The 72,089-nt window shown below is 45.4% G+C and overlaps 1 protein-coding gene and 1 long non-coding RNA gene across 7 annotated transcripts; one reads left to right on the forward strand and one right to left on the reverse strand.

Annotated features, from left to right (window-relative positions):
* Positions 1-16,944: 16,944 nt before the first annotated feature.
* LOC140385145 (uncharacterized) lies at positions 16,945-20,315 on the reverse strand. Its single transcript, XR_011933299.1, has 2 exons — positions 20,153-20,315; positions 16,945-18,271 (listed from the first exon to the last, which is right to left on the reverse strand). It is a non-coding gene; the product is annotated as an uncharacterized lncRNA (long non-coding RNA).
* Positions 20,316-20,370: 55 nt separating this feature from the next.
* On the forward strand, positions 20,371-39,312 carry tfap2a (transcription factor AP-2 alpha). 6 transcript variants are annotated; one of them, XM_072466992.1, is made up of 9 exons: positions 20,371-20,520; positions 24,598-24,696; positions 26,795-26,869; positions 27,148-27,579; positions 30,062-30,113; positions 32,417-32,645; positions 33,337-33,455; positions 35,987-36,128; positions 37,875-39,312. In XM_072466992.1, the coding sequence occupies exons 1-9, from the start codon at positions 20,407-20,409 to the stop codon at positions 38,164-38,166; spliced, it is 1,554 nt and encodes a 517-aa protein (XP_072323093.1). In that variant the 5' UTR covers positions 20,371-20,406; the 3' UTR covers positions 38,167-39,312. The 6 variants fall into 6 exon arrangements, with proteins under 6 accessions (XP_072323093.1, XP_072323095.1, XP_072323096.1 ...); XM_072466994.1 differs by lacking the exon at positions 26,795-26,869; XM_072466995.1 differs by lacking the exon at positions 24,598-24,696 and having other exon boundaries at positions 20,374-20,520.
* The last annotated feature ends 32,777 nt before the right edge of the window (positions 39,313-72,089 follow it).

Below are 72,089 nucleotides of genomic sequence, written 5' to 3' on the forward strand. Positions count from 1 at the left end.
GTGAAACTAGCGGCTGTCTCGGCAGTAATTGTAATTGGCTGAATCTCATTAGGAAGATGATTGGAACTCTCTTTACATGTTGTCTTTGAACTTTGCCGGTTGCTTTTTTCTTATTTATTTGTTCACCGGATGCAGGTGTTGCTGGGTAGGCCAGCATTTATTGCCCATCCCTAATTGTCCTTCAGAAGCTGATGGCTAACTGCTGTCTGGAACCGCGGCAGTGCATGTGGTGTAGGTACGCCCCACAGTGCTGTGAGGAAGGGAGTTCCAGGATTTTGACCCAACGACAGTGAAGGAACTGCGATATATTTCCAAGTCAGGATGTGAGTGGCTCACAGGAGAACTTACAAGTGGTGGTGTTCCCATATATCTCCTGCCTTTGTCTTTCAAAGTGGCAGAGGTCATGGGTTTGGATGATGCTGCTGAAGGAGCCTTGGTGAGTTACTGTAGTGCAACTTGTAGACTGTACACAGGGCTGTCACTGTGCATCAGAGGCGGGGCAAAGGGATATTCAGGATGGTTGATGGGATGTCAATCAAGTGAGCTGCTCTGCCCTGGATGGTATCAAGCTTCTTGGGTATTGTTGGAGCAGTACTCATCCAGCCAAATGGAGAGTATTCATCACATTCCTGATTTGTCCTTGGAGATGGTGGACAGGCTTTAAGGAGTTAGGACATGAATCGTTCGCCACAGAATTTCCAACTTCTGATTTACCCTTGTAGCCACAGTATTTATGTGCCTGGTCCAGTTCAGTTTCTGGTCAATGGTAATCCCAAGGGTGTTGACAGTGGGAGATTCTTTGATGACATTGTCATTGAATGTCAAGGGCAGATGGTTAGGTTCTTTCTTGTTGGAGTTGGTCATTTCCTGGCACTTGTGTGGTGTGGATGTTACTTGCCTCTTGTCAGCCCAAGCCTGAATATTGTCCAGCTCTTGTTGCATTTGGGCACAGACTGATTCAGTATCAGAGGAGTCAGTAAACATCTGCACTCCTGACCTTATCATGCAAGCAAGGTCATTGATGATTGGGCCTAAGGCACTACCTGAAGGAACTCCTGCAGTGATGTCCTTGGGCTGGGATGATTGACCTCCACCCATCACAACCATTTTCTTTTTGTGCTAGATATGACTCCAACCAGTGGAGAACTTTCCCCTGATTCCCATTGACTGCCGTTTTGTTCGGGTCCCTTGGTGCCAGACTCAGTCCAATGCTGTTGGATGTTAAGGGCAGTCACTCTCACCTCACTTCTTGCGTTCAGCCCTTTTGTCCATGTTTGAACCATGGCTGTAATGAGGTCAGGAGTTGAGCGACCTTAGTGGAACACAAACTGAATGTCAGTCAACAGGTTATTGCTGAGTAAGTGTCACTTGATAGCACTATCGATGACACTTTCCATCACTTTCCTGAAGATTGAGAGTAGACTGATGGAGCACTAATCGGCTGGGTAGGATTGTCCATTTGTTTGTGTTCAGGACATACCAGGGCTATTTTCCACATAGCTGGGTAGATGCCAGTGTTGTAGCTGTACTGGAACAGCTTGGTTAGGGATTTGGGAAGTTCTGGAGCTTGTCTTCAGTACCATTGGTGGAATGATATCCGGGCCCATAGCCATTGCTCTATCGAATGCCTTCATCTGTTTCTTGGTATCATGTGGAGTGAACTGAATTGTTGCAGACTGGCAGCTGTGAAGCTGGGGACCTCTGGAGGAGGCTGAGGTGGATCATCCACCCAGGTCAAAATGGTTGCAAATGCCTCAGCCATCTGTTTTTCACCGATGTGCTGGGCACCCCCAACATTGAGGATTGGGATACTTGTGGAGTTTGTTGTTTAATTGTCCACCACCATTCACGACTGGATGTGGCAGGACTGCAGAACCTAGATCAGACCATTGGATATGGGATCACTAGGCTCTGTCTTTTGCATGATGCGTCTGCTGTTTGGCATGCAAATAGTCCTGTCTTCAAGCTTCACCAGGTTGACACCTCATTTTTTGGTATTCCTAATGCAACTCCTGCACTCTTCATTGAGCCAGGGCTGAGTCTCAGCTTGATGCTAATGGTAGAATGGAGGATATGCCGGACCATGAGGTTACAGGATGTGGTTGACTACAATTCTGCTGTTGCTGATGGCCCACAGCGTCTCATAGAAGCCCTGTTTTGAGTTGCTAGATCTTTTGAAATCTATCCATTTTAGCACAGTGGTAGTGCCACATAATATGAGGGAGATTATCCTCATTATGAAGACAGAGGTGGACACGCCTTCAAATACTTTCATGGACAGATGCACCTGCGACAGGTAGATTTTTCCATCTTGTTGGTTCCCTCACCACATGCAGCATGCCTAGTCTATCAGCTAGGTTCTTCAGGGCTCGGCCATCTTAGTCTGTAGTGGTGCTACTGAGCCACTCTTGGCAATGGGCATTGAAGTTCCCCACCCAGAGTACATTCTGTGCCCTGGCCACCTTCAACGCTTCTTCCAATTGGTGTTCAACATGGAGGATTACTGATTCACCAGCTGAGGGGGGGCAGTAGGTGGCAACTAGCATGAGTCTACCTTGTACACGTTGACCTGATGCCCTGAGACTTCATGGGGTCCAGGGGGCTACTCCCTCCCAATGGTATACCACTGTGCCACCATCTCCAATGGGTCTGTTATACGGGTGGGACAGGACATACAGGGAGATGTATGTTTGAGACATTGTCGGTAAGATATGATTCAGTGAGTACTATTTAAAAAAAATCATTTTATTGGCTTTTCCCATATTTATGAACAGTTGTTGCTTATATACATTACATTTTTCTTGCCTGCGCTAATTTGCTTTATTTTACACAGAGGTTTGTTTTGTCCTTAATTTGACTAACTGTACGTACATTCTGCTGCCCTTTGGATCGGTCTATGATATCCCCCCTTCCTCCCCCCCCCCCACCCCCCATTGGTTTCAGCACCCTTCCTCTTCTCTTGTGGTTTCCCCATTTCTCTCCCCCCCCCCCCCCCCCCTCCCCCCGGGTTGCGCAGTCCTTTGGTTCTGCATCTTTTTTTTTTCCCCTGGCTTACTCCTCGTACAACCTTGGACATTGCCTCGGAGAAGGCTGTCCAGAACCCAGCAAACTTGGGGCAAGCCCAAAACATGTGGGTGTGGTTGGCCGGGCCCCTCTGGCACCACTCACATTTGTCCTCCACCTCCGGGAAGAACCTGCTCATTCGGGTCCTGGTCAGGTGCGCTCTGTGCACCACTTTGAGCTGCATTAGGTTTTGCCTTGCGCAGGAGGAGGTGGAGCTCACCCTGCTCAGGGTTTCGCTCCAGAGTCCCCATCCCACCTCTGTCCCCAGTTCGTCCTCCCATTTTTATCTGGTCCCATCCAGTGGAGTCCGGGCTCTGTCCAATAGCTGTCCGTATATTCTCCCATAAAGCCCCCCTTCTCACTGCTTGTGCCTATCAGGTCCTCTAGTAGTGTGCTTTCTGGGCCCCGGGGTACCCTACTGTCTCTTTGCGAAGGAAGTGCTTTATTCCTGTGTCTCAATTCCTGTCCTCTTGATAGTTCCACTTCCTCGTCAGTTCATCCAGTGTCTCCAGTCTGCGCCCTACGTAGAAGTCCCCGACCGTCAGTGTGCCACCGTCCCGCCTCCATCTTTTGAAGGTGGTATCTAGCATGGCTGGGGGGAATCTGTGATTGCCGCAGATGGGGGCCATAAGGGACATTTTGGTTATCCCGAAGTGCTGTCTCAACTGGGTCCAGGTTCTCAACGTGGCCGCTCGCACTGGGCTCGTTGTGTACCTTGTTGAGGAGGGTGGGAGTGCTGCCGTAGCCAGGGCCCAGAGGGTTGTTCCTTTACAGGATGCATCCTCCATTTGTATCAAATCTGTGTCAAGTTCTTGTACCCATTCCCTCACTCTTTCTGCCGTTGCTGCCCAGTGGTAGTATTGTAGGTTCGGTAGAGCCAGGCCCCCTCTGACTTTCCCTCTTTGCAGTGTCGGTTTGGGAATTCCCGTGTTCTTGCCCCTCCACACAAACGCCATGATTAGCCTGTCTATGTTTTGGAAAAAGGCCTTGGGGATGAAGTTGGAATGGATTTAAACAGGAAGAGGAACCTTGGCAGTACGTTCATCTTGATCGTCTGCACTCTTCCCGCCAGGGAGAGTGGGAGTGAGCCCCACCGTTGAAGGTCTTTTCTTACTTCCTCCACCAGGCTGGTCGGGTTTCACTTGTGGATCTGTGTCCAGTCTCTGGCTATTTGGATCCCCAGGTAATGGAATCTGTTCTGGGCCATTTTGAACAGGAGCCCCTTCAGCTCTCTCCCTCCCCATTTTGGGTTCACTGGGAATGTCTCGCTTTTGCCCAGGTTAGGTTTGTAGCCCGAGAAGTTTCCAAACTCTTTCAGCATTTGCAGTGTTGCCTTCAGTCCTTCCTGTGGCTTTGAGACATAGAGAAGCAGGTCATCTGCATAGAGTGGGACTCTGTGCTCTCTGTCTCCTCTCCGGATTCCCTTCCAGCTTTTTGCGTCCCGCAGGGCTTTCGCCAGGGGTTTGATCGCTAGCGCGAACAAGAGTGGGGACAGGGGGCAACCCTGTCTTGTTCCTCTCTGTAGCTGGAAGTATTCAGAGTTGGTGGTGTGAGTTCAGACACTCGCTTTGGGAGCGTTGTACAGGAGCCTCACCCATGCGGTGAATCCCGCTCCTAGCCCAAACCGTTCCAGTACTTCAAGGAGATAGCTCCATTCGACTCTGTCAAAGGCCTTTTCTGCGTCCAGGGAAACGGTCACCTCTGGTGTTCTCTCCCCGGGTAGGGGGTCATTATCACGTTCAGCAGCCGCCTGATGTTCGCTGTGAGCTGCCTACCCTTGACAAGGCCGGTTTGGTCCTCTGCGACCACCTCTGGTACACAGCCCTCCAGCCTTTTGGCCAGGACCTTTGCGAGTATTTTCGCATCCACGCTCAGCAGTGAAATGGATCTGTATGATCCGCATTCCGTCAGGTCTTTATTTTTTTGGGGTATTAGTGAGACTGTGGCCTGTGCTAGCGTTGGGTGCAGGGTGACCCCTGTCAATGAGTCCGCGAACATGTCCCTTAGGTGTGGGGCCAAGACTGGTGCAAATTTTTTGTAGAAGTCCGTCAGGAACCCGCCGGGTCCCGGTCCCTTCCCCGCCTGCATGGAGCTGATGCTCTCCATGATTTCTCCCAGGTCTATTGGTGCTTCCAGCTGCCCTCTTCTTCCCCCATCACTGGTAGTTCCAGTTTGTCTAGGAACTGTTTCATTCCCGCATCCCCATCGGGGGTCTCGGAGGTGTACAATCTCCGGTAGAAGGTCTCGAACGCCCGATTGACCTCCTTTGGCTCTGTTACCAGTCTGCCTCTGCTATCCTTAACCAGCGCTATTTCCCTCATGGCTGCCTGCTTTCTCAGCTGGTGAGCCAATAGGCGGCCAGCCTTGTCTCAATGTTCGTAAAAGGTCCCCCGTGTCTGGCGGAGTTGGTACACTGCTTTCCTAGTGGATAGCTGGTTAAAGTCCATTTGCAGCTTTTTCCTCTCCGCCAGCAGCTCTATGGTCGGGGCCTCGGAGTATTTTCTGTCGACTTCCAGGATGGAGTCCACTAGCTGTTGCCTGGCCACCCTCTCTTCCCTATCTCTACTTGCCTTGTAGGCTATGATCTCTCCTCTGATCACAGCCTTCAGTACCTGCCAGAACATGGAGGGTGAGACCTCCCCATTTTAGTTGTTACTAACATAATCGCCTATGGCCTGCGATATTTTTTGGCAGAAAGCCTTGTCGGCCAGGAGGTCTGTGTCCAGCCTCCATGTGGGGCGCTGGGCCCGGCCTGTCTCCAACCTCACATCCATATAGTGTGGAGCGTGGTCGGAGACAACGATCGCGGAGTACTCCATTCCCATGATCCCAGGAAGCACCGATTTCCCCACTGCAAAGAAGTCGATACGGGTGTATACCTTGTGCACCTGCGAAAAGAACAAGAACTCCGTTTCTCCCGGGTGCAGGAACCTCCATGGGTCCACTGCCCCCATTTGTTCCATGAAGGCCCCTAGCTCCCTAGCCATGCCAGACGTTTTCCCCGTTCTGGGGTTTGATCGGTCGGTCAGTGGGTCCAGCACGCAGTTAAAGTCGCCCCCCATAATCAGTCGGTGTGTGTCAAGGTTGGGGATTTCCGCCATGGTCTTCTTTATGAATTCTGAGTTGTCCCAGTTGGGAGCGTACACATTTACCAGTACGACAGGTGCCCCTTCCAGGACACCGCTGACCATGACGTACCTTCCCCCTGGGTCCGTAACTGTCTTGGTTCCTGTAAACCTCGTCCTTTTGCTAATAAATATTGCTACCCCCCCTAGCCCTCGTCCCGTAGCATGAGTGGTACGTCTGTCCCACCCAGCCCTTCCTTACCAGCAGTCGGTCCTTCTCCCTCAGGTGTGTCTCTTATAGACTTTACAGTGCAGAAGGAGGCCATTCGGCCCATCGAGTCTGCACCGGCTCTTTGAAAGAGCACCCTACCCAAGCCCACACCTCCACCCTATCCCCATAACCCAGTAACCCCACCCAACACCAAGGGCAATTTTAGACACTAAGGGCAATTTAGAATGGCCAATCCACCTAACCTGCACATCTTTGGACTGTGGGAGGAATCCGGAGCACCCATAGTAAACCCACGCACACACGGGGAGAACGTGCAGACTCTGCACAGTGACCCAAGCCGGGAATCGAACCTGGGATCCTGGAGCTGTGAAGCAATTGTGCTAACCACCATGCTACGGTGCTGCCTGTCTCTTGTAGGTAGATTTTGTCTGCTTTTAGGCTTCTTCGGTGGGCAAACACTCTGGACCTTTTCACTGGGTCATTGAGTCCCCTTACATTCCAGGCAACAATCCTGGTGGGGGGCTCTGACCCCCCGGTCCTGTGGGATCACCCATACTTACCTGATGGATGCGCCCCTGCACTCCCGAGTTTCCCTTTGCTAGGGGGCCGTTCAAAATGGCCAGGGTCACCGCTCTCACCATGGGGTCTGGCCCCAGCGCTCAGGGGGTTCCCTTTGCCAAGGGGGCACCCAATATGGCCACCAGCTGTGTGTACGCCACATGGGTGCGCCCCTAAGCTCCGGGGTCTCCCTCCGCCCTGATGCCCTCTCAAGTGGCTGTTTGCGGTGCCCTCTTGGTTCCTCGCCCAGCTCCCTGCCCACCGAGGCCTATGTCTGTACTGCTTCACTATCTCACCCTTCTCTTTGCTGCTCTTTTGTTCTGTGTTCTCCGCCAGACTCCTCTCCACCCTCCCAGCCCCTGTCCCTTTGTCCCCCCCCCCCCTTGCATTCTGCCCCCCTTTCTGCCCCCCTCCCCTCCTTGTGCCAGAAGCTTCCCCTCCCCTGAAAGGGGCGTCGCGGCCCTCCTTCCTTCCTGCCCTCCTGTGCTGGCCCTCCTCGCTAGTATGGTGGCTCTCCTCCCAGTATTTGCCCAGTTCTGGCCCTGTATAACCTTTCTCCTACTGGCCTTGTCTCACCCTCTTGTTTGTTTTCCTCACCCTCATTTCCCTCGCTCCACTCCCCCCCCCATTGCATTGAGAGAGCAGTAAAGCTCTGAGACAAGACAGCACAGTCCTGCACAAGGCATAACACACATGTGCACAGTTCATGCGTCCATTGTCCTTGTTTGCGGTCTGCCTTCCGCTCTTTGTTCTGGTTTTCTCTTCCTTTTCCGTCCCCGTGTCTTTCATTGCGGTTGCATGTGCTCCTCCCCCAGCTTGTTCGCTCCAACGAACTCATCAGCCGCCGCTGGAGTGTTAAAATACAGCTCTTACCCTTCAAACGTTACCCAGAGTTTGGCTGGGAATAACATCCCAAATTTTACCTTGCTTTTGTGCAGTGCTGATTTCGCCTTGTTGAATTCAGCCCTTTTTTTGGCCAGGTCCACCCCAATGTCCTGATACACCCTTATGGTCTTCCCTCCCCACGTGCTCTGTTTCGTCTGCCGGGCCCACTTTAGGATTCTCTCCCGGTCTTGGATCCGGTGCAGCTTCGCAATAATTGCCCCGGCTTTGGGCTTGGGTCGGAGCGACCTGTGCCTGTGTCTATTTCTGGTGGGTTTGGGAATACCTCCTTTCCCACTAGCTTGCCCATCATTTGGGTGATGTAGCCTGTTGTCTCTGCCCTCTATTCCCTCGGGCAGACCCACTATTTTAATGTTCTGCCATCTGGACCTGGTCCTCCACTTTCCCTCTTAGGCTCCCATGGCCGTTACTAACCTTTCGACCTCGGCTTCTAGGGTTATCACCCTGTCGCTCTGGTCCGAGGCGGCCCTCTCCAACTCCAGAATTGTTTTTCTCTGCTCCTTCACTTCCCTTTCCAGGCCTTCGATGGTCTGCTGCATTTTGTTCGTTGTCTCCTTCATCATTGCTTGGAGCTGCGACCAGAACTCGTCCTTTATGTTGGTTGCTGCGTCCTGCTCATGCTCCGCTGCTTGGTCGGCCATCGGTTTCCCTTTCAGGCTCGCCCGTACCTCTGTCTCGTCTTGTGGGGCCGCCTGCCTCCGCGTCCGCCGCTCATGCGCCTTACCCTCGCTGCTGCTGCTGCTTGCGTCTCGTTGTCCCTTCACCTTGGTGTTTTTCTTTCCTCCAGCCATCTGGCTGTCTCTCTTTCTTTCCCCACTGCTTCCCCTGGGGTTACTCTCACTTCCCCCGGTCCTCTGCTCTCGCTGGGTCTGCCTTGGGCTTCGCGGTTCACTTTTCTTTTGTTGGGGTTGGGGGGGGGGTTGGTTGTGGTTGGTTACCTTCCTCCCTTCCTTCCTTTCTCTCTTTCCTTGTCTCTTTATTTATTTATTTACTTTTATTTTTCCCCCCTTCTTATCTTTTTTCTTTCCCTTCCTTCTCACTGGGTCAGGAGGGGTTGGGAGCATGATTCAGTGAGTATGACACGCTGGTACTTTACTAGTCTATGGGACTGCTCTCCCAATTTTAGTCCCCAGGAGTTAGTATGGAGGACTTTGCAGGGCCGACAGGGTTGGGTTTGTCGTTGTGGTTTCTGGTGCCTAGATCGCTGCCGGGTGGTCCGTCCTTTTTGTGGACTTTGTACTGACGCCACAGTTAGAAGTAACAACCTTTTTAAAATCTAGCCCAGAGTACTCTGTAATGTTACCTAAAGCATATGAGACGGCTATGTTTGCGTCCAATGTTATTTAACTGACGTGTTAACTATTACGATATATCATAATCAAATAACTGCAAATTCACTGCTTTAGTAAAAAGCTGAATGCTGGACCTTTCCATGAATTCTTTTCTGATCTGTGGATCCAACAACTGTTGCATCATCAAGTGGCATTGTAGGATTATGTTCCAACTTCCATCATAGAACCATCAAATCCAGACAGTACAGTAGGAGGCCATTCGGCCCATTGAGTCTGTGCTGGCCCTCTGAAAGAGCACCCTACCAGGGCTCAATCCCCCACCCTATCCCCATAACCCCACCTAACTTGCACATCTTTGGACACTAAGGGGCAATTTATCATGGCCAATCCACCTAACCTACGCATCTTTGGACTGTAGGAGGAAACGGGAGCACCCAAAGGAAACCCACGCAGACACTGGGAGAACATGCAAGCTCCACACAGTCATTCACCCAATGCCGGAAGTAAACCCGGGTCCCTGCTGATGTGAGCCAGCAATGCTAACCACTGTGCCACCGGTCTACCTGTTATGCAAGCAAATTCTTCTTTTTAAAAAAAATTTAGAGTACCCAATTCATTGTTCCAATTAAGGGGCAATTTAGCGTGTTCAATCCACCTACCCTGCACATCTTTGGGTTGTGGGGTGTTGCTAACTTTTGCCTTAGTTTAATTGCTCTGTTTTATCACCTTTGCTCTTGAGTCGCCAGGTATCTTCCTGATACCGCCACGTGGTTCAAGGCCGAGTAATGATCAATAATCCAATACACCGCTTAGTAAGATTTAAATCAAAGCACATTTATTATACACAGCAATCACTACTCGTGTATAAATTCTACGTCTAAGCTACCTCTACGACTAACAGGCCAATACTTAACTTGGAACTGGCCCACCAGGTCAGGGAAACGAATGGCCTTTCGTTCAGGTTCTGAGCCTGCCGGATTCGAAGTTGGTACAGATTGGTAGCTAGGAGCGCCTATCTCGTAGCGAGCATTGAAGTAAGACTTACTAAATATCAGCGATGGCTGGAACGGTCACTGTCAAGGTTTGGTCCGTGTTGCTGAGTGACCCGGTCAAGCAGAGAAGCAGAGAGCGATTTGAACTTGGGCTTGATTCTTATAGTCCCCAGGAGCTTCCCGCCTTTCGGGGCGAACCCTGTACCTGGTTCCAAGTGATTGGACTTTGTCCCAATCACTTGGTTCGATTTTCTCCAATGCTGGAGCGATTCCTTGATCGATGGGCGGTCTTGAGGTGGTCGTTCACCTCCCATTGTGTAGGCTTCTGCTGGCGCCACGGAGTCTGGTTTTGCTTTATGTTTCTAAATGTTGCTCATTGTTCCCGGGGATTGCTCATTAATATGCAGATGGCTGGTGTTTTGTTATGTTGATGGTTGCCGGTATTGATCTTGTCTGGCCTTTCCAGAGGTAGATACACACTCAACCTGCAGCTGCTTGTTTGTGTCCTGTTGGCTGACTTTCCCATCAGCCTTTGCCGTTCGCCATTTTAAATCGGGAATTAGCCATTCTAAATCGGGAATTAGCCATTCTAAATCGGGAGTTAGCCATTTTAACTGGCTACAGGGGGCGAAACCCATGCAAACACGGGCAGAATGTGCAAACTCCACACCGACAGTGACTCAGAGCTGGGATCGAACCTGGTACCTCACTGCCGTGAGGCTGCAGTGCTACCACTGCGCCACCGTGCTGCGCACTTGCAAGCAAATTCAATGATTTACCTGGCTGATTCATTATTTTCCCCATTGAAATAATAGCCAGAGTAAGAAAAAGAGAAAATAAACTGTAAGAAAAGTTGCAGGCCATTGTTTAAGTTCAAAACCAGTGACACATACACTCCTCCAAGTATGCAGTTACACTGCCACATTCACGGCACTGGGGCACAGTTCCCAATACTAAGAGTGTAATTCTGGACTTGGGACATTGATCTGACTCCAGAGTACAGCAGACCATACATGGAGTATAACTCCAGAACTGTGTCAAGCTGAGTCTTAAGAAGTGATTGGGGGATTTGTTGGTCCTGTTAAGAACTTGTAAACGTAAAGCAACATTTATATAACTGTTTTTTGGGAAGGCAGATCCTACGATCCGTACTTTAATACATTTCAAATTTACTGTGAAAACAGAGCTCTTTCCTGGCTGTGAGAGTGAGATTCATAGCCAGGCATTATAAATAAAAGGCTGCTGGCTGTGAATTGATACTGTAGATGCTGAGATCAGGAGCTACTGTATAACGACAGCCTTAGGGTTTATGACATCACCAGGTCCTCTCGATTGAATTACAGCCTTTTAATATATACATGTTACTTTGTCTCTTTGCATTTTCTGAAAATTATATCCCTGTAACCTGTGCAGCCATTGGTCAGGACACATAAATTATGTTTCCTTAAATTTTCCACCCCTGACATTAGATACCTAACATCCTCTCGCACTTATGACACCGCACACCTACTCCAACTTATTATGATGATGATTGACATTTTTCATAAAGTAAGTGGGAATGTTGGCGACAGAGGGTTTTCCTTTGGGTGGTGGGGGAGGGGGGGGTGGTGACGGTCGTTGGGAGAAGGAAACTCGCACATTTGTTCGGGGTCAATTCTAATTCTGCTTCAGAGCAAATCAGTGACCGGGCTGCATCGAGTCAATGCTGGGTTTTAACTTCTCCAACAGGAATAAAAAGTAAGCAGCCCAGAGCAACCTGTTGAAACAGCAACCTGCGAGAGAGTCAGAAGTTGTTATGGAATGGACACTGAAGGTTCTTAAAACAAAGCTTCAGTGACAGAAATGGTGAAGCTCATTACAGTGCAGCAGCCTGGCATTGTCCATGGGGTACAGAACTCTTGGGTTTGGTACCTGTGGGTGGTACACAGAATTTACTCCAAACCATGTTTGTCTGCAACATCCTTGATATTTGCTCTTCGGTATTTCTCCTTCAATTTGCATTTGTTCAAACCCATTCCTTACTTTGTACATAGCTTACTCTGGCTCAATCCTTATTCTATATGTATCTTTCAGCATTTTATTAACCTTGGAAATACTAGTTCTGTATATGTCCTACCCCAATTCTCTAATTTCTTTCCATGTCATTTCTGAAGATCTCTCTCTGCATTATTCTTAATTCAAAATCTTCCTCATTCTTTCCACTCCCTGGACCTGTATCCCTCTCTCTCTCTCTCTCTCTCTATCTCTCTCCCTCTCTCTCTCTCTCTCTCGCTGTCACATCCCTGGCTCTGAATCGCTCCTACTTTCTCTTTCTCTCTCTCTCTGTCATATCCCTGGTTCTGTACCCCTTCCTCTCTCCTTCTCTTCCCTATATGCCTGGTTCTGAATCCCTCCCTTTCTCCCTCTCTCTGCCATATCCTTGGTTCTGTATCTCTCCCTCTCTCTCTCTCTGCCATTTTGCCTGGTTCTGTATCCCTCCCTCTCTCTACCATATCCTTGGTTCTGTATGCCTCCCTCTCTCACTCTGTCACATGCCTGGGGCTGGATTCTTCGCCAGATGCATGGTTTTGCCGGTAGCTGGGGGGGTTTCCCGATGGTGTGGGGCTGCCCCACAATGGGAAACCCCATTGACCGACCAGCACAATGGAGCACCCTGCCGGCGGGGTAAACCTAAAATGTGGCATGGCGGGGCAGAGAATCCAGCCCCTGGTTCTGTAAATTAATAATAATCTTTATTATTGTCACAAGTAACCTTACATTAACACTGCAATGAAGTTACTGTGAAAAGCTCCTATTCGCCACATTCCGGCACCTCTTCGGGTACACAGAGGGAGAATTCAGAATGTCCAATTTACCCAACAGCACATCTTTCGGGACTTGTGGGAGGAAACTGGAGCACCCGGAGGAAACCCACGCAGATAGAGGGAGAACGTGTAGAGTCCGCACAGACTGTGACCCAAGCCGGGAATCGAACCTGAGTCCCTGGCACTGTGAAGCAACAAAGCTAACCACTGTGCTACCATCGTTCCAGCTTTCTCAATCTTTCTCTTTCGGTTATACTCCTGATTCTGCATCCCGCCCTCTCTCCTTCTCTACCCCATTTTCCTGGTTCTTTATCCCTCCCTGTCTCCCTCTCTCTGCCATATCCTTAGTTCTGTATCCCTCGCTGTATCACTCTGTCATATTACTGGTTTGGGGGTGACATGGTGGCGCAGTGGGTTAGCACTGCTGCCTACGGCGCTGAGGACCCGGGTTTCATCCTGGACCTGGGTCACTGTCCGTGTGGAGTTTGCACATTCTCCCTGTGTCTGCGTGGGTTTCACCCCCTCAACACAAAGATGTGCAGGCTAGGTGAACTGGCCACGCAAAATTGTCCCTTAGTTGGAAAAAAATAATTGGGTACTCTAAATTTAAAAGAAAAATTTGTTATCTCTCCCTCTCTCTGCCATATCTCTGGTTCTGTTTGCATCTCTCTGACTTAACCCTAATTTGATACGTAACCCTCTTCCCTTCACTTTATGTCTATATCTGCTGTTCTTTTTGCAGTAAATCTTTCTCCCTGTGTCAATATTTTATTTGATACCTATCCCTCCTTTTTCTATTTGTCTCACCATTTCACCTCGCTCTGACTTACTCTGAATTCTATTTCTGCCTTAGCCTTGTCTCTTCATGACAATGATTGCAAGGTGACCAGGCACGTTTAAAACAGGCAATCTGCCTGTTTCTGATATCAGAATATCAGAGGGGATGCAAAAGGCACTCTGAATGTTCCTTCCACCCAAGGGTTTCAATCTGCTGGGGGATAACCGATCACCCCACCTCTTCAATAAAAGCAAAATTCTGCAGATGCTGGAAAGCTGAAACAAAAACAGAAAGTGCTGGCTAAACTCAGCTGGACTGGCCAGAATCTGTGGAGGGAGAAACAGAGTTAACGTTTTGAGTCTGGGTGACTTTCCTCAGATCTCTCCACAAATGCTGCATGAGCTGCTGAGTTTTTTTTAACCAGCAATTCTTGTTTGTTTTCATTTCACCCCATCTCTTACACGTCGAACACCCTGAGCATGCGTTACAATTCACACTGTTACCTTGAAACTCTGCAGAGCTGCGTTTTAAAGTGGTGCATTCTTTATGGGAACTACTCTCCCCATGATGGGGGTGGGGTGGGAGGAGGACTAAGATGTTTCTAATTGCATCCCCCCCCCCCCCCCCCCTCCCGCTTTGCCTGCTCTGGGGATTAGTGGGACTCTGAGAGTCAGTGTGCCCCGTACTACAATGTGCCAAAAAACCAGTGGACACATTCCGCCAACAATGTAAGGCAGCTCAGTTTGAAACATTGCAGTGGGGAGTCCGGCTAAGAGGAGGAGATGGAGGTGGCGTATGGGCAGATACGAGGAGCTGGGTTTAAGGCTGCCAGCTTCACTGCTCTCACTGCCAGTCTCTGCGGTCTTGTCTTGGATGCATACCGAGCAATTGTCCCTGTTCTGAAATAGCATCAGCATCCTCACACACTAGGGGGCAAACTGTGCTTGGGTTAGGCTGGGTGTCACATGAATCGAGCTAGTGTCTATTCCACTCTCTGGAGCGCGGTGCTGTAAAGCAAGTGGAAATGCATTTACTTGATCATTCGGTCCAAATACAGTAATAAAACTCCATATAAAACTGGCGCCTCCTTTAATATCGGGCGTTCAGAGTTAGAAAGACTCTTGCTAAACTGTTTTCACTGCCTGGAGGACCAGAAGACACAGATTTAAGGTCACCTACAAACCAGCCAGAGGAAGGAGGAGGATAGCACAGCAGGTTAAAATGATCCGGAGGCGCTGCCTGAAAGGGTGATGGCAGCCCATCCAATATTAACTTCCTAAAGGAAATTGGGCAAATCCTTGAATTGGAAACTTTTGCAGGGTTATGGGGAAAGAGCAGCGGAGTGGGAATGACCGGATATCTCTTTCTAAAGAGGCAGCACAGCACAGTAGGCCGAATGGTCCGCTTCTGTCCTGAAACACTCCATGATTCTACCTCTGTCAACCCCAGTGATCCTGTCGAGGAAAGCCGACACGGCTTTGATTTACTTTGGACACCCATTGGTTTAGCAGGACGGAGCCCCGGGAATCTGTTGCCTCTCCACTCGCCTCTCCCCGGGATGCTTTTACAGGAGAAGTTAATGCACGCCCGTTATTGGTCACAACGCTCCTATTCGGTAGTCTTCACGCCACCATTATAGATATTGTACAAAGGTATACACACGTATGGAGCTGTGTGCATTTGAATATTTGTATGCATCAACCCGGTGGCTAGAAATATATAGACAGCAGCTTGGTAGACCGTCTCGCAATCTAAGCAGGGAGATAGATGGTGTACACACGGATGCACACACGCAAATTAGGATACAAGTTGCATAATGAATAATCAGACATGCCTGTGCTCAACACGTACAGGCACGCAAGTGTGATCTGCACAGGTAGAACGTTCGAGCTCCCGTGTCTCTTGCTATAGATTCTGCATTTCGCACTTACTTGCGGAGTGATATAAGGCGAAATGGTGAATCCAGAGTAATGCCACATAAGAGTATATTTGAAGGGTTCAGATGTTGCTGCACAAATGGATGCACCGACAGACAGGACGCCCCTGCTTAATTGCGAAGCCACTCGCTGCGCTCTGTGCATCAACCCCAATTACCCACCAGGAGTTTTCGCGATTTGATTTTTGCTGGAGTGGGTTCAGAATGCCATGTATCAACGCGAGCCCGGCTATGTTAAATAGACTGCGGCAATGAATGAACGGCAGATTGATGTGAGGAAGTCCTCCCCCCCCCCTCCCCCCCCAAGGTAGAACCCGCATCAACACAGAGCGTTACAAATGGGACAAACTTGGCAGAGTAAATTATAGTGCAAATTACCAACTATTAGAATGATTTTTTCCCGCACACATTTTACTTTGCAAAGTACACGTGCGCTTAAAAACAATAAGTGATACATCCTTGCTGTCTAGAACTTTCCTTACGGTGTAGGTGTGTGTTACCTGATGGGCTCCTCGAACGAATATAAACAGTGACCAACATTTGGAGGCGGTTGACGGCGTGGCTCTATTTTAATAGTTAACTTCATAGGCAGTGAAAGCACATCACACTGCAGTCATCAATAATTGGAGATGCTGGCGGTTGCCTGGTCAAATGAATTCGCTGTTGGAAATTACACAGGTACACCTTTTCCTGTGGTCCCCTCTCTCTCAGAACTTTTAAATTTGCCCAATTATTTATTTTGCGTTTGCTGCATTCATTGGCCATTTTAAGACCCCCGGAGTATTTTTGTTTTACCAATTTGTGTAGCAGTACTTAACCATTGACATTTGGCAAGGGACCCAAATGGCATTTCTAAAGTGTAACTTGCTCATCGAAGTATCGAAATAGTACTGTCTCGGGGTTAGATGTTTCGATATTAATGCATCCATTCAGAATTCCTCTTCTGGGTTTATTAGGAGTCTCTGAGATGGACCCGTCTCCCCGGGGCGGGGGGGTTCCAGGTGCAGGGCTGGAAGGAGTTGCTTCGAAGAGAAATGGGAGAACGACTGTAGTCCATGGGGTATGAGGAGTGTTTCAAACTCCACCTGGACAAGCACTGCACTCCTTAATGAACGGGGCTTCATTCTTCCAAGGCGGCTGTGTGGTTGGCCATCACCATGATTCGGAACCCGACCGTCAGTTTGATTTTCTCGCTGAACAATGACCCTATCCCGTGTGAAACGGGTGTCACTGCTCTTGCTCTCTCTCTCAAGCCCAAGTTAATGTTCGCGACTTATAGGTGCCATCCTCCCTGTGCGTGCGGTTAAATAACTCCCCAGTACACATTTGAAGTGCTTTATTGACGATTAAATTCGATCAATGTCAACAATACATTAGTTTTGCAGGGTCGAAGTTCACATCCACATCACAGCAGCAATGAGAGATTCAAACTAAAATTAGGAGAGGGTTTGGTTTTAAAAGGTCCATTCAGCTGCGTTGGCCGATCGATTCAAAATCTGTCTGGAACATGAACGTAACAATTCATAAATAATTCCAGGGGGAGGGAGAGGGAAAATAAAACCCCGCACCCTAACACCCAGATAGATGAATTCCACTTTGTCTTCGGAAAACGAATAGTGTCTAATTATTGGCTGACACTGACTTAAATCGGGCGTCATAACAAATGCAACATTTCGGGGAGGACATAGTTTTAAATTTAAAAAACGAATGTATAAATAAACACTTAAAAGCAGATGCAGAACTCCAGACCTCTTTATCTCTTCCACTATCGCTGGCCCTGTTTACTTGCACATAATAATAAGGATACTGTCGTTCTAAACTCGTAGCATTCTACAGACAGTATTGCCCCGTTGCTGATTAATACCGGGGGCATTCTCTTAAGAACAGATGGAATCCAATGCATATAAGCCATTTGCGACAGGAGGTGGCTGGGAACGACCCGGCGGTACAGCTGAAAGTTTAAAAAGTTGTATTACAAACTTTTCGACAGATCATTGCGCGGCCAGCTAGGGCCTGGAAAAGACACTGGGAATAAAATATACACCGAGATTCGCTTCCCTGGTTCTTATTTTCCCCTCTAAACGGTAACAGAATAAATTGGATGCCAACATTGTAATTAATTTGTGAGCTGTGCTAATTCTGGTAATTTGACCCAGCCCCTATAATCTGCCTAAGTGCAGGCAGCTCCGGTGAGATTCACACATTTCACGCTTCATTACTCAAGTCAAGCACCTCCTCTCAGTATAACTTGCTCTTTGAGACGAAAAGTAATTCGGGGGGGGGGGGGGGGGGTGCGGGGGGAGAAAATCACAACAGAGTTTGGTTTCTTTATCCAAAACAAAACAAAAATTCACCCCAGCAAACAAATGGGATTTATGCCCGGCTAGTTAGTGGTGCTCTGCAGCCGGGAATTCTGAAATAGTTCATTGCATCGAATTTCCGAAAACGGATCCAAGGTTCGGGAACGTGGCCGGTGGGCGCCGCGATGGTGCAGAGTGAAATAGCAATGCCTCTAGTCTACACACTCTTGAAGATGAGGCGGAGACTGCAGTGCACAGGTAGCATTGGGGTGGCAATCTTCACTCCTGATGATTTCAGACATGACACCCAGACTGCCTAGGGTCCAGTTCGCCAGTTATGTTGAAACTCTGCGAGGAGAAGAATAAAAGATGCATTAATCTGTCCCACAGGTGCAAACGGTGCGCGCGTGTGCTTTTGATGGAGGACGCTAATTCTCAACGTTGATCACCGAAGAGTGATTTCAAAGTTGACCGAAGCGGGCACCGTTTGACATTTTAGAAGGCAGATAAACATAGAATGGGCAACAAAACCCAAAATACACATATTGGCAGACATGCATTTGGTCTTGTTAGCTGTTTAATAGGCACCTGTTTCGAAGCCAACTAGATCTAAGAGATAGTCCTAAAAAATGATATTCCCTCGAGAGAGAGATTTTCTCCTGATTTCTGTGCATTATCCAGGGTCACTTGAAGTCAATATATCCCTCATATGTATACTCTGGAAATTGTATACATTCAAAACCAAGTGTAAGGTTGAAATAAACATGTACATTTAAAGATGCAATCCACGTGAGGCGAATATAGTGATATTGACATGGGGAGGTAGAACACATGCAGGTAAATAAGCCACACACATGTTGCCAAGGCTTCAGCAGAGTGCGGCTGTTCCATTTAAGCGCCAAGCAGGTTACATCCAACAGAATATACCCTGGAAATATACACAAAGACGTTGTGCACGAGACATTATTGAGTTGACCTCTTGCATTTGCGCAACAAGTGTCGGTCTGTTACAGTGCGATGAAATGTAACTGATCCTTGACGAGACTCTTGAATGGAGCTAACAGAATTTCCAAGTTCCAAACGAGCAATCGGCTCAGAAGAAAGCAGGCTTTGGGGACGAGTGCGTGCAGCTCTGTGAGGATATCCCAAGGAATTTCCTCAAAAAATATGGGAAATAACAACAAAAAATAATTCTAATTGCCCAAAGTCACAAATGCGCCCACTAGTCCTAATTGGATTAAGCGATTAACCGGATGGCTTCTGCTTAATAGCCAGAGAATCGAAATGCGACACCCCGCCAAAAAAAAGAGAGAACATTGAGTGCAAGACGCGCAGGGGTGTAGCAGTAACTCGCTTTATTTTATATTTAGGAAAAACACAATTGCGGCTGTGAGGCCGACACAGAACAGCTGGAAAGTGGGTACAAAACACCTGTCGCCCACACAGTTCACAACATGTGTGAAGTTACATTCAGTAAAACGTTGTGACATTAATTTACGCCTTTTGGGATTTAAAACAGATCCAGGGAATGTTGCTTCTGCGGGTGCACAGCGCTGCTTATGTAATAACATACCGTCCCATATAATGTGACCCCCCCCCCCTCTCCCCTCTCTCAATCCCTTGATTCGATGCCATTTCTGACCTCGGCTCCTCACGATGTTGTCAGAAATGCCCATTAATTTGTTGCCCCCGATTGCTATTTTTGACATGAGGAAGTCTAATGCCAGGCCTTCGGCGCGTTAATAATAATTTGCTTTAAGTAAACAAATCCCGACGCCAGCGCACTGTTGGGGGAAAGAGGCAAAATGAATAAGACTCGCTGGTTCGATCGTCAGGAAGACCCAGCAGGTCGCAATTGTCCTTTATGCCAAAACAGGTCCTCCCCTCCCCTTTGCTTTGCACACAGGTAACTCAAATCGGGAGAGAGAAAAGGGAGAGGAGAAAATGAGCAAAGAAAACGTTTTAAAAAACTATCCAACCAATTTGTGGAGGTCGATTGCCCTCCCCTCCCACCTCACGTGTCCTCTTCAATGGGGCCAATTCCTCTTTGAATAAAGTTTTCCAAAGCACCATGTGCATTCCTGCTGGCGTCTCCTTCCCTGTCCCCGTCCACCTGAATCCCTGTTACACCACATCCCCACTCATTGCGGATGCCCTTGGCTATTGTAGGTGGACATGGGAGACAATGACCCTACACCCCCACCCACCCCCACACCCCAACACACACACCAGAATCACCGGAGTCCCTTTGGCCATGAGCAGCGTTTTGTCGGTGTTGCTGTTGGTGGTCAGGATGAGATCTGCTTTGCTGGTGGAGAGGCTCTGGACGGAAAGGCCGTTGTAAATCCATCAGTGCTGAGACAGGCTCGGGTTTTTTTTTGGTTGGTGGAGGGGGGCGGGGGGGGGGTAGTTCTGGGCGCTGACATTCCTGACGAGTACGCAGGCGCGGGCAGGTGGCACCCAGCACTTTATGACCAGGTGAGATGATCCCGGTAGAGGTAAAAGGAGAAATTACTCAACAGCTCACAGGTCTATTGACGACACCACAGACAACTCCAGGCGATATGTCAATACTGGGCAAAATGGGGGACTGGCAGGTACGTGGATTTATCTGTTAACCACACTCCTTCAGCACATTTTTACCTGAGCCCAATAGCTGGTGAAAGTTGCTGTTTCAGTGCTGCCGTATGTTTTGCTATTTGCTGGCGTAAAATTAAACCAATTCACTGGTAGGAATAATTGCACTCTGCAACAGGGGTCACTAGGAGCTCCAACTTTCTATCAGTACTAGCATTCACGTTTACCTGAATGACGTAACTGATGCAAACTCTATGTGGTTTGCAACCGAATAAAAAGACCTTTAGATAGTCCAACCAAGGCTAACGTGGACAAAAGCCGACGTGCTCTAAAGTGCATTTCAGCTTGATTTGTTTCACTGTGCCCTCGAAAGGGTTCCTCCATAAATGTGCCTTAAACCCTCTTTTTTTTGTGGGGGGGGGGGGGGGGGGGGGGGTGGTGGAGGTGGCTTGCCCCTTCTGCGGATTTCAATTGAGTTCCTAGTCAGTTTACTGTGGGCGCTGTACTTCAGCCAAACAGAAAACAGCCAACTGCAATCATCGCCATGTTTCAACTACTTCTCTTAACTTGGGGCCAATCACCATGAGATTAAAAAGTACAAAGATTAACGACACCCTTAACATCGCCACTGTGTGACTGTTTTATTTAGCTGCTAGTTACTTAGAACAGTACTTGGGATATTAACTTGGGCAATTAACAATTACTTGGGTAAAAGTAACTCGTTTCCTAGGCGAGATTAAATAAAATTGAATTTCAATGTTCCTTTGTAAACACTGTGCGTATGGCGATTGGATGTGTGTCTATAGATTACCTTTTCACAAATGCGCTCTTTGATTCAAATTAATTGGGAATCCCATTTAATAGTCAATTCCATTTTCATGGAGATTAAAGCAGCATTGCATTTTAAATATATTTAGTATCCATGTCAAACATTTGTAGTATACAACCATTACATACAAATGTATTTCTGCAAAAAACTATGTGCTGTTTGCTCCGTACACAATGTACAGCCTCGTTGCATTGTTCTTCCGAGATGTTCTGAAAGATTTGAGGTAGTGAAGTATTACTTGCGCGTCTCAACTGAAGAGACGTTATGCACAATTTTCCATAAACTTGATTACAGTTTAAAAGTTGGAGTTAGTTATCACACTGTTCTAACTTTGCTGTAATTGGTATTTATGGGGGGGGGGGGGGTGATGAGGGACACGTTTGACGTTCTTATAAAGCGAGAATGTCTCAACTGGGACGAAATACCCTGCACCTAAGAAAATGCTTGTTAGATGCTGATTATTAACTCAGGCACCTATAATGCACAGCCGGTGACAGCAGTATTGAAGCCAACGTATTTGCAATATTGTCCAAAATCTATCCAATATCTCCCTGGAGTGTGTTGATTTCTTTCCACCGCCGAACGAAAATTTGTCAAATAAAATGTCGAAAGCACACGTACAGGTCAGGTGCGAGGAATGGGTAAAGAATGCAGTAGGATAATTGGAGTTTAAAAGTTCCCTTCATCAATGCACCAAGTTAAACTATGTGGTAAATGTTTCCATTTTATTTATCACTGTATCGTAAAACTTTCAATTTGATTTAACGGTCATTGTAAACTGCAACAGGTGTTTTGGAAGTTATTTTTCTTTTGCCCAATTCTAAAAAGACAGATCTGATGAGTGTTTTTTAAAATGAGTAAGGTGAAGACGTTATTATATGTAATGGTGGTTCACCACACTCGCACGGTTTAACGGGGATTACTGCATTTATTTTAAAAACAGAGTCAATAGATATGACCATTTCCCTCCCCATAGAAAATCGCCGGCATTATTTTTTTTTAAAGAGGCAATTCTTGTTAAGGCCACACGCGTTTCGAATTACACTATTTTTGAAAGTGCAAATTGGGGAGGGGAAGCATACATTTCACAGGTTTGGGCTGCTCAATTGCTTTACACCAACGCCAGGTGAGAACAGCATTACAAAACTGTTCTGTCAAAAATATAGCGTCCACTCAACAGTAGCACATAGTTTGAATTATTCATTCCACTTTGGTATAACAGTCAATTAGAGGTTAATTTTATGTATCACTCTACATGTACTCCACAGCGAGTCTATCAGTAAAGAAATGATCACATTACAATGTTAATGGTTTTTTAAAGTAACTAACACATTACCGCAGTTTACAGAACGCCAATACAATATTATTTAAGAAATGCAAGGTAGACCGAGAAAATATCGATGCTTTAACTTCATCGACGCTTGCAATACAGGTAGAATCGGGAAGCTGCATGCCCATCCCTTTAAACCAATAGTCACATAAACTCGCTACCTGTTTTAATCCCATTACATTTTGTTTTGGGGGCAGGGATGTTTCAGCTTCAAATATTGAACAGAAAATGATAAATCACAACTCATCCAAACGCCTTGGTGTAAATGAACAGTTGAAAGTGAGCAAATGAGGGAACAAATCAATCCCCCCCCCCCCCCCCCCCCCCCCCAAATAAGCTTTTTAAAAACGCCTCTGTGATGTCTGCAACAAAAAACCTGTTAGAATAAAAACATACTCCACTTCCCCATATATATATATAAAGCTGCATGGACAACCCCAAAATAAATCCAGGTATAGGCAAAAGATGTTCACCTCTTAACCGCAATGCTCACTCTGACTCTCCAGATAGGAATTACGTTTCATTTCAATTTCAAAGGATTTGGTCTTTTGGAGCGAGGTGTCCTGAATCAGTTGATATCTCGGCTCTCTAATTAAAGAGAATAGATTCTGATGACATCTTCGTCCCAGAGCTCCACCAAAAATGGTAATGAAGATTAGCTGAAGACGACGCCTAGATCTGATCACCCTGATTACCTGGGTTGATAGCCTTCCACACTTTGTCATCCTGAATGAAAGACCACGGATAAACCTTCTATCTCAATTCATAATTCAAAGTCAATTGGGTGCTTATTATGATAATAACTTCTGTGCAAAACACAGGAAAGCGGTTTGCAAGACGGCGCTAGGTCGAAATCTTTGCTTTTAAGTCACTGTTTATGCATGGCTTGAATAGCTACATAACAAACATGATTTCCACCTCAATGGCAACAAACCAACACACTACACGCTTGCTACTTAAAGCCTCGACATATCAAAGAGAGTGAATTCCCGACAGAAGTTCTCGCTAGCACACCTACCAATTCACAGGGTACGGCAGCACCCACAGTCACCGAAACAGTCTAAACACTGGCACTCAAAAGAGAATCCGATCAGGATGCACTTTAGCACTCCAGAAACGTTGCCACTTTGCATGAGCTGATAAGTCCCCTGGAAATATATTGCAAAATCATTTGATGAAATTGCCTTTTCTTGACTGGGAATGTTCCTGGCCGTGGCGCGTTAGGGAAGACAAACATTAGCAAAAAGCCATAAAATCGCTATCAGTTCGGAATCTATTTAACTGCATCCTTTGTGAAAATGGGTGAACGTTAAGCCCATTACTTTGCAGAGGAACAGACGAAAGGAAGTTGGGTGCTTGATGAGCAGAGGAATGTGAAATTAATAGCTTTTTGAAAATATGTGCAGTATATATTTTTTACATCTATTATCGCCACTTTAACGTTGTGAAAATTCGAAATGCCTTGTTTTAAAACAAAAGTAAAGTACATTAATTAAACTCATGTGTTTCAACAAGATTGGCATGGCATAATCAAGTAAAAACTCTGTTACCACTGTATCTGCTGGAAAACGATTCACTGAGAACATAAACTAATATCCTGGCATAATGTGCATTGGTGCAATGGAAGGTAAGGTAGGATTTAACTATTTGACTCTCCAACTCAATACAATAAATAGCTGCATGTACGTTGAAAAGCTGCTGCCCCACCGCCAGTGCAATTTAATGTTGACGTCCATTGCCAGCCGGCAGGGCCAGCTTCTCTACCTGTGTCCACTGGAGCAGTAATGTGGTTGAATGAGTGCTTTGGCTGGCGTTCATATGCTAATTGGGCTGTTATTAGCGAGTTACTAAAGAGCTGAGAGGGGAACACGATCGACCATTAGAGGGAGATCTCAGAGCACATACAGAGCGCTAAACCAGCACACACTCTCTATACAGGACTGTCCGCTCTCTGAGACATCCAGTCAGCCACTTTTGCACCAATCCATGAGAATGCTGTGGAAATTAGCGGACAATATCAAATATGAGGAGTGTGAGGTAAGACATTTCATATCAGCTTTTAACAACAACAAAAAAAACGCAGTCTGTCGGATGAAGGCATCGAATCACATTTAAACCGGATATTGCAAAGTTTATTTTTTTAAAAAACATTAAGCATGTTTTCGCAATGATGTGTTCGAAAGAATATGCAGTGTGGTCAACATTTGGATTAGCATTTGTGCAATCAGTTTAACAATATTGCTAAAATATTACAAACACCGATTGCAGTGTGTATGTCTCGTCCCTATCGCGTGGCAGGTTTGTAAACAATTCAGGGAGCGAAATGTAAGAAATGATACCCTCGAGGTTAAAAAATCTGAAATTCGGTGAATCTGGTGGCAAGCTTTAGTCTACAGATTCATGATAAAGAAGGCCCTTGTTAAGGGGGGGGTCGCATGCTGGTGATGTTTGTAAAGGCAAAAGAAAGGCAATGTTGTAAAATATATAATTTTCCTGTATTGTCGTAAAGCACTGTGGGAAAGTAAAAGTTTGATCAAGCAACCGAAGCGTTTGTGCTGTGAACTCTAATGAATTGTTATCTAGTATTCCTATCTGTCTGCATGTTTTCATGAACGCTCCTTCTCACTCCCTCCCTCCCAGTTCTCCCCCAGCGAAACACTGAAAGCTGCACAAAATTGTGTCGCCGTTCTGATGAAAGGTTTTGTGTATGTGGTGTAATCTGTGCGAAACGACAGCAGGCGTTAGATGGTCCTGGCTAAAGGCCGTGTGTGTGTGTGTGTGTGTGTGCCCGGATTGAGAAAGTTGATCTTGTCGAGTTTCCTCGATAATATTTGGGGAGTTGTTCTGTTGAGTTGTGCAGCCAGTCAGACGGGTTTGTACAGCAGACTGAGAAGACAAGCAACACACACCACGGGCTAAACCAACCCTTAGTTTCACTTTATCCTGGAACTTAGCGCCCGATTTGGTTTTTTTTAAAGAAGGAACGGCGAAGTGGCGAGGGAGTTGGAGGGGAAGGGAGGTAAATGAAGAAAGGACTGGGAGCCTTCCTCGGAAAGTTAACCACCAGCATTGAAATGCATTGATTTGGGACTGACTCCGAGCTGGGGTGAGACAAAAGTGTTGCTTTTCGGATCTCAGTGGGAAGCAGCTTGCGTAGAAGTGCGTGGAGCCGAATGAGGGCTTTCGGAGACTCCACAGTGTCTCTGTCGCTCTCTCTGTCTCTTAACTTTTAACCCGTTGCACGATGGATCAGACTAGTCGTGACCCAGGAGCAGGACAGCACGCATCTCCTGGGAAAGACCTGAAAAGCAAGCGGGCTGAAAGGTCAGGTAGCCTCTGCCCAGCCCGGAAGCGAGTGGTTGCCGCCGACATGCCTTTGGCGTTTTCTGGATTCTCACACGATAACGAGGTGCAAACTCCTTCCCCAATCTCTCTCTTTCTCTCTCCCTCTTCCATTTCTCCCTTCCACCCCCCTCTCTCCCCCTCTTCCTTTTCTCCTTTCCACCCTCCCTCTCTCCCTCCCTGTCTTCCTCCATCTCTTCTTTCCTCCCCTTCCCTCTCTCTCTGTCCCTCTCTCTCGCATGTCCTCGATCACTTGAAAATGTTCTCCTCTCTCCCCTCCCTGTGATTCGTCAGACCCAGCTATGTGCGCCCCTCCATTCTCCCCCCTCTCTCTCTGATTAGATACACTGATTCAATGGACGTCATTTATAATAGACACAGCCTTTAGTTGCTTCCTTGCTTCACGCTCCATTTCCAACCATTCTCTACTTATTAAGTATTCGTGTAATTTTAATAGTCATGAATATCTCCCATTACGAGCTCAGCTGAAACCGTGACTCGCCGTTAGAGGAGGAGGGCAGAGAGAGAGAGAGAAAGGGGGGGGAGAGAAAAAAAAGTTTGAAAAATCTATCGACTCCCCCAAACTAGACACAATTCTGATCATTTTTTTCTCTCTCCACACCCCCCCCCCCACCCTCACCCTCTCAGTTGTGTGTTGTCCCCAATGAAGAATTTTTTCCCCCCCAAAGTCTGATGGATTCTACTGCCTTGTCCCTGCATGCGATTCCCCGGCGTTGTGACCGTGTTGTAGTTGTATAGTACTGGACTGTTTTTTTCCAATTCTCCACTTTAGGTATCTCTATTTTTCCCCCCTGACGAGCTCAGATCAGACTGCCCGCAGATGTTAGTGCACAGTTTCTCGGCGATGGTGAGTTGCATAGTGAGATGACACTAGATTAAAACCGAGCCCCAAACTGGTAGCACTTTCGATTTTTTTTTTAATTGCTTACCTCCTAGGAGGATAATGTTTTGCGGAATTCTACACCCCCCCCCCCCCTTTTGTGATGATGCATTTGCAATTACTGTTGCTGGCCTTTTTATTTATATATATGTTTTTTTTAAAGCCAAGCCCAACACAAACGAATGTAATGCCCAGGGATGGTTTTCTATTTTGTCGTGTAACTTTCATGTCTGATTTCATTGCAGGACCGGCATGATGGAGCGAGCAATGGGACTCCACGGTTGCCCCAGTTAGGGTCGGTCAACCAGTCGCCATATCCGACCGCCCCGCCGCTGTCTCACACTCCCAACACGGACTTCCAGCCGCCCTATTTTCCTCCTCCGTACCAGCCCATCTACCCGCAGTCGCAGGACCCCTATTCCCACGTGAACGACCCTTACTCGCTCAACTCGCTGCACTCGCAGCCCCAGCCCCAGCACCCGACCTGGCCTCAGAGGCAGAACCAGGAAGCGGGCATCCTGCACCAACCCCGCGGGCTCCCGCAGCTCGCCGGCCTCGACCCGCGGAGGGAGTACCGGCGGCCCGAGGTGCTGCTCCATAGCGCCCACGGACTGGACTCGGGGCTCGGGGATTCATTGCCCATCCACAGCATCGCGCACTCCATCGAGGATGTCCAGGTTGGTTCATTTGCAACCCTGACTTTTGTTATTGTTTGGGTTTTGTGATATTGAATGAAGTATTTTCACATTGGAAGGAATGCCACAAAATCTGCTCTAGTGAACACTTGATCCGCTCAAGATTTTAATAATAAAAGCAGACGCATATGTCACAGCTTTTATAATCAATCAGGGAAAAAAACAAGTAATAGATTTCTTCAAATGCCCAGTAACATGAGTGCTGTTATATATGTTGAATGATAACATACTCCTTTCTGCAGAGTTAGAAATATATTTATATATAAATCTTCTATTAATTAAATATAACATCCATCGTTTAACCATGTCAATTTCTGGCATTTATGTAAATGATTAGTTTCCAATAGGGTTAGATTAAATCGCACGGTGGGTTTAACTCAAAATGTCAACTCGGTGGAACAGAATTATTTCAATCTGCTTCCTTTGGTGCGTCAAGAGCTGAATTATTTTTTGTTATAATTCGAGAGATGCCTTAATTCGGCCCCCCTCCCCCCCTCAGAAAATAAGGGATGCTTTATTAGCTTTGGCGAGTTATTTATTGAGAGTTGGTTTCAATGCCTGTAGCCATTGTGGAGTTACAGATCCCAGGTTAAAAACAGCAACACACGCACTAAACAAAAATGCAAAAAGGGGCACGCGTTTTATTTCTAGTAAAGTGTTAATTTTTCAGCGTGGTGGTGAACTGTGCTTTTAAATGATATCATAATGTGAGCTCCTTCCTCCAGCGATAGGTTGGAATAATTATTAGTGTGTCTTGCAAACAAAGGATGCATATTAAAAGCAGAATGAAAACCATCCGCCCTCATGGTAGCTGAATTTAAGGCTCTGTTTTTTTCCCCTCCCCCTCTCTCGAATCGTTACTTTTAATTTCGTAAAATAAAATGCCGGATTTTAAAGCTCTCGTAAAATATTCATAAGCAAGGCACCGCCATGCATTCATTCCCAAACAAATACTCATTATGAATGCTTAAAGCGATTGAAAGCTGTTCAACATTCCACTTAATACCTGCGGCTATACTTTACTTAAATGTGACTGGCTCTTTAACACACACACACAAAATCTGCTGTATACAAGTTTACAAATGCAGCCTTCACCGTATGATAGGCGTCTGCACCTAGGAGAATATGTAACAACAAAGGCAGAATAATCTGCTCACAAAAAAGGTGTTACAGAGGAAAGAGAGAGAGAAAAGACTAAATTGTTCAGATAATTTCAGCAACGACTGTGTTTGTGTGATACCGGAATTTTCTTTTTAAGAAGTCCTTGCCTCCATGAAGTGTTTGTCTCTCAGTAATGTGGGGGGAGCCTGCTGATCTGGCTTTGGAATGTAATTATTATTATGAAGCCTCTTTAACACTCTGGTGTCAATTGTTCGGATTGTCAAAGTGCTGCCAATGTTGTACATCTCGGTGGTATTGGGAGCAAAAGGGGGGTGTTTAGCGCCTTTGGCCGCGATTATCCTGGGGGCGAGGGACAATGTTACTTTGCATCGCTTATAAAGCATTTAGTCTCCCAGATTATAACTTCGATGCAAAAACAGCTCTTAATCAAGAGGGAAATAAAATCCGATTCAGTGTGGTTTTCCTTTTTAAATGCACGCTGGATGGTGACTGAGGGCCAACATGGATGTAAGCGGCCGGTTTGAAACTAGCTCGACTTAAAATCAAAAATCACTTGGCAGGTTGTGCGTGAGTGGCTGAGGCAGGTTTTGAGAAGAAAGGATAATGGAGAATCTACCAATAATGTACTGGGGAACCAGTGTTGGCCACAGATGGGGGGGGGGGGGGGGAGGTGGAGGCATATCATAAATAATAATTGAAAATAAAATAAAAACTGCATGAATAATGTTAGATAGGTCGCGGGATAACGGCAACGGCGATATGGAAGTCAGTGCTAGATGTGAGATGATTTGGTTCTGCGGTGATTGCCAATCTCTGAGTCTCAGTAGAATTCGTGTCGAATTGGCGAGCGTGTAGTGCTTGCTGTTGGAATGAAGACGCTTGGTTCACTTATTAACAGGGCAATGCTGAGGACAAAAATGCATTTCCGTAAGGAACCCTGGTAGGAGATGGTCACTGGAAAGACTTGCTACCCCTTTCACACACACACAGACACACACGGATATTCTACCTTACCACAAAAAAACATTCAAACAAACAAATCTCAGAACTTCAATTGATCCACGAAGCCCCCGAAATCCACTCACTGTAACGAAAATAAAATGAATAAACCATCCCGCCTCGTGCAAATATTGAAACAAAGAAGGGGAATTGTTCCTTTTGCAGAAGTGTATCATCATTTTTTTGGTTTTGTCTTGTGCAGAAGAATGGCCCGGCCTGTGGGTCGATTGTTACAACTTCTGACATGATTCAGTTTCTCTGAGCTTTCTGACATGCTAAAGATTTTTCTGCAAGTCTTTATTGCCACAAGTTTTACGGTAGTCTTTTTGAAATTCCGTTTCAGCATGTTGACGACCAAGGTATTAACATCCAGGACCATACCGTCATTAAGAAAGGCAAGTTCTGTTGTTTTTTTGGGGGAAAATATATATCTCCTCATCCAACACGTTTGCACAGGCGAAATCCCAGCTCAGCATACCTTTGGAGGCTTGGCTCCAGTTTATCGTGTGCAGCATCGAATGTCAATTCAAGGGGGGGGGGGGGGGGGGTGTTGAAGAGAGTTAAGAAACAGCCATGATGGCTTGCAGTATAGTTGTTTGTGGCTCCCTCCTCGGCCGCCTTTGGATTTCCGCGGAGAAAGGGGGAAACCAGCAGCAAAAATCATCCAGTCTACACATCTCAGACCCTGGACTTCGGCGTGGCTTTAAGGAATTCCTCACGGTTGTGCTCCTTTAATGAGCAAAGGAATTAGGGAGCATATAAATCAAACCAAATGCCTCAACTTGCACAAGCAATTATACTGTCGATTGGCGTTACATGCGTTTTGAGGGTCTGGTTAAGTCATGTGCATTTAGACATGTATTTATTTCTGTGGAGCTTTTTGCTGGGGCAATGTGCACTTAAACCACCTTAAGTACATTGCTGCCTCCATAGCTAAGCTGTTTATGGTGAAGTTGCTACACGATTGGTTCGAGTTTGATTATATATATATATATATGCATCGAATTAATATGTATACATCATATATATATTATATATGGTCCGTTTATGCACACTAATTCTTAAAACTGCAGCATACGATTAAAAGGCTTAAGTTTCATGTTGCTGCTTCTCCGGGTTTTGTCACATCAAATTACATGTGCAAGGGATAAATCTTAAGAGATGCTCTTTCCACGCCGACATGATAATTGGCTCTTTTATTAGTAATCTCAAGAGTTCGTTTAACTCCTATTGTCTCTATTAGCCTCCCCAGAGCTATTAATGTCACAAGTGATCTATCCGGAACTAGAAGCTCGACGTCTTCAAAGATTTCAGAGTAGATTTCCAACGCTATCCAATGCTAGGCAGTGCAATTGATTATACTGCAAATGTGCGTTATCTGTATGTTTGGGGTTGGATTGGGATGGGGGGAGGCGGGGGGGGGGGGGGGGCGGTGCACGGGGCAATATTTATAGAATAGAAGCACAGACCAAAATCTCTAACCTACATTTTAGTCGGTCAGTCAACAATACAAATCTACCCTTGATAAATGATTCTCTGGAGTTCAGAGGAAAGATGGCCAGTGAGTGGCTTTGTAAACTTGTTTGGGTCTGATTCTGAAATGCTGGTCGGGATTAAATAATTGTCCATTTTAAGCCTAAATACGACCCTTTTGTTGTTGTTGTTGAAAGAACCTGATTACCTAGAGCGAACCGCTGGCAAAACGAAGGGGCATTTCCGCGCGAAAATGCCTCCTTCAATTTCCTGTGAATCACCAGCGGTTTTTTTTTTCTTCGCTGTTGCTGTTACAGTGACCTGATAAATTGAGTCTACGATTTGACGTGCTGATGTTCCGGTATGTGCGCGCCTGTTTTGTAGTCAGAAGCAATGACTATTTTACTCCGGTGCTGAGTGCAGTTGGAATCAAGGGCAGATGAAAGGAATCGAATTAGCATGAGAATAAAACAGAATAATATCAGCGAGCACATCTTGTTATTGCAATGTTTTTTTTTGCCATTGCGAAATAAATGCATTGAAATCTATATCGCCTGCAAATAGCTGACTACAGAAATGAATGGGTCACAACGAGAAGAGATGCTAGGGGTTTAATAGGGTAACGGAGATAGATTAGAATATGTGTTTACTCTTGACTTGTAACAGGAGGCTCCTATTTGTGTTGTATCGAATCGCAGGAGAAATTCCTATTACACAATGGAAATGATTTGACCATGATATTAACCCACATAATGTTTCAGTATTGCCAGTGAAAGGCACAGTTAAACAACATAACTTTGGAAAGACCGAATTTATAATAAAGACGTGTGGCACACTGCAATTCGATCTGAATGTGTTACATTTTTGCTCAAATGATCAGATCTTATTTTAGTTTTTATAAAATGCACAATCAGAATTCCAATTCAGTGTCTAGAGGACAGTTTGCAGCGAGGTGAGCAGCGACCGCTGCCTATGGTGTCAGAATGCGCCTGTAATGTAACAAAGGCCCTGCTTTATTATCGACTGCTCCATAAAATCTCATCCGAATTGGCCCAATGATTTTTTTTAAACAATATATGGGGCTGTGCCGAGTTTTGAGTTTTGGGTTAGCGGGGGTCACGAGTACAGAGAGTTATAAAGTGACCATCTGTGTCAGATTATAGAGATGGCAGAGGGGTGTTCTGCAAAGGGATGCTTGTTGATTTGTCCCATGGTTCTGTTTCAGGTCCCATGTCCCTGTCTAAGTCTCACGGTGCTGTCACCTCGATCTCACTCAACAAGGACGGGCTTTTTGGCGGGGTTGCGAACCCAAACGAGGTGTTCTGTTCAGTTCCGGGTCGCCTCTCCCTCCTCAGTTCAACTTCAAAGTACAAGGTGACGGTGGCGGAAGTACAGAGGCGCCTGTCTCCGCCCGAGTGTCTCAACGCCTCGTTATTGGGAGGAGTGCTCAGGAGGTGAGGGCTCCTCGTGTGCGTTGGGCACCTTGCGACACAGCCTCCGCTCCATAGAAAAGACAGGATGACACACACATCAGTGAGAATCGCCCTTTTCACAACACATCCCACCATTTAATGATTTTAGCAATGCCACCATTATTTATTATCACCAATTGCTAATTTGTTTGTGTTTCCCATCGAAACCTTAAAGGGCAATTATCACATTTTGGACATGGTTAACATTTACATTGCAATTTGCCAATGTGTTTCAGTTAATGTTCATTTGAATTGATCAAGAACCTTTGCCAGGAGGTCAAAACGACTGTAATAAATTAAAGGCATTTCATAATGCCACGAGAACAACTTTATAGATATACTCTTAAACACTTTTAAGCTAAATATTGATTGGACAGCCTTCAATCGGATAAGTCCTCTTTCTTTTTTAGTTCCCTTAAAGTTTAGCTGAAACTACGAGTGTGCAAAACAGTTAACTCCAATCCATTCGAAAATCAAGATTTAGATTACCAAAGGGTTAATAAGACCTCGATAGCAGAAACACCAATTACTTGTCATCACAAAATGTGCATTTAACGTTTCGTTTTTTGTTAAGGAACAACACTTTTAGAGTTACTTTAAGATGTGAAAACACGTGTATCAACTTTCAGTTTAACCACCAGCTCCCCCCCCCCTCCTTTTTTTTCTTAAATAGGGCGAAATCTAAAAATGGAGGAAGGTCTTTAAGAGAAAAATTAGACAAAATTGGATTAAATTTACCAGCTGGTAGACGTAAAGCTGCTAACGTTACGCTGCTAACCTCACTTGTCGAGGGTAAGTACACGTTATTGCATTTTCCTCGTGTCTAGGCGGGGGCGCACTAATGAACGTGGGACGCGGCCAGTACTGTACAAGAGCGGGAACTAGTGTTTCTGCCAAGCCACGTGCCTTTATGTAACTCACACCGGCATTCAACAACCCTTGTCTCGTGTTAACCCTTCAATGTGGTGACAGAGGCACACAACCACTGCCTGCTTTGGCACTGAGCTCTCTGTACTGACTGGGTCCTTGGTATATGCAACGAATAATCCCGGCAAGGTTTTATTTTTTAAAAATCCCATTCTTAAAGTCACAAAGCCAATGCGCAGAGTGGACAGTGCAACCCCTTAATGTAGACATGTTGTAAATGGCTGTTGTGTTTGGTTTTGGGGTAGGGAGGGCTTGGGGTGGGGGGGGGGGGGGAGTGGGGCTAGTCGTTTGAGACGTTGGACTGGTCGATTTTAAAAAAAAATTACATTTGCTTACTAATGACCGAAAAATCTTCCCGTGAATGAGGAGCTACTGAGAAATCCAAAGGCGCAGTTTTGTTCCATCAATTAAAATGCCGTTTTCGCGGTTGTGGAGTTGAAAATAATAAGCGTGCATGCAGATGAGGCATTGCGGAGGGTTCAGTGCGGGGGGGGGGGGATCTTCATGAATTGGCAGAGTGTGGGAATCGACAGATTCATACATTCAGTTTGTTTTGATTAGAGATTGAGGAATAAAATCCTCCCCCCCCCACCCCCCTCCACCCCGATTCATTTTAGTTTTTCGTTGGGTGCCTTTCGAAACTGGCCAAAGAGCAATTTCTGTTGTTGTATCCGCCTGTAACCAATGGCCATTGTGGGCAGCTGGAGACCTGGCCACGGTGCCGCCAGGGCTATGCTGAGGACGGTCCAATGTGTCAGGGTCTCGTGGAGAGAGTGAGCTTCTCAAAAGAAAACGATTGCATTAATCTGATTGTGGTCCTCGGCTATTATTAGCCAGGAGTGGGTTCAGGCATAGATGGTTTGCTGATAAATGTGTGACCGGTTGGTTTTCTAAGGGCGGGGGGGGGGGGGGGGGAGGCAGGCTGTTGGACTGTGTGTCCTGTTGTTATTGTTTATGATCTGTTCCATTTTATGGAAACGAGTTACTGGACCGAGCCTTTGAAGCACTAATTGGCGCATGCGTCCTTCCGGAGCTGGCTAATGGCAGGAAGCCCTGCAGTAAAACCCAACTGGTTCAGGAAATTAAAACCAAAGGCTTTGAAATCAACAGAGAGACAGGGTTCTAGAGAATGATGCAGCCGTGCAAGAGGAGCAGACATATATGTTTGCTCTTTGCAAGGACTGTTTCTTTCAAAATGCTTAGATGTGCAATACCTGAACTCTGCGAATCCATGTGCAGATTTAATATTATATCAGCCAGCTGATTGCAATTCTAAAACATTGCGAATCGTTCCCATTACCGATTTGTTATGGTGCACTGTACTAAACTGCACGGGCACTTGGCTTGAATCGTGCTCCTTCAACTAACATGTTTTTGTTGTTGTTGTATTTCTGCCTGATCAATGAACTGTTTACACCCTCTTTAACTGGCCGCTGCAGTTGATCTCCAAACAGTTTTTTTTTTACAATCAGCAGAAGTTCAAATATACCCCCACAGCTCAGCCGTTTACAAAGTGCTGTCCAAATCCAGTCTGGGTCTTGGGAACCATTCTGATATAATGTTTCCTTCTAATGTTTATGGGCCAACATGTGAAAAGATTGCAAACGGCCATTGCTGTGTACTGTATTACCACAGCATGCTTTGTTGTTCAGTTGCACTGGGGGTTTGTCGAGCCCAGGCTTCGGTGTAAGAGGATGTTGTGTAGACATGGTTTTGGGCTGGTATTGAATGCATGACAACAAAAGAGATATTGTCAATTTATTTGATACTGTATCCAGTTCACTACTTAACTCCTCGTAATGTCGTTAAATGACTCACTGAAGCTTTCCGATGGTCTTTTTTTATTGCATGCTTCAAATATTTAGTTTGTGACAAATGGGAGCATGAAGCTTTCCAGCAGACTACTTTCGAACTATTTCTCCAGTCATGATGCTGAAAGAAACCCGGGGTGCAACATGCGGATGTTAGTTATCCTGTAATGCAATCTACATATTTAAAGACACATTACCATTCCCTGGCAGCGCCAGGAGAAAAGTGATGGTTTTCAACTGAACCTGCAAACAATGCCGGAGGCCACCCCCGCCTGATAGGCGTGCCATTAAATTTAATCGACTTAATAAATTGCCCCAACCAGATTTCAATGTTGCAAAGTGAACCAAAAAGGCAGCCATCTTTCTTACCCACCGACAGAATGGGGTTGAGCCACTTAAAATGTAACATGTCAAACAGTTCTATTAAACATTTTCGAGAGCCTTTGCTGGTGAAATCAGTTTAACATTACCAAAACCGGGAGCGCTTTTCATATCCCCTCCCTCCCCACCACAACAAAAAAAAAATGAATGTGAAACTTTATGCGTACCAACATTTTGCACATTGTCCTTCATTCCTCTGTCCAGGTGAAGCTGTGCACCTTGCCCGAGATTTCGGTTATGTTTGCGAGACAGAATTCCCAGCCAAAGCCATCGCCGAGTATGTCAACCGACAGCATTCTGATCCCAGTGAACAAGTGACACGAAAAAACATGTTACTCGCAACAAAGTGAGTCCTCTCTCTCTTTAAATGAAAGCTTCAACTGGGCTATTTTTTTACACCTCGCACTGCCCGGTGCGGGATAGTGCTAGGGCTCTGAGTTCAAAAATTTGGACAAGATTGACGTTTTCTAATACTTGACCATTTCGATTCTGACCAGGGCTGAGAAAGATGTGATGGGTGGTAACAGTTTAAAATGCAGAATGGACACGGGGGCTCCCACACCTGGCGTTAGCAAATATTCATCGTCTGACTCACCACTGACCAGTGTTGCTCCCTGCCCCAGTTGGCCCTCAATGTTTTGCCCTGTCGGAGGATCGAAGCCACTGTCATCTCGTGAGGTCACACATCAGAGAGAATTATTTAAGGCACAATATTTTGCCAGCAGTTAAAAAACATTATTTAGCAGGGGGCTGCTGTCGAACCGCATGGATCAAAAGGCATGTGTGAAAAGTAAATTATCTAGGATGAAATGTTGGAGGATTTTCTTTTTCCCAGGCTTGTTTTCTAGCCTTTAATTAAGAATTTGAAATGTCACCGAAGGGCATTGTGCATAAGCGTCGGGAGGCTGCAATTTGTATCGATGGTTACACGCCCACTGAAATAGGCATTCTTTCAAAAGATATAAAAACAAAACACTTAGAAATGTGATTTGCATAATTCTGGAGCCCATCAACATAGATTCAGTTCTCCTTTATATTAGGATTTCAAACATAGCTAGATACACGCAACGTCCGATCCACAAAGCCACACACACGCAGACGATATTAGCTATCAATAATATATATATATTAAATGTATATATTTGTGCTTAGAAAAATAGGGATTATTTTATACACTCTGAGGCGTGTGTTGCTGGAGAACACCTTCGTTTATGACCCGTCACCTCTTCCAATTTTCCTATTTGAATTTGATGTACCAAATTGTTACGTTTATTATATGGGGGCGGGGGGGGCGGGGGCTTCACACACTGCACTAGAGAACTCGACAATGGGAGCAAAGATTAGTTCTGCCTGCACGGACATTGTTTTGTGAATAACCAGTTTGCCACACCATTGCAAGTCCCTGATTAACATTTTAAACCGGAATGCGCTCTCAGGTCTTGGGGTTTTTGTTTTGTAACAAAATCGTGGGCATAATTTTAAACACCTTTGCCTCATCGTTACCCCAGTCTGAAATGGAGATTTGGTGGTGTGGGGGCGGGGGGGGGGGTCAAACATTGATAACCCCCTTGCCAGAACCTGCGCGCTTTGTTGCACAGGGCAACATTTGCACATCGGGCATTTGCAATGAAACAAGATTCTATTCTGGCAATTTAATACAAACGGCCCGAATGGATTTTATGTTTATTTGTGTTCATTTTAAAAACATTGACCTGTCATACTTGTACTCAAAAGGGGGACAGCCAAGAGCAAAAACGTGTCTTCCACTCAGGAAACCCCTTGATCGAGACTCCTGAATGAAGTTATTCCTTAAGGGAGCTGTCCATCCTAATTCAGGAGAAAGAATGTATTTAAAAGGCATTGTGGTGTGTGGCTGTTTGAAAGGTGATCTTGAGATTGCATCACTTGTTAACTCTGTACCTGTGCCATGTTTACCAGTGACGCAGAGCGGAACCTTACTAGAAGTTAACTTGAGATCAGTTTTATGTTAAAGTGCTGAATAAAAGCTCTCTCTCTCTCTTCCTCCCCCGCCCCCCCCGCCAACCCCCCGGAGATATAAAGTAGCTTAACTTGTTCTCTCGACATTTTTCAGACAAATCTGCAAAGAGTTTACAGACTTGCTGACTCAGGATCGATCTCCTTTGGGAAATTCTCGGCCAGCCCCGATTCTGGAGCCTGGCATTCAGAGCTGCCTCACTCACTTCAGTCTCATCACACACGGCTTCGGGAGTCCGGCTCTCTGCGCTGCCATCACCGCCTTGCAGAACTATCTCACGGAAGCACTCAAAGCCATGGACAAAATGTACATGAACAGTAATCCCAACAACCACACGGGCGAAAACCCCAGTAAAAGCGGGGACAAAGACGAGAAACACAGAAAGTGACGGGAGTGTGGAGCAACTTAAAGAAAAAAAGTACAGTTTCGTAAAAAAAAAAATTAAAAAAAATTAAGAGTTGTCATATAGGTGTGACTGTTTATCCCTCAACCTGCAAACCCGGAGCCTTAGCGAACAGCGCAGACGATGAAGAATTTTGAACTGCTTTTGAAATGCAAGAAGTTTCTGAACTTTTTGACCAAGTTAAAACTTCATGGGACTGCTTCCTGATTGACATAACTCCCCTCTCCCCCACCGTTGTTTATCTCTGTTAAGATTGTAGCCACAATCATTTAAAGAAGGTAACGAGGATACATTTTATCAGTATTGTGAATAAACTAGAACAGTTCCTCTTTCATGTTCATCGTTGTAAAGAGAGAGAGAAAAAAAATCCTCTAAGGTAACTGTCAACTCGGACATTTATTGCAACATGCAGTTCGCGGTATAACAAGGGAAAAACAGTGTTCATGTATGTATATATTTATTTATGTGTAATTTAATGGGAATTGTAAATATGGTGCGTCTGTTTAAGCCTTTATTTTATTTAACTGGTGATATCGTTTACCTCCTGTTAGTGGGTTTAAAATCTTCAACCGACTGCAGTAGTTCTTTCCGTGATTTTATGGTACTTATTTAGAAAGGTAAAATTGGGTAAATTATGGGATACACATTTTAGCCCTCTGTAGCATGACAAAACAGTTGAACAAAATCCAGGAGAGAGGGGGGGCGGGGCGTAGGGGAGGGGGGTGGGAAATCCGAGTTTTATACGATAAGCATCGAATTTAGTTTATAATGCCACATAAATCCGAGTTTTAACACAAAAATAAAGAGAGACCTAAATGAAAGAAGCATCTGTGATGTTTTTTTTCGGTGTTTTAGAAATACCCTCTGTGTTGTGACAAATAAATTACCTGACACCATGTCTCCTTGCCTACTGAGGAACCAGAGCAATAAACTGATATTGTCCATAGAACGATTTAGTATTTTATTGTTGAACTGACAGCATTTGGGACGATGATACCTTGTATGTCCTCTGGCCAAATTGGAGGCAGTTTTTAGCTGTATTATATAGAGTTGTGTTGGCAATAGTTTACATGCCTGTCGATGTATCATAGCCCTTTGTTACCCAGATAAATAAATATTTGATACACTTTATGTCGATTTTTTTTATTCAGTAGCTCTCTTTGCCCAGGCGTATTTTAACCTGGCAGTCCTTCTCCCGGAGCCCGTCAGTATGCTCTGCAGTAATTGGGTTTAACTCTCCCTTGACAATTGTTCCCCTGCAATAAGCAGCTGAACCCATTGTTTCCCTCAAGTACAATAAAAAAAAACTTGAACTTTCAAGTTAGACTTGGGCAGGCTCGCTCTGGTAGGTTATTGAGTCATAATCAAAATAAATGATAAAACGGTGGTGGTGGTTGGGGAAGGAGCAGGAGGGAGGTCTGGAGATGGAGGGAGGAATAAAAAGATGCATCGCTAAGGTCTTCAGTATCCTGAAATAATGTACCTAATGATGTGACAAGTTACTAAATAAACCTCGCAGATTTCCATGATGCGTTGGTTGCCAAATGTCGATTTGCTGTTTAACTCGTTAACAGCTTTGCTTCCTGACCGGCATTCATCAGTTTTGCTTTACCGAATAACAGATAATCTGGGGCATATTAATATTTTCTGGCGGGGTTTCCTGCCAGGCGTCGTGAAATATTATGTACTGCTAACTGTCTCCTATAATAAGCCCACATGGCCCCCAACCCACCCCCCTCTCCCTCCCCCAACCCCACACACACTGTTTTGTACATGTTTTAAAAATTGTTATAGTACAGTGCAGCCAATAGATTTAACACAATAAGGTTGAAAGCTACATTACCCTTTTTATATTGCATTTTTACAGGGTCGATGATTCGTGAATACAGTAATGGGCACGCTATGCACACATTAATGTTTCCCAGCTACAGGGTAGAATAAGCCTTTGAGATAAGAGGGGCGTTTAGCAAAATATAGAAAATAGGGCCGTTTGGACGGCGTTGACTGCAACGTTTAATTATTCTTTGTCAAATGAAAGTTAATTTGCCTGTAAATTATCGAGACGGAAATTCTAAGTCTGATAAACAAGTTAGTGTAAATGAAATGCACAATGCTAGCAGGTGAGACTGAGCGTTGTCTATCAGGGCTGTTTTTCTTGGCTGGATCTCAGAATGTGTGTGGGATACTGTACTTACCTCGGGCACAATGGCATTCATAAACAGTATTTCAAGTCTGCTGTTTATACAGGGAATAGACACAAAGCCCTTTTTTTTTTTCAAACATCAAAGCATATTTATTAAATAGCAAACGCGACGTCAGCAGAGAGGTGTAAATCCCCGGGAAATCCATCTTCATTTTTAAATAGGGCTGAGTTGGCGAAATGAACATCTTTGAGTTTGTGGTGGTGGTGGTGGGAGGGGGGGGGGGGGGGGGGGTTGGTGTTTAACACAACGTGACATGCTACATGTTGGGGCTGAGATGGCTGAGGGTGTCAATGGCATTCTGAAGGGACGAAAGACATCTTATGGATTTCATTTTAATCTTTTAAAACTTAACAAAAAAAGAAGTTGGAACGCATTAGGGGAAACGGTCACGTTGATTGATTTTTATGGTGGACAGGAGTTAAGGTGGCTGGAAGCCGCTCCGAATAATCCCCAACCCTAAACAAGCTGGAAGCCTGCTTAATAATTTTTGCATAATATTTCACCAATTAAATTGCTGCAGTGCGGATTCAGCACTGGAACGGGCACAAGATTTCAGCTTTTTGAAATCCAAACAAGCCTAATGATGGGCGCTAGCTGGGCCAATTGATCTTCCTGGTTAGATTTTCAACGCGGGGCATTACTTTCGATAAGAACTGCGATTTGCTAATGTTTCTTCCTGGTGGGAATCATCAGATGCGGCTCCCTGGTAGAAATTTGTGCTAGCTTCGTGGCTATGTTTAAAAAAAAAGAACCCGTATTGGCCGCTGTTGTCTTATAGCTCTGCGTGTGTTTATGGGGAGGGTTAGGGTTAATTAGCGCCATTATCAATCATTAATGCTTGCCTAACGTGTCTAAGGTATAATCAAGTTAGAAGTCTGAAGTCAACATCTGCTTCGTTCCAATTAAATATTTTACGCTAAATCATTTATTACTTGAACAGTCAGCCTCCCCAAAGAGGCATTTTGTTTCAGAATCACAATCATAAAATAAAGGGCGCTTAGTCAGGAAAGTGAAATCTTACCCTCAGGGTTCAATGTAAAAATCAAGTACTTACAAATAACTCTAACCGTGACATCCCCTTTTTGTCGTTTACTTCAGCCAATATTTATCATTCTTTTTTAAAAACGTATATATATATATATAATTTTAACAAAAGTCATCGCCGCTGACGGTATTAAGGGCCAGTTAGGGAAAGTTGAGGGTAACAGTAGCGAAATAAGTCATCAGCCCCAACTGCATTCAGCTCGCCTCCACTTTCAGGGTCAGTAACCCTTTCAGACCAATTTCCGTCCTCTTCCCCCCCCCCCCCCTCCCTTCCACGAAGGCTTGCTTGAGCGAGCCCCAAAAGATAAAATAGCTGCTCCCAATTCTTTGTTCCCGATTTTGAACGGGGTCCAACGAAGGAGAATCTCCTGAGCAAGATTTGAAATGCAGGTCTGGAGCAGATGATCCAACGCATTGTTGGGCAAGAGGTGGAACGCTTCCCGCGTGTCCAGCTGCCTCCACTGGGCGATTGACCTTTCCACAATCGCATAGCATCTGTGACAAATAAGCCCGAATGGCCGGGACCTGGAGCCATCCGGAGAATCCAAGTGTCTTATCTGTCAAACGGTGCCCTGTCTTCCTGCTTAATCAGCCCCTCCCACCCTCCACTCACCCCTCCAAATATCCTGGGAACAGGAGAGTTAAAGTTCAAACCAATGTGTCGTGAACTAAATTGAGCGGCGGGGTGAGAAAATGAGTTCAGCTGACGGGTTTGTGAATTCTGTTCTCAGGAAGGGTGTCCACTTGGTATGATAACTCGGCCCCTCACTTTACAGATGCTGACTGATTTGATAGATATTTCAAGTCCCTTTCCATGCCCATTATATTGGCACCGCCCCCCCCCCTTGAGTGTAATAAGTTGAACGCATTACCCTCGTGAGGCCCATCAGAATGCAGGCGCTACGCAGTGCAGGAATGCTAAACTATATTTCGATTGCTCCTCACACTTCCCTCAGACCAACGTTCTATTTCCCTTTGTTTCTCTCCCCGCCCCCCCCTCCTAATATATCTGTTATTATTGCTTCCTAGTCAAGCTCAGTGGTCAGCATTTAGTTGTGTGTGTGTGTGTTCCAGTGAGCCTCAGATGCATGGACCTTCTTCTGGACACTTGCATGTGCCAAGCAGGGGCAATTGGAGGGGAGGGAGCGTGTCCTTGCTGCCCAGTAATAAGCCGGGTGTTAATGGTCGGAGAGTGCACTGTCTGAGATGTTCAGTGTGTAACCTGTTTTTCTTTGTTTGTAGGTTCAGAGATCTGGATACTGGGTAGGTGCAATTGTTTTTACTTTGACAAGTGGGCTCGTAGTTACGGTCGCAACCGGTTGACCGCCTCTATTGGTGCTACTTTCTCATCCGCTTAAGTTAGATTTCCAGGTGATCTCTTGCTAGGGTTGCCAGTTTGGACTCCATTCAGGGTTTGTAATATCCAAGAAGCCAGAGTCAGTTTTATTGTCAATTTCAGGCGAGCACAGGGTGGACATGCATGTGTGCTTGTAAGGCTCATTCCCAGAGTTCAAATTGGGAATCCCCTTTTTCCATTAAAATCACGGGCACATAAGGTATGGACCACTGTATTCCCTGACAGAACCCAAAGGGTTTCAGGTGGGAGTGTTGATCGTCTGGGAGAGTTGCGATTGTAATTTCAATAAATAGTGATAATCGCGATCAAAAGTTAAAAAGAAACTGCATCCTGATTTGCCAGAGAAACGACATCAGATCCTTCCTAACACATGAACCAAGAAATAACCCTCTTCCTATCTTGTGGGAAAACTTGTGAAATCAAACGCAGATGAAGGTCTGCAGCAATGCCAGCTCCAATTTGTTTGAAATACGCCCTATTTTCCAAACGGGGTACAGAGTGCGAAGTAGATCAATTCAATCTATGATGGTCCTTTAATGGTGATCACGAGATGGATAGGAATAATAATGGAGATGTGCAAATATTTAATCATGGTCATGGCTCCAAACCAGGAGCAGGGAAGTCCATTGCCGGATACCTGGTCAGTCCAGGTGAATTGACACTTGCATGGGCAAACAGCAAAAAGTAGAATGTGTAGACCCGCCGTTAAAAAACATCTCCTAAACGTTATTCCCGTATATCTGCGCGTAGCTTGAAATATCCACCTTAGAATAACATTGCCGCGAAGGTTACATGTTACAGTTCAGATATTAACGAATTAATTTTGAGCTGCGGTGTGATCGTTATGGTATGCGGTGAAATTTTCTTCTGGTGTATGTGAGGAAGAATCCAGTTCATTGAAGAAAAGTTAACATTTTTGTTGTTGTTTGCAAATAATAGGGGAGGGTTTCCTGTTATTGTAAACCAAGGGTGACAAATAGTCCAAGCAGATTTTATCTTGTTACTTTAGGAAGTCATAGAATAGAATCCCAACAGTGCAGTAGGAGGCATTCGGCCCATCGCGTCTGCACCGATCCGCCCAAAGAGCACTCTGCCTGGATCCCCAACCACCCCCCCCCCCCCCCGCCCCCCAGCCACCCCTATCCCCCGCTGCATATCCCTTTGCACTAAGGGGACATTTAGCATGGACAATCCACCTAACCCGCACACCTTTGGACTGTGGGAGGAAACCGGAGCACCTGGAGGAAATTCAGGCAGACACGGGGAGAAAGTGCAAACTCCACACAGACAAGATGGGAATTGAACCTGGGCCCCTGGCACTGTGAGGCAGCAGTATTAACCACCGTGTCACCGTTGTGCATATTTTTGATTTAAAAAGTGAGTTTGAGCTTGCCATAGTTCCAATATCCGTGCGCTCAAACTGAAGTTATTCAGCAAGTCTAAGATCTGTGTCCCACTGGAGGATTGGTGCACATCATGTCAACTGATGCTCCCGGACAGTTCTGGGGGGGAGGGGGGTGATGCACTACAGGAAAGGTGCTAGATCTTCATGAAATGTTAAATCAAAGCCTTGTCTCACTCTATAATTGTCTGTAAAAAACACTGTTCAAATGGGGCTAAACCTATGGTGGAAGGCAATATTTATTTCACACCCTGCGTTCTTAAAGAGTGTCAGAAATGGTTGATGTGATCACTGTTTGTGGGACCTGGCTGACTGCAAATTGGTTTCCCTACATCACAGTAGTGGTTATGCCTCAAAAAGTACTTCATTGCCTGTGAAGAGCTCTGGCACCCCCTGTGTCTTATGAATAGGGTATGATATCGCCATTGACATTGCATGGTTTGTCAGCTGTCTCCTTGAGCTGGGGTTCAGTGAAGTTGTTCCACTGCACAGTTCCTGTCACTATGGAGTTACTTTACCTCCAGATACATGGAGTCCTGGGCAGGCAAAACCCACAGCAGCAACTATCTTAACTCCTGACCATAGTGTTGATACAAGTTTGACACTAATGGCTGCTTTGAACTGCTTTTGATATTGGTTGCGTTTTAATTTGGAATGTGTACAGTCAGGTTCCGTGAGCTTGCTGCTGCCATTTACACCACTAAATTCACATCAGCTCACTCTTGTTGATAGACTTGAAGACCCATTTTCTTCATAGGGTTTCGAGTCTGCCTCCCGGACAAGCGAGGCGGATTTCGTGAGAAAGAGCTTGTATTTATAAAGTTCCTTTTGTGTCTTCAGGACATTTAAAGTATCTCACAGCCAATTAATTACTTTTCAGCTGCAACCACTAATGTCATGTAGGGAAGATCACACAAAAACAAATGTAATGAATAACCAGTTAATTTATTTTGGTGTTAGTCAAGGAAGGAATGCCAGCCTTGGGCATCAGGAGAATGTTCTGTCCTTTGATTAGTCCCTCAGTTGAACATGTTTTCCTAAGGATGCGCCTCTGACAACGCCACACTCCCTCAGTACTGCAGTGAACTGCCAACCATATTATGTACCAACATTCTAGAACCCATAGCTTTTTCTTTCTGAGGCAATAGTTCTAAAATCAACTTTAGACTGTATTTGCAAAGCAAATTCGGTGTCAGTAGAAAGTGATTTCAACTTCACATGAAAACCTGCGACATGAATCTGGAATCGGGCCCCAAACAGATTCTGGAGTGAGTCTTGTGAGAGGGTTACATTGCTTCAGTTTAACACCCCATCTAATGCAGATACAATGCCAGTCCCAATCTGATTTACAAAGTGTCCACAAGGTCTACTGGATCCTTGGGCACTTTGTAAACATGCATTAAGACAATTCAAATTTTCACAGAGCAGACATTCCTTACCTCTCAAGCATTTCAATTTGTAACAATTGGAAAACAGCTTTGCTTATGCATGTATCCGGGCACATGCAGAGCTTTCTCTCAAAACCGGATGGTTAAAGTTTCAGCCAAGAACCGAGAAATGTAAACAATATTCAGAGGGGCTGGAATTGAACTCCAGCTACCAGTCTGAGAGCAATCGCTGCGGTGTAAATCCACTCCAAGAGTCCTCTGAATCTCCAGCTTTCAACTACAGTCCCCACTCTCACTGGTCTCATACTGGGCTGGGGGATGGTGAAGAGGCACAAGTCTACACGTGTAGACGTAAATATTTGCACAAGTGCCCGCCTTTCACATTTACTAATGGTTGGGAAATTTTAATGAGAATTGACAAGAAAGTCCATTTACCACAGTTAAAAATGTAAATGCATTCCAACAGACTGCCTGGGAATGTTTCAAGCATTAACATTCGAGATTAACAGATCACATTGCACTAGTTGCAGTTATACTGTACAGCCAAAACAATATTAAATTATATTCTGGAAGTTGTCTCAATGTGCAGCTCCACCATCACTTTTACACTCGTGCTACGCTTCTTTAACTTTCTCTCAATGGAAACATTGGACTATAACTCTGGTGTCATATCAATTTTGACTGTCATGTGCAGTAAAGTTTGAAGCAAGACTTTCATTCACATAGCATCTCAGCTTGTCCCAAAGCATTTTATAGCTAATTAATTACTTTTTGATGTGTTGTCACTATTGTAATATAGAAACTGTAGCTGCCAATTTGCGCACAGCCCACTCACTCATACAGAAATGTGATAATGACTGTGTAAGGCAAGCACGGGGTGGGCAGCACGGTAGCATTGTGGATAGCATAATTGCTTCACATCTCCAGGGTCCCAGGTTCGATTCCGGCTTGGGTCACTGTGCAGAGTCTGCACATCCTCCCCGTGTGTGCGTGGGTTTCCTCCGGGTGCTCCGGTTTCCTCCCATGGTCCAAAAGATGTGCAGGATAGGTGGATTGGCCATGATAAATTGCCCTTAGTGTCCAAAATTGCCCTTAGTGTTGGGTAGGGTTTCTGGGTTATGGGGATAGGGTGGAGGTGTTGACCTTGGGTAGGGTGCTCTTTCCAAGAGCTGGTGCAGAATCGATGGGCTGAATGGCCTCCTTCTGCAATGTAAATTCTATGAATCTATTTTTAAGTGTCAATTGAAGGATTAAATATTGGCCAGGGCACCAGGGAGAACTCACCAACTCTTCTTGGAAATAGTGTTATTGGATCTTTTACATTCACCCGTGAGAGCAAACAAAGCCTCGATTTAGCATCTGATCTAATTCATAGAATTTACAGTGCAGAAGGAGGCCACTCGGCCCATCGAGTCCGCACGGCTCCTGGAAAGAGCACCCTACCCAAGGTCAACACCACCACCCTATCCCCATAACCCAGTAATCCCACCCAACACCAAGGGCAATTTTGGACACTAAGGGCAATTTATCATGGCCAACCCACCTAACCTGCACATCTTTGGAATGTGGGAGGAAACCGGAGCTCCCGGAGGAAGCCCACACACACGGGGAGGATGAGCAGGCTCCGCACAGACAGTGGCCCAAGCCGGAATCGAACCTGGGAACCTGGAGCTGTGAAGCAATTGTGCTATCCACAATGCTACCGTGCTGCCCCTAAAATCTAATCTGAAAGACAGCCCCTCCAACAGTGAAACACTCCCTCAGTACTGCACTGAATTATCAGTTCAGACATTGTGTCTAAAACTCTGGCATGGGATTATGAACCCACAATCCCTTAGTGCAAAGATCACTGAGCTGCAATTGATACCATACATTCTGATAGCACTTGTAGGAGGTAGTCACACATTGCTTCAAACTCACTTTGGCTGTAATGTCACAACGCTGCTGCATTTGAAATTAACTCACACTCTATTGAACAAAGTTTGAAGTGAATGTTGCCGTTTGTGGTCTCCTAATGTTCAACCTGAGCAGACTGGGGGAGCAGTGCTTGATTGACTTGTAGTACAATGCACAGGATGGTGAACTTGTTTAGTATAGCTCAGGTGTGCCTCATGATGGGCAATGTTCTACAAATGTTGGTGCAAGACCATGGGTACGATTTTAACTCTTGTGAGGGTGGTCAAGCTTCAATGAGTTACAATCCCAACCAATATCTGAAGCATCACAGTGGCACAGTGATTGGCAGCTCTGCCTCAGCGCCAGGGACAAGGTTCGATTCTGACCTCGGGTGACTGACTGTGTGGAGTTTGCATGTTCTCCCGTGTCTGCGTGGGTTTCCTCTGGGTATTCTGGTTTCCTCCCACAGTCCAAAGGTGTGCAGGTTAGATGGATTGGCCGTGCTAAATTGTCTCCTAGTGTCTAAATATGTGTAGGTTAGGTTTACGGAATTGCAGAGATGGGGTGGGGGAATAAGGTGCTCCTTTGGAGGGTTAGTACAGACTTGAAGGGCTGAATGCCCATTGTTGGGATTCTATGATAATTGTAGCCTTGGCTTAACTCTGAAAGAGTGCAGGTCTGGCTTCAGCTATAGTGCGCATCTTGCCAGATTTACGGAAATAATTTTAATAAACTGGAACACACAGACTAAGTTCACGAAAAATACATATTCCTTGATTGTATCATATGGAGAGAAGGTTTACAAGTTGGGTAGTAATATCAGAGAAAATTTAGTTGGAATTCCTTGGAGTGAGATTTCAACAACAATGAATGGACCCAGTTCATGCTATAAGCCATCAAATTGAAACCTCAACTTTATTGAAGAAAGTGATTTCATAAGATTGCACCATCAACTTTTCATGTTGGTGTTTGAGTTTGATTTTGATACTCCTGTCACTGGGTTTGTTATATCGGTTGACCTCTTGTGTTACCAGGATACTCACAAATGTGTACTTTATACAGTGGGATATATGTCAGAAGGTTAGTGTGATGGACAAGGGGTAAACTGAGATGCAAGGTCAACCTGAGGGGGTATGGTCAATTCTTCTGAGCTTCTGTGTGTCTGCAGCACTGCTTCATTGCAAACATAGGCCCTGCAACTTTACAAAATACATAAAGCAACAGTAATCTTTAGCAATCCACTGCTGACTGGATTCTGACAATCTTGAATAGAACTAATCAATCAGTCAGGACATAACCATGAATCAACTCAATGGAAGGCTCCAGCCAGTAATAACTGTTGTGATACCTATCAACAAAAAACATGCAGGCTATGAAGGAACACTTTAATTTTTATCACAGATTTCTAACTTTGTTCAATATGTAACAAATAATGAATGGATGGATTCGATGACAATGGATATAATCTTACCTCTGGATTTGGATTATAATAAATCATTCATGCTTTGGGCTCATGGTTCAAGAAAGCATTTGGATTCCCATATGATTATTCTTTAGTAATTGTTGCCATCACTTGTCATTCTCTGGGTAATCTTTTTTTAATAGCTATATTAAACCTCCACCTGTTTAGCAGAAATTATCATGCAATAGATTTGTTGTGATTAACTCGCAATTGTTAATCCATCAGTATGTTCCAAGTTACATTTCAGTTCGATTGGGTACTTTGGTTGTCAATGAAGGAGACCAAAACAAATGGAACAAAAACTGATTAAAACGTCCATGGTGAATCTATGCTGTCTGCTCTTTTCACCATTAACTTTTCATGTTACTAGGCTGTCCAAAACTGCACACTGTATTCTAACTCAATGTCACTTATTTGCTTTTCTAATAATTTTTATTGTCACAAGTAGGCTTACATTAACACTGCAATAAAGTTACTGTGAAGATCCCCCAGTCGCCACACTCCAGCACCTGTTTAGCTACACTGAGGGAGAATTCAGAATGTCCAAATCACCTAAAAGCTCATTTTTCGGGACTTGTGGGAGGAAACCGGCGCACCCAGAGGAAACCCAGGCAGACACACGGAGAACGCGGAGACTCCGCACAGACTATGACCCAAGCCGGGAATTGAACCTGGGACCCTGGCGTGGTGAAGCAACAGTGCTACCCACTGTGCTACCGTGCCGCCCTACTGTATGCATCTACCGACCAAGAAAACCCAAATTCCATTAGCTTTGTTATGGCTTTCTTTTGTTTTATTTTTTTAAATAAAAAATAAATAAAGTTAGAGTACCCGATTAATTTTTTCCAATTAGGGGGCAATTTAGCGTGGCCAATCCACCTACCCTGCACAACTTTTGGGTTGTGGGGGCGAAACCCACGCAAACACGGGGAGAATGTGTTATGGCATTATTTAACACAAACTTGCACTTTCAGGCAATGAAGGAGCATGCCCTTTTGTGCATGATACCATCAAGGCTAAAGGAGACTGGAAAGGGGTACGGATGAAGATAGTATAAATAGTAAAAAGGAACAGCAAATTTATTTGGGTTTTAAAAGCTTGATTGTTGGTAAAACAGAGCGAGGGGAAGCAGTTCAGCAGTCTTTTGGTCATGGGGATGCATAAGTTAGAGCTGCAGTCAAGGCACCGATAAGTGTGGCTCCTTTACTAAGCTGCTGAATAGAATTTTTGTGACACCTTTTCAACACTTTACTTTAAAACGTTGCTTCCTTGGGATATGGGCGTCACTTGTAAGGCTGCCCATTCCTAGCTGTCCTTGAAAATGAGTTTTCAGGTGATCTTCAGAAGCTTGCTTCAAGGATGCCACTGAAATCTTGTATTCTAATATCCTCCTACAGAAAATGACATTTGAAAGAAGAAATCATGGGAGATTTTATATATTGTATTTCAATTTGGAACCTAAATGTATGACTTTAATAAACTCAAGTTAACTCCAGAGAGAAATGGCTGATACAATTCACCTGAAGTTGTGTGTACAGTGTCTTCTCCATTTGCCTGTATCCCTGATACCCCGGAGACTCTGATACTGCTCTCTCTTTTTATGCTATCATTAGTGATTTCTTTCCCATGTGCCTGGTCCTAATGCTTAAATTCCCAGTCCCAATCTCCGTGTTCTTTTTCTTATTTCTGCTGCGATAAGTATCTTCCTTCCTGTTCTCATCTCTTGTGTGAGCATTTCCCATTCCTGTTAGAGACATTCCAGTTGCCTCTTTGTTGAATGTGGGTGCCTAATCACTGCCTTCCGTATTTCTTGCATCATAGTTTTGGAATCCATAATCCAGATATCATAATCGACCTTAATCATGTTGCTTGTCTGCTCTTATTTTTTTCTCCCCAATTCATTCATGGGTTGGGAAATCACTGCCAAAGTAATTGCCCATCCCTCATTACACTTAACTGAACAGCTTGCTCGGCCATATCAGAGGACAGTTACGAGTCAACCACATTGCTGTGGCTTCAGGAGTTACATATAAACCAGAGCAGGCAAGCTCAGTAAATATCTTTCCCTGAACAACGTGAGAATTGCTTCCCAACAGAATCAGAAATTGAAATGCCTGAAGAGTAAGGATGGGAGAATGCCTACACTGTGAGCATTTAACTTGTGTTAAGGCATGTTTACCAACTGTCCAGGGATCCAATAGACCTTGCGAACATTTTGTAAATCAGGTTTGAAACTGGATCTACATCACGTGGAATGTTAAACTGAAGCAATCTAAGCCTACACAGTCCCACAAGACCAAGTTTGGAATCAGTATGGGCTCCGATCCCACATTTACAGAGCAAGATTTGCACAGATGTGAAATTTGTTTCTACTGACACTTCATTGTGAGTGAAATTTAAAAATTGCTTTTGTGTTGTTTCAAGGCATATACTGGGAGATTGGTGCGTCAACTCCTGGGGTGGGATTTCCCACACCCCTCTCGTGGCATGTTTTTAAATGGCGGAGGCGGCCCGTCATTGGCCCCGGTGATGGGATCTTCCGTGCTGCTATCAACGGTGTTCCCCGTTGTTCACATCCTCCACTGCTGGGGAACCCGTGGCAGTGGGGTAGGGACGGAACACCACCTAACTCTGTATTCATTTATTAACTGAATTTAAATTTCCCAGATGCTATGTTGGGATCATTAGTTCATAACTCTAGATTGCTTGTTCAGTAACATGACCTTTATTCCCCACTGAACAAAATCACGGGAGGGTTCATTTATTATATTACACATTGGAGCATAAGTGTATGACTTGAAACCTCTTCTTAGGCACTCCCTTGGCATTGAGAATGACTTGCTTCCATCCCAGTTTGATGAGTTCTGAGATGGCTGATGAGTCCAATGTGCGATCTGTAGACTCTGCCACGGGTGGGGCAGATGGTACTGGAAGGAATAAGACCATAAGAAATAAGAGCAGAATTAGGCCATTCTGCCCATCGTGTCTGTTCCGCCATTCAAGCATGGCTGATATGTTTCTCATCTCCATTCTCCTGCCTTCTCCCCATAACGCCTGATTCTCTTATTAATCAAGAACCTATCGATCTCTGTCTTAAAGACACTCTGTGACTTGGTCTCCACAGCCTTCGGCGGCAATGAGTTCCATCCTCTGGCTAAAGAAATTCCTCCTCATCACTGTTTTAAAAGATCATCCCTTCAGTTTGAGGCTGTGCCCTTGGTTCTAGTTTCTCTGACTAGTGGAAACATCTTCTCCACATTCACACTATCTAGGCCTCTCAGGATCCTGTAAGTTTCAATTAGATCCCCCTCCCATCCTTCTAAAATTCAATGAAAGGGCAGCACGGTGACACAGTGGTTAGCATTGCTGCCTCACAGCGCTGAGGTCCCAGGTTCAATCCCGGCTCTGGGTGATTGTCCGTGTGGAGTTTACACATTCTCCCCCTGTTTGCGTGGGTTTCGCCCCCACAATCCAAAGATGTGCAGGGTAGGTGGATTAGCCATGCTAAATTGCCCCTTAATTGGAAAAAATTAATTGGGTACTCTAAATTTATAATAACTAAATAAATAAATAAAATTCACTGAATACAGACCCAGAGTCCTCAACCGCTCCTCATATGATAAGGTCTTCAATCTGGTGATCATTCTTGTGAACCTCCTCTGGACTCTCCAAGGTCAGCACCTTCTTCCTTAGATACGGGGCCCAAAACCACTTCTAATATTCCAAATGGGGTCTGACCAGAGCCTTATACAGCCTCAACAGGACATCTCTGCTCTTGTATTCTAGCCCTCTTGCATTTGCCTTCCTAACTGCCAACAGATAGGTAGGTAAGTGGTTTGAACATTTGTATGCTCCCTCTACACCTTTACCTCACTTCTGCATGTTCCCGGTGAAGCCTCTCGATGAATTTGGTGCCTCACGGAATTAGTCTTCTTCATTTTGGTTGGTCAGAAGCCAGGGTCTCCCATGAGTCAACAGGTATGCTTGACCTTTTCAGGGATGCTTTAAGAACATCCCTGAAGTATTTTCACTTTTCTCCGAGGGGTCATTTGCCGCGACCGAGCTCCGAGTTGCTTCGGGAGCCTGGTGTCAGGCAGACGAATGACACCCTGCTGTCGGACTGCCTTTCTTACCACCATATTTGGAGAATATTGTAAAGGTACATTTGCTGGTTCTTCTCCAGTGCATTGTGCAGTGTAGGTTGTGAAGTCTCTGAAGCATATTTCAGCATGAGTGTCACTGCTGTCATGGGGTTGAGATACTGGTCCATGACTACTCTTCTCTTCAGTTGACTGAAGGCTGAGCTGGCACAGTAGAGGCAATAACGAATCTAATAAACTCAATGAATTTAATAAGTTCAAGTCAACTCCTATTTTCTTTTTTTTACCTTTTTAAAATAAATTTAGAATACCCAATTCATTTTTCCCAATTGAAGGGCAATTTAGTGTGGCCAATCCACCTACCCTGCACATCTTTGGGTTGTGGGGGTGAAACCCACGCAAACACAGGGAGAATGTGCAAAACACCACACGGACAGTGACCCAGAGCCGGGATCGAACCTGGGACCTCGGCCCCGTGAGGCAGCAGTGCTAACCCATTGTGCCACCATGCTGCCCTTTATTTTCAATACTAAATCACCTGTTCCTTCGGCATTGACTAATGACCTATTCTATTTTCTAATTGAACCAGAATTAGTTGTGCATACATACAACTATACTTGTTCGCGTGAGCATTTGACCCGTTTCAGTCAACTTTCCAAGTGAGATGGTGCTTTGTACAAACTGGTATCGATAGGTAGTCAGTTCCTATTTGGTTCCAGGATATTCTGCTTAAAGAGTTGATCCCAGTTTATTTTGATGTTACATGTGCAACTGCTTCAAAGGATGTTCACAGGACTAATGTTTAAGACGGGTTTCCTCTACCATTTTGGGGAGTAAAAATATGTCCATCGTTTGTCACCAGATCTCAGCTAGAGGAAACTTTATCTGCTTCAGATAAAGAACTTGTAAAGAGGCATGTATGAATTCCTGCTGATTGTACGTGCCTTCCATCCCACACAGCACATGTGCCATATGGAAGTTTGACAGACGTTTATATATATTCTGTATCAGGACAGGGTTGCATTCAAACACGGAGGGAAAGCAAATGATTTTCTGTTTTTAATAATAATAATCTTTATTGTCACAAGTAGGCTTACATTAACACTGCAATGAAGTTACGGTGAAAAGCCCCTAGTCGCCACATTCCGTCGCCTGTTCGGGTACACAGAGGGAGAATTCAGAATGTCCAAATGACCTAACAGCACATTTTTCGGAACATGTGTGAGTAAACCGGAGCACCCTGAGGAAACCCATGCAGACACAGGGAGAACGTGCAGATTCCACACAGACAGTGACCCAAGCCGGGAATCGAACCTGGGACCCTGGTGCTGTGTACTGAAGTTGATTGCTTGATTCCAATATCCAAAGCAACGGGGTTGTCAGAGAAGATTTCAATTTCTTTCTTCACCTCTGGCTCAAAAGCACCATGTTCAGGGTCGGCATGGTGGTGCAGTGGTTAGTACTGCTGCCTCATGATGTTGAGGACGCTGGTCCGATCCCAGCCCTGGGTAAATGTCCGTGTGGAGTTTGCACATTCTGCTCATGTCTGCGTGGGTCTCACCCCCACAACCCAAAAATGTGCAGGGTAGATGAAATGGCCACGCTAAATTGCCCCTTAATTGGCAAAGTTATAAAAAAAACATTTCCCCCCCTAATTTTAGAGTGCCCAATTCATTTTTCCAATTAAGGGGCAATTTAGCGTGACCAATCTACCTATTCTGCACATCTTTTTGGGTTGTGGGGGGTGAAACCCACACAAACACGGGGAGAATGTGCAACTCCACACGGACAATGACCCAGAGCCGGGATCGAAACCTGGGACATCGGCACCGTGAGGCAGAAGTGCTAACCACTGCACCACCGTGCTGCCCCAAGAAAAGCTTTTTAAAAAGCACCTTGTTTTGAGCTTGTTGTGCCGAACAGGGGGCGGGATTCTCTAATAATGGGGCTATGTCCCCATGCCAGCGTCAAAATGCTAGCGTTCCACTCTGGACTTTCCTTAAGAAAGTCCAAATTGATTCTCCTACCTGCAGGGGGTTCGCAGGGAGTGCTCCTCGCAGCTCATGCTGTGGATTCGGGGCCCTGTACTTCCGGTCGGGAGTCCGTGCATGCGCACAGCAGCGGCCGTCCCGTGGGACATGGCAGATTCGGACCGCAGAGCAGCAACAAAAACGTAGGCCACCCCGAGATCGCGCGTGCCCGCGGGTCCGTGACCCCCTATCATCGCCCCCCCCCGGCCATCCATGAGGCCTCCTCTGGTGATCGATCCCTCCGCCCCCCACCAGGGCGGCCGCGGACTACCGGCTGTTCCCGATGGCCGATAGGTGGTTAGAACCACACCGTCGGGAACTCGGCCGATTTTCCTCGGAGAATCGCAGGGTTTGCCTCTGTCAATGGCCCCCTATCCTCGGCACGTAGTGCCTTTCGCCTTGCGCGTGAAAGACTCCCGAGCGATTCTCCAGGGACCGGAAAATTGCGGGAGCGGCGTTGGACCGGATTTCAGCATAAACGCCCATTCTCCGACCCTGCGCCGATCGCGATTTCGGCACGGAGGCTCGGAGAATCCAGCCCAGGATTCGACAAAGGCATGGCCTTTTGGAACAAAAACAGAAAATGCTGGAAATTCTCAGCGGGCCTGACAGCATCTGTGGAGAGAGAACAGAGCTAACGGTTTTGAGTCTGGATGACTCTTCACCAGAGCCTTGTGGCGTTTACTCTCTTTATCCAGGCAAGTGCAAATTGCTGTGCACAGTTCAATAATATTGTTTCAAAACTGTTTCAATGACTCTTCAACTTAAACCCACTGTCACGATTTGAGCGTCTTCCCCTTCTGGCTGAATATAGGGGCTCGATCGAGACACACGATTTGCAAAACGTTTTAATGTTGTAGTAGTCTCTTGTCTCGTGCAGGCCTTAAATGAAGTTAGAAGGGGAAAAAAATATTGTCCATTATCTTGCAGTGTTTTTTTAAATATGAATAGCTGCTACTTATTTTTCATAAATTAATACCTTTATTTGCTATTTTGGTAATGCAGTCAACAGTGGTCCCACTCCCAAATCCCTTCAATTTAATGCATTTATCTAAAAAAGGAACAGATCAGTGGAAGGCACTTTAAAATGTAGTCCATTTTTGATTAAATCTTTATTGGCCTTTCAACTTCCCATTTGTTCCCTGAAATTTAAAGATACACAGAATTCAACACAAATTCACGACAAGCTGGGGAGATGTAAGACTGAACTTACAAAGGGACATGACTTAGCAAAGTGGGACACGGATTAAATGTTTTTATTTTCCTTCTCCGATTTATCTTTCCTAACTCGACGCGAGAAACAATAATTCTGATAATTCAACAGTGACAGGTTCTAAATACAACTCAGAAGCTGGGGCTGGTCCTGTACTGGGGATTGTTATGTGCCTGCAGTCCCAGGTCTGTGTCTCCTCTCTCAGCCTGATCGCTCTGCCGCAGCCGGAGGGAGTCTTGCCCCAGGCCAAACATATGCTTCTTTCCAGCAAACTAATACAAATTCACCATGGAGAAATAATTGCTCGAGTGAACATTTTTTCTCCCAGCTTTGTCATTCGCTTACTCAAATCGCCAAGGCACACGCCATTTAAATCAGGGGCTTTGATGCTTGCCTCCTTTTTAATGAAAACCTGGGCCCTTGTAAATGATGTGAACGCTTAAAAAGGCTTCATGGTTCTCCATCAAATGCATAACAGTTTGGCAAATGGATGAATCCAGACAGAGAACTTTCAAAAAAACAACTTCAGTGGGGCTGATTGAAAAAGGTTCCCAGTCGCTGTGTCGATTAGAATTCATCCCTTTCTTTTCCTTTCCTTAATTTTAGCTAAAATTGATTCTCTTTCTCATCTCTGCCCTCCCCTATATGTAAAAAAAATCCTTCACATATATTTCTTTCTTTAAGCCTGCCCCCTCTGAACTCCTGTCGCCCGCCTGATTAATTATCCTAAATTTGCATCTTCCACTGGCTTTTCAGCCTAAAATGTGTTATTTTGTGTTGAAATCTCGGTTCTTGTCTCCCTCGCTCACACACACAAAGAAGCAGTTACAAATGGGGATAAGAATAATTGCTCGGAACATCTTGAGCAGAATAATCTTCAAAAATAAACTCCCTCCAAAAAATCAAAGGCGATAGAGCATGAAAGAAGATCAAAGTGCTGCAAACATGAGTTTACAAATTTATTTATTACTTCAGTTCAGCCGTTTTGTTATCATAATTGTTTTTTTTTATAACCTATATTAAATAATGAGATGCCATGAACACGATAGACATATTCCCCATTCTTCCGGTTTGCATAGATACATATGAAATTTTTTGGGCAGTTGTGAGACGTGAATATGAAGATTCTGCAAAAACCAGCAAGCAGCTCAACACAGCTGCGTTTTCTTTCGGGGAGAGGTTTGCTAAGTTGCGTGGTTTTACCAACATTTTGAACAGTACAACGCCTGCTTAACATGGAACAACTGTCATGCTCTAAGCTAGTCGAGAATTAAATAAACGTTGATGGCTTAAGACCACACAAATATATTTACAGTTTCAAAATAATCATGTTAATACAGCAAAGATGGTGGAATGCTGTGGTAATGGATTGGGTGACAGCACTGAGTCGCATTTTCCTTATGGTGCTGGTTCCTCCAGCAGAGACTCCAGATGCCTCCAGATTTCTTTTTTCGGAGCATGTCTGCAGTTGGAAAGGGAATTAGAAATGGAGTCATTTTGGGATTTCTGTTTATGTCTCAATGGCGAAGGTGTAGAAAAGGAAAAACAGGGCAGCATGGTGCTGCAGTGGTTAGCACTGCAGTCTTACGGCGCCGAGGTCCCAGGTTCGATCCCGGCTCTGGGTCACTGTCCGTGTGGAGTTTGCACATTCTCCCCGTGTTTGCGTGGGTTTCGCCCCCACCACTCAAAGATATGCAGGGTAGGTGGATTGAACACGCTAAATTGCCCCTTAATTGGAAAAAATGAATTGGGTACTCTAAATTTATTAAGAAAAGGAAAAACAAATCAAAGTATATCCATTGTAGCAATTCAGAATGGGTTAGTATTACTTAGATATAAATATATATCTTTTTTTCAATTTAGAGTACCCAATTATTTTTTTCCAATTAAGGGGTAATTTAGCATCATCAATCCATTTTACCAGCACATCTTTGGGTTGTGGGGATGAGACCCTCGCAGACATGGGGAGAATGTGCAAACTCCACACATTCCCGGGGCTGGGATCGAACCCATGTCCTCAGCACCGTGAGGCTGCAATGGTAACCTCTTCGTCACCATGCCGCCCAGATATAAATATATATCTACGTAATATCTAAATGTTAAAGAGTGGGGTTATTAGTGATCCTTAGTTACCATGCGATATAGCATTTTAGCGTGTAACTAAATTTTGGCTCTTCACTTGTACAATCCTATATTTAGGTTTGCACTGAAGTGGCCCTTGAAGGCAATAACCTAGATTTTCTGTCCACGACACTGCCTTGCATTTGTATTTAAACGGCAACATTTTATACCTGCTTGGCACTCTGTTTGCCAGAATCCCACAAAGCAAATTCAAGTAATAAGGAATTTTACCCAAATTACAAAATAATTATCAGCATTTAACACAGATATCCAATTTGTTTTTTTCCAACCATTTCATGAAAGTATTGAGATTATTTTGAAGGGGCACAGAAATTTATGCAAACTGTGTTTATTTTTGTTTTATCTGGTCAGCTGTACAGTAGGTCATTCTTTCATTCACATCTGCCCTGCCCAAAGGCAGTTCCTTGTTTCATTGTCCGCTGCTACTCCATCCTGAGCTTTCTTGGCTTGGCACCTTATCAGTGGTGGTTTGTCATTGCCTTGCACTCCCAGGAGCACGGCTGGGATCAGCTCCCAGGTCTACCTCAGGCAAGCAATGGCAGTCCAGTAATGTCCTTGGTTTGCTTCTTCTCGGCTGAGGTGACGGATATTTGCGAAAGGAACAAGAAAGGACTGATGGAAGGAGGAACGGAAGGAAAGACAGAAAGAAGGGAGGAGGGAAGGCCACCATCAGCTGTACGACAGCCAGTTTTTCGATGTAAAAGCTAATAAATCTGAATTTAATTTCACAACAATGATCTCATTATTCATCACTTACAAAGTTACAATTACAGAGACAGCCAGTATCTTCCTTGTGTTTTTAATGACCAAAATCCTAATCCAACTGAACAGATACAATTGCATTTGGATGTATGGCAAAAGGATAGAAGCAGCCTTAAAATGTTTGCTCTGCTTCACCTGTGAGCTTTTACAAGTTAAAAAAAAAATTTAGAGTACCCAATTCATTTTTTCCAATTAAGGGGCAATTTGGCGTGGCCGATCCACCTAGCCTGCACATCTTTGGGTTGTGGGGGCGAAACCCACGCAAACACGGGGAGAATGTGAAAACTCCACACAGACAGTGACCCAGAGCCGGGATCAAACCTGGGACCTCGGCGCCGTGAGGCAGCAATGCTAACCCACTGCGCCACCATGCCCAGCTTTTACAAGTTAACGTAAATTGAATGTGTTATGTAGGAGAAGTGCTGCCGGCTATCACAAACAATTTCAGACTTTATTCCCAAACTTTCATTCTTTCAAGTTGGATAGAAACAGATTCACTTGGGTGATTCATATCTCAGTTAATTTGCTTTTGTTGTGATTCTGATGAATGGCTATAGGTAGGTGTAGTCAGAGCTTGATTGTCAAATTCTCCTAATTTTTTTCCCCTGACACTATGGCTGCGATTCTCCCAGCCTCGCGCCGGGCCGGAGAATCGGTCAACCGCACCACGCTGCCCCGATGCCGGCGCGCGACGCTCCGAGGTGCGGAGAATAGCCGCCATTTGCGCCGGTGCGTTTGGCGCGGTGCCGGTCGCGGGCCGCTGTACGAGGCCGGGACGCCGATTCTCTGGCCCGGATGGGCCGAGCGGCCGCGCGGAAAAAGCAGAGTCCCGCCGGCGCCGTCTACACCTGGTCACTGCTAGCGGGAACTCTGCGCGAAGGGTCGGAGGGCGGCCTGTGGGGGGGAGGGGGGCTCCGTCCCCGGGGGGGACCCTCCGATGGGGCCAGGCCCGTGATCAGGGCCCACCAATCGGCGGGCCGGCCTCTCTCCCCCCGGGCCTACTTTGTAGCGTGTCCGGCCCCAGAACCCCTGCGCCATGTTGCGTCGGGGCCGGTGCGTTCCGTAAAGCCACCGCGCATGCGGGGGTTGGCGCGTCGCCACTGCGCATGCGCGGGTTGGCGCTACCCCCAGTGCGCGTCAGGTCGTGAGGCTGGAGCGGCATGAACCACTCCAGGGCCTGCTGGCCCCCTGTGGGGGCCAGAATCGCTAGTGCCCGTGCCCGTTTTCGCACCATCGTGAAACGCGACGGCATTCATGACGGCATGGACACTCTGTCCCGCGATCAGAGAATCGCGCCCTCTCTTTCTTGAGGATGCAGACTCACGATGGAGTCCTCTGTTACACTGTCCTCGTAGCCACTCTTCACATGGAAGCCCACGTGTTGCATAGAATTGAGCTAACCAGCTGGTGTGCCACACCTGAGGCGAAATTCTCCCCCAACGGCGCGATGTCCGCCGACTGGCGCCAAAAGCGGCGCCAATCAGAAGGGCATCGCGCCGGCCCAAAGGTGCGGAATGCTCCGCATCTTTGGGGGCCGAGCCCCAACATTGAGGGGCTAGGCCGACGCCGGAGGTATTGCCGCCCCGCCAGCTGGCGGAAATGGCGTTTGTTACCCCGCCAGCTGGCGCGGAAATGCGACGCATGCGCGGGAGCGTCAGCGGCCGTCGACAGTTTCCCGCGCATGCGCAGTGGGGAGAGCCTCTTCCGCCTCCGCCATGGTGGAGACTGTGGCGGAGGCGGAAGGGAAAGAGTGCCCCCACGGCACAGGCCCGCCCGCGGATCGGTGGGCCCCGATCGCGGTCCAGGCCACCGTGGGGGCACCCCCGGCGTCAGATCGCCCCCCCCCCCCCCAGGACCCCGGAGCCCGCCCAAGCCACCTGGTCCCGCCGGTAAATACCAGCTTTTATTTACGCCGGCAGGACAGGCAATTTCTGGGCGGGACTTCGGCCCATCCGGGCCGGAGAATTGAGCGGGGGGTCCCGCCAACCGGCGCGGCCCGATTCCCGCCCAATCTCCGGTACCGGAGACTTCGGCGGGGGCGGGATTCACGGCGGCCAACGGCCATTCTCCGACCCGGCGGGGGGTCGGAGAATGACTCCCCTGATGTCCCACTTATTCACGTGCGTCACTTGCTGATTTGCATGCCAAGCAGTTATACCTCTCCCACCACCATACCTTCCTCCTGAATGAGGGTGGCCTCCTACCTTACTCCCTCCATAAATTGACATCATTCGAAACCCTGCTGCCCTTGTCCTAACTTGCACCAAATCTTGTTCACCTCTCACGCCAGTGCTGGCTGTCCAGTTACATGGTGCTTCATCTTGAAAACTCTCATCCTTGTTTTCAAATCCCTCCAGGGCCTCGCCCTTCCAGATCCCTGCAGTGCCCTCCAGCAGCACAGCTGTCTGAGATGTCTGCACCCTTCTAATTCTTCAGCATTCCCGACCTTAATCACTCCATCCTCGGTGGACATGCCTTCAGCTGCCAAAGCCCCAATTCTCTCTTCAATCCTCTCTAGCCTCTCCATCTCACTTAGCTCCTTGAAGACACTCCTTGAAATGTACCCCTTGACCACATTTCTGGTCATTGGCCCTATTATCTCAATATGTGGCTGTTTTATATTTTGCTTCATCACATCCCTGTGAAGTGCCTGGGATATTATATATCATGTTATATTTCTCAACAAAATTTGTTGTTATGACAGTCACTGCATCGCAAAGAATTTATTTGAAACACCTTGCAGTTCCTCCCTCCCTACCTCCTCTTTCTTCCTTCCTTTTGTAAATATCAATTACGCCAGCCTATAAGAAACAAACCTAGGACATTCCTGGCCTGACATTGCGCCATCAATCCTTGGGATATGTTTTGTTTCGTCGTGCATTATCTTTACCTGGCGCAGTATTCCCCCGCCCCCTACTCTGCACATAATGTTAAGCTCTTCTTTTTTTCTTTATGTATTTATCCAGGTGAGTAACTGACAAATTGAAACATTGGTCAGAGTTTGATCGAGACATTGCGGATCTTGACATAAAAATACCCACGGGTTTTTTCGAGGGTTGGAGTGGAAGGTCCCTCTAGGGCGATAGTTGGATATTGACCGTCCTGATCAGGGCCCCCTCGTTGGGCTACTGAGCCTTCGGCAGGGCGTTTTGGGAGACTTGGCTCTCTCCACAATTCGTCCGGTCCCATGCGCCTCCCAGCCTGCCTCCCGGTATTTAGTGAATTCCTGGCTATTAACAGATGCTGCCTGACCTGCTGAGTATTTCCAGCATTTTCTATTTAAAAAAAAAAAAATTAGCATACCCAACTAATTTTTCCCAATTAAGGGGCAATTTAGTGCGGCCAATCCACCTAACCTGCACATCTTTGGGTTGAGGGGGCGAAACACACACAAACACGGGAAGAATGTGCAAACTCCACACGGACAGTGACGCAGAGCCAGGATCGAACCAGGGACCTCGGCGCCGTGAGGCAGCAGGGCTAACCCACTGCGCCACCATGCTGCCCTAGCATTTTCTATTTTAATGTGATATTTTCTATGAGTGATAATAGCGCTGGGGACAGGAGCACTTGCTGTTTTGACCAGTCAATGTCAACAGCAAGCACTCTCACGTGAACTATATCGGGGTAAATCTCTCTCTAGTTTGCCCCAACAGTATGCTTGAGCTCCAATCTCAGAAGAGACCATCCAGCAGAGACGCAATGGGCTGAATGGCTTCTTTTTGTGTTGTTTAATAATAATAATAATAATAATAATCACTTATTGTCACAAGTAGGCTTCAATGAAGTTACTGTGAAAAGCCTCTAGTCGCCACATTCCGGCGCCTGTTCGGGGAGGCCGGTGTGGGTACATTGTTATCATTCCCCCACCTATTACCCCATTGGCTTTCTCTGTAAGATGGGCCAATTAGTGTTAAGTTAGTGGTTGTTTTCTGATGAAGGCCCACAGCATCTATCAATGAGAGCAAAAGCTTTGCGCATTTAATTATAAATTAAGCTTTCATTAGAGTGCTAAACTGAGGTGGTACCATTTCTTTAAAATATCAATTCAAATCTCCTTACATTGTACCACTCCATGAATTAAATAGCAGGTTTACAAAGTTAATGGTTTGGGTGTTAATCATCTCTTGGTAATACAGAACTTAAATATTCTATTTATCAATCGGCACACGTTTCTCCTGCAATCAAAATTTTCTGATTGTTTGAAATTTGTCATTCTCGTCTTTGTCCCGATGAGTGCAATATGAAAAACTTCAGCAACACGTCTCTCTTTTCAGCAGTGGGTTTGGATGCAGAAATTTGCATTGAATCAGATCCTCCTCAATATTTCAATGTTACCTTGTCGGTAAAGTAGATGATTGCCTCTGACAGGGTTGAAGTATATCGGTGTTATGTAGTACAGGGAGACAGAGCATGAATGGAAATCCCAGTCAGTCCGTTTGCACTCAGCGGGTTGGAGGGTGCTGAGGGTTTAAATAGGTTTAGGAATGTGTAAACAAATAGGTAGGATAAATATATATAATTGCATTAAAATACCTTATTTAATGAGGAAATAAACATGAATTATGATTGCCCTTGGGATAAACTGATGTAAATTACTTGTGGACCGAAGATGTGGGCCTTCTATAATGAGATTTAGAAAGGGTTGTTAAGGTTGTTCTCAAGCACATGCATGTGTCCAATTCAAGTAGAAGATCACACTTAAATTAATTACACAAGACAGATTTTACTTTGATAAAGAATTATGATGGCATCACTGACTTTCACATCGCAGGTGTCTGTTGCTTTTCTTTTCTGGGTGTTAATTGGTGTATATTTTCATTGAAAGCTCAGTTCAGAATAAACACCCAGCTGTAAACCCTAGACTTGGTATTCCTGTCCTTTGCAGCTGTAATGAAGCATCGACTTTCATTGAAGCAAAGAATGAGTAAGACTGATCCCAATCTCCCTTCCAGCTCTTGCATGGGAACCTCATTCAGGATAAAGACGTTTTAGATCACCATGCTGCCTCAGAATTACAGCCCTGTTGTTTTATTTGTACATGGGTTGTTGATTGCAAGAGCGAATGGAAGACTTTAGCTGCGCCGGTTTACAGTATGCCATTTATTATGAGCTTTGAATTAAGTAAGCAAAGTAGAAGTCAATGGAGAATGCCAAGAGAAACTCTGTTGACCCAAATGACATAAAGTAAAGTTCTGCTGACATTTGATTGCAATCTTTTGATTATCTTACAAAAGCACACCTCACCTTTATGCTCACAGACAAACCTGTTTTTCTGAAACATAATTGATGACTCATGACAGCACAGAAGTCACAAGCCAAATTTAAGTTTATCTCATAATGGCAGTCATGCCTGAACACGCATGCTGCAAGTTTAGTGCGGCATGGGAAATGTAGTTTTATTTTTACATAATATCTAAGTATAAAATCTCTGCCATATGTTTTTCCCCTCCAAATGCTGCAGTTCTGTTTCTTTTTTCCAATTAACGGGACAATCTGCAACTCAAAGATATGCAGGGTAGGTGGTTTGGCCACGCTAAATTGCCCCTTAATTGGGAAAAACAGAATTGGGTATTCTAAATTTTAAAAGAAAATCCGCCTACCCTGCACATCTTTGGGTTGTGGGGGAGAACGTACAAACTCCACGCGTACAGTGACCCGGGGCCGGGATTGAACCCAAGTCCTCAGCGCCGTGAGGCAGCAGTGCTAACCACTGCGCCACTGGGCCGCCCACGTGGTTCTCTTTCTAATCAATCGCATCGTGTCTTGTCTTGTTGCTAACGCTCGCAGAGTTCACGCAATCCCTCGACAGAAGCAGTGGCACTTAACTCATTCACTGCCGGTAGATTTAGAACAGAGATGAGGAGGAACTACTTCTTGCAGAGGGTGTTGAATTTGTGGAATCACTGCCCCATAGTGTGGTGGAATCTGACTCATTAAATGGTTTCAAGAAGGAGATAGATATATTTCTGATTTAAAAATGGGTTAAAGGGATATGGACATCCGGTGGGGAGGTGGATTTGAGACCAGGAAGCGAATAGCCATGATCTGATTGAATGGCGGAGAAGGCTCGATGGGCTGAATTGTCTGTTTCTGCTCCTATTTCCTATGTTCCTATGTTCTTATGCCAGGCGATGTGCTCGGTGTCACTGCCGGCGCAGTTTCCAGTTCCTGGCCAGATGCTAGTTCCCTATGAAGAAACTAGAAATTAAACACATCTGGGATCCTGGATACCTGTGAGACAGCTAACATCAATGAACAATTAAAGCAAGTAAAACATAGATGCCATTGGAACTCTTAAGATTGAAGTATAGAATAGAATTCCTGCAATGCAGAAGGAGGCCATTCGCCCCATCAATTCTGCACTGACCCTGTGAAAGATCACCCTACCTGGACCCACTTCCCCTGCCTATCCCCATAAACCCACCTAACCAGCACATCCCTGGACATTAAAGGGCAATTTAGCATGGCCAATCCACATAATCTGTAGATCTTTGGATTGTGCGAGGAAACCGGAGCACCCGGAGGAAACCCTCGCAGACATGGGGAGAACGTGCAGAGTCCGCACAGACACTGACCCAAGCTGGGAATCAAACCCGGGTCCCTGGCGCTGTGAGGTTGCAGTGCTAACTACTGTGCCACACCGCCCCAATAAGATGTTTTATACTATATAATCGATAAATGTTTGTCGCTCAAGACTATTACGGGTTATGGAGATAAGGCGGGTGGATGGAGTTAGTATCTCATTGACTGGTAGAACAGGCTTCAGAAGTTGTATGTCCTATTCGCGTTCCTATGTTCTTGCATGTGTTAAATATATGAGAGTGTATATTACGTACGTAAAATATATTATATGTCATACATATGACGAGAGATTGGACAGGCTGGGTTTGTTTTTACTGGAGCAGAGGTATACAAAATTACAAGAGGCTTGGATAGGGTAGAACGTGAGGATCTTTTCCCTATGGCAGAGGTGTCGAAGACCAGAGGGCAGACGTTTAAGATGAGGACAATGCGGTTTAGAGGGGACCTGAGCAAATATTTTTTCACCCAGAGGGTGGTGGAAATATGGAATGCCTGAGAGGCTGGTGGAGGTGGGTATTCTTGCAACATTTGACAAGCATCAGGACGGGCACTTAAATTGCCACGGCAGAATAGGCTATGGACCAGGTGCCGGTAAATGGGATTTGTATACAGTGGTATTTGATGGTCAGCATAGACATGGTGGGCCAAAGGGCCTGTTTCTGTGCTGTATGACTCTATGATTCTAATATATAACATCTATACTTTCCTATCTCTGTAACATTTTCCAGCCCTACAACCATCTGAGAGCACTGCCCCTCTCCAGTGTTAGCCTCTTGTGCATCCCTGATTTAAATTGACCCAACATTGGTGGTTACACGTAGGCCCGAAGCCCTGGAATTCCCTTGTTAAACATCTCTGACTCTTGATCACCTCTCTTCTCCTTTAAGATCCATCTCAAAACCTACCTCCTTGACCAAGCTCCTGCTCACCTGTCCTATTCCCTCCTCGTGTGACTTGGTGCCACACTTTGCCTCATAACCATAAGACCATAAGACGTAGGAGCAGAATTAGGCCACTCGGCCCATCGAGTCTGCTCCGCCATTCAATCATGTGTGATATTTTTCTCATCCCCATTCTCCTGCCTTCTCCCCATAACCCCTGACCACTTATTAATCAAGAACCTATCTATCTCAATCTTACAGACACTCAGTGATTTGGCCTCCACAGCCTTCTGCGGCAAAGAGTTCCACAGATTCACCACTCTCTGGCTGAAGAAATTCCTCCTCATCTCTATTTTGAAAGATTGACCCTTTAGCCTGAGGCTGTGTCCTCTGGTTCTAGTTTCCCCTACTAGTGGAAACATCCTCTCTACATCCACTCTATCCAGGCCTCGCAGTATCCTATAAGTTTCAATAAGATCCCCCCTCATCCTTCTGAACTCCAACGAGTCCTCAACAGTTCCTCATACGACAAGCTCTTCATTCCGGGGATCATTCTTGTGAACCTCCTCTGGACCCTTTCCAAGGCCAGCATATCCTTCCTTAGATATGGGGCCCAAAACTGCTCCTATGAAGTACCTTGGGGAGATACTGCGATAAAAGCGCTATTTAAATGCACATTGTTGCTGATGGTGTGCGTTGTGTGTGCCGCAGCTGCAGAACCAAGGCCAGTGAGATGCAGAGTTGAAATTGTTTGAAAAATCATGATGAAATCGCGATGGAGGAATGCAGTCACATGGTTGCCAGGGGTTACAAAACAGAAAATAACGCCTTCAGGACGCGTGACATCACAGAATCGCCGAGTAGAAACTTATAGCCAAGTTCCGCACACATGAGTACGGTCTCAACTGGCACCTTGGATTCATGGCGCATTACATTCACCCCCCACCATCTGGCCTGGGCTTGCGAAATCCTACCAACTGTCCTGGCTTGAGACAATTCACACCTCTTTAACCTGTGATTATCCCTCTCTCCATTTGCTCCGTCTGGACCTGTAAAGACTTAATTACCTGCAAAGACTCTCATTCAAAGTATCGTCTTGCATCATTGACTTTGTCTATATATATGTTTATGGAATCCACCTCTTCACTCAACTGAAAAAGGAGCTGTGCTCCGAAAGCTAGTGATTCAAAACAAATCTGTTGGACTTTAACCTGGTGTTGTAAGACTTCTACCTGAGAGGAAGAACAGTCTATACAGCCACAAAAACGTACATTGTACTGTTGTAACTGTGACAGTGACACATTTTTCAAGAATTTTGTTGACTATTTCCATTGTAGAATATCCCTTTAGCATGCTGGTGGGCACCATGACAACAAAGCAGAATAAATTATTCCCATTTGAATGTGAAAACCATTTTTCTCTTTTAATCTGTCCCACACCTTACGTGTAGGCTATGTATGATAGAATAAGTAAATTGTGGAGTTATTTCATATGATATGATGAATCGTGGCATAATCGCTGATGGATTAGGAGGCAAGTTCTGCCCTCCCATGCTTCCAATGGGGAGTTGGATTTGCAGAGACCATGGGTCATAGTTTGGAGATAGGTTACGACACTGTGACCTTATTACCCAGACTGGTACTCTCTGGATATTGGCACTTGCAGACTAGGTAGAAGGAAACTCCCAGTGATTTCCCCCTTTATCCAATTCCAGGAGGCCCCTGAAGATCAGTAAGGAGCAGTCTGATGGTCATCCATGCTGTGGGGTGGGTCAAACTGCACTGAGATTAAGGGAGACAGCTCCTTGTGCAGGATGTCAGGGAATGTACGGGAGTTGATGGAGAAATCTAGTCTTAAACAAAACAAAGGCAACCTTGACCCACTCTGCAGGTGGCATGAGGGCAATGTTGAGTAGCCACATCACACCTCACATTCAATATTTTTTGTGTTGTTCTCTGCGTCGTAATCTGTTCTGTGTAGGCCGGTGGACATACAATGGCATTTAAGCAGCCTGTGTACATCCAGCAAATTGTCAAAACCTGATTTGCAATGTGCTTGAGGGGGTCTGGTGGAGTCCTAGATTTAAAAAAAAACCTACCTGGACTTTCATCTCAATATCTAGAAAGCAGAGAGTCTACCGTTTCGGACTTTTAAAACAGTGACATTTCCAGATTTCGGGGAGCAGCTCCACACATGCCTGGATGTACAAAGCACACACCTAAATATAACAGTTACAATCCTAGATAGACATCCTGAAGTGCAATGGAATGTCCCCAGTAATATTCTTGTCATTTTTAAAAATAAACATTTTTATTAGCTTTTTCAAAATTTTCCTTATGCATAAATTACATTACACATATTTTTTTTTCTTTTCTTTTAATAAAATTTAGAGTACCCAATTCTTTTTTTACCAATTAAGGGGCAATTTAGCGTGGCCTAATCCACCTACCCTGCACATCTTTGGGTTGTGGGGGTGAGACCCACGCAGACACGGGGAGAATGTGCAAACTCCACACGGACAGTGACCCGGGGCCGGGATGGAACCTGGGACCTCAGCGTTGTGAGGCAGCAGCGCTAACCACTGCACGACCGTGCTGCTCTACATTACACATATTTAACCACCGTTTAACAATCCCTTTCTCAGCCCGAAAACAATTAATTAATTAACTAACTACCCCTCCCCTGTTAGCTGCTATGATGTGGAGATGCCAGCATTGGACTGGGGTGAGCACAGTAAGAAGTCTTACAACACCAGGTTAAAGTCCAACAGGTTTGTTTCGAATCACTAGCTTTCGGAGCACAGCTCCTTCACCTGAGGGAGGAGCTATGCTCTGAAAGCTAGTGAATTGAAACAATCCTGTTGGACTTTAACCTGGTGTTGTAAGGCTTCTTACTTTTAGCTGCTGACTGAGGTTAATTCCTTAAAGTGAGATATTTTTTTAAAATATAAATTTAGTGTACCCAATTATTTTTTTTTCCCAATTAAGGGGTGAATTAGCATGGCCAATCCACCTAACCAGCACATCTTTTGGGTTGTGGGGAAGCCATTCTCCACCCAATCGTCGATCCCGAATTCGGCATCGGGCTACGGAGAATTCCGCCCAGGTTGTTTAATTGTTTGCATATGATGGCCATTAAATGATTATTCACTTGTGCTCCTATAAATAGGAAGCGACTGAAATAATCATTTTGGGGTGAGGAGGTACCTGCTTGTAATGGGGATCTCTGTAACTAAATATTTCTTCAAGTGCGTAAAGATTGGCTCCAGTTCTATCCTTCGCAATGTGGCTCTCTGCAAAAAATGAGCACTATCTTGCATTTTCTCTCACTGGATCTTGTAGGCTGCACATCAGACTAAGCTGCGTTTGATCTCAGATCCCTAGCTTTTCGCTTTTAGCCCCGGCTGGATGTGGGGCAAAAGTAGACGCTTTATTTACAAAAATTCCACGTAATCGCATTGAAAAAAACTGAACCACATCTCCTAATGCCAATATTTCATTCAGGGCAGTTTGCAGGCCTTTTCCCCATCTCCAAGGCATCTGTAGGCATAGCGAGCACTCCTTACACTCTCCCCCCCCCCTCCCCCCCCCCCCCCCCCCCCCCCCGCCTCACAATTATTATATGGTAACAAAAACACAGCACCCAATGTCTGACTAAATTAATAGACATGATAATTTCACACCAAAGGAGTGCATTATTTCAACTCAGTGCTATCTGCTCCATCACAAAGGGTCATACCACAGCTGTGGCAGACCCCGTGTTATTATGAAGTTTGATGATAGAATCCCTTTGCCATCTAAAGCACTTACCTTTAGGCTAGCAATAGCTGCAGGCAAAACCAGTGCCACCCATGATAAAGGACTTACCCAGTGTGCGGAAGATGGAGGAGCTTTGAGATGAGTGGTAATCAGCTGCAGCCAGGGTAACAGCTTGCTTTTTTTCCTCTCTCTCTATTTCCCTGCCTAACTTTCTGCCAAATCTTCTTATCCATCCCTCTCACCTTCTGCCTTTGTCCTGATAAAACAAAAGGGGGTCGGCCGTCTGATTCCTTGTCATCAAGAATCACGTTTGCAAAGTTAAAGACAGTTGTAGGTGATGGATTTCTGGTGTCAAGGATTTAGATCCTCAGAGCTGTGAGAATATATATTAACCACATCCTATCGTCTGCTAATCACATTACAGTTTAAATGAGCATTTGTAATTTCACCCATCAATGATTTATTTCATCACTGAAGATCAATTACTCGTCTCACATATATTCCAACCACAATATTATTTTCAGTTGGGAAGGAAAGTATGAAAAAGATTGAATTTCATATACATAAATGGCAATATTCCTTCCGTCGAAATTACAATTTTAAATCAGCAGCCTTCTGACGACCTAATGATCAGGTATTCAGAGAATAAATTACTCTATTTTTTTAACCCTTTTGGTGATTTTGTTACATTCTGTTTTTCCTGCGCTTTAATTTTTCCAGTCAGTGCATAATTATTTCTCCACCCCCCCCCTCCCACCCCAAAAAAATCCTGTTTATTTTTCTTACAATTCATTAAAGTGGAATCCCATTAGCCTTCAGCTTCATCTTGGCTTCTTTTCGGAAAACAAACAAATTGTGTTTTGGCCAGGAAGCAAATGGAAGAAAAGGAGACGTCCGAGATTATAAATGAGAGGAATTTGTGGAGGTTCTCTTTTTTTTTCTCCAAAAAAAGTAAGTCAAAGTCTTTCATCCTTCCAATCTGATTGGTTCTGGATCGGTGTAACAAAGGGGCCAAAGTGCATTCCCAACAAACTGATGAAGTGTTTCACCTATTTCAAAGGAAAAAAACACTAATCTCAAAATGACCACATTAATGTGAAATGCTTGCATTCCCTGATAACAGCGGTTTTGTTGAGGAGAAAATGTGGTCCCCGGGAAAAATACTGTATTGATAACATTTGTTTAGCTGCAAAGGAACACACACATCACTTTTCTTTATTCAGACTGAGATATTTTAGCTCTTATAATATAAAGCCACCATGTGGCAATTGTGGGTGTACAATTAACAGATTAGAGTGATAAAGAGGTTCAACTCCTGCAGGCAGGCAATAGCAAGGCAACCTCCCTGGGGCCCTATGGCTTGGAGTGGGACGTACCATCAATGCTGAGGTCAGATAATCTCTCCCCTCCTCCTCCTGTGCCCTGGAGCACCTTACAAATACCTGCTCTATATTCTGGTCCAACATTGGGCCATGGCTGTGACACAGAGATACAAAGCCTGCTGAATAAAAGCCCCTCCCCCCCCCACCTCTAAAAAATGTGGCATCTGTTAAAACTGCTTACAAACACATAGTGGGGAATTGCAGGTTACAGTTACAGTACTGCATGTGGAAGAAAGCAAGCCACATTTAGTTATCGTTACAAACTGTCGGCGTCACATTCATCCTCAAAAACAATTTTGTGA

This window comes from Scyliorhinus torazame, chromosome 11 (genome assembly GCF_047496885.1).
Source record: "Scyliorhinus torazame isolate Kashiwa2021f chromosome 11, sScyTor2.1, whole genome shotgun sequence".
NCBI lineage: Eukaryota > Metazoa > Chordata > Chondrichthyes > Carcharhiniformes > Scyliorhinidae > Scyliorhinus > Scyliorhinus torazame.

What these genes read in the sequence shown, in the direction of transcription:
- tfap2a (XM_072466992.1), top strand. Translation starts at nt 20,407, where the DNA reads ATGATCCCGGTAGAGGTAAAAGGAGAAATTACTCAACAGCTCACAGGT. An exon ending in CCATACCGTCATTAAGAAAG is followed by an intron (nt 30,114 to 32,416) that starts GCAAGTTCTGTT and finishes GTTCTGTTTCAG; the next exon opens with GTCCCATGTCCCTGTCTAAG. An exon ending in GCTAACCTCACTTGTCGAGG is followed by an intron (nt 33,456 to 35,986) that starts GTAAGTACACGT and finishes TCCTCTGTCCAG; the next exon opens with GTGAAGCTGTGCACCTTGCC.